The sequence below is a fragment of the Acomys minous genome (assembly GCF_964271855.1).
Source record: "Acomys minous genome assembly, chromosome: 9".
Lineage (NCBI taxonomy): Eukaryota > Metazoa > Chordata > Mammalia > Rodentia > Muridae > Acomys > Acomys minous.
Window position 1 is genome coordinate 9,068,581 of NC_140490.1, and position 70,971 is coordinate 9,139,551.

At 51.1% G+C, this 70,971-nt stretch overlaps 1 protein-coding gene across 1 annotated transcript; it reads right to left on the minus strand.

The window, feature by feature from the left end:
* Positions 1–1,093: 1,093 nt before the first annotated feature.
* ZCCHC24 (zinc finger CCHC-type containing 24) lies at positions 1,094–54,896 on the minus strand. The gene is made up of 4 exons (XM_084795406.1): positions 54,446–54,896; positions 43,128–43,328; positions 8,590–8,754; positions 1,094–4,791 (listed from the first exon to the last, which is right to left on the minus strand). The coding sequence occupies exons 1-4, from the start codon at positions 54,689–54,691 to the stop codon at positions 4,678–4,680; spliced, it is 726 nt and encodes a 241-aa protein (XP_084651532.1). The 5' UTR covers positions 54,692–54,896; the 3' UTR covers positions 1,094–4,677.
* Positions 54,897–70,971: the final 16,075 nt, after the last annotated feature.

The window sequence follows — 70,971 nt, forward strand, 5'->3', positions numbered from 1 at the left end:
TCACTCTGAAGAAAAGGCCTTGGGGACTTCCAGGGCTCACCCTACAACCCAAATCGGACAAGGGCCTTGCTTCTGGAGTTAGTTGTCTCTGCTCTTGCTGGTCCTGTCCCCTCCTCTCCTCTGGTTTTCTCAGCTCCCTCTGGAGGCTATGTATAGTCTGGAGGCAGGAGCTTGTCCACATACATGCTCTGTGACCTGTTTAAATTTAGTCATCTGGATACTAAAACTCAGAACTGGGATTTCCAGTTTTCCTCCCCAACCCCCGGACCACCAGGAAGCAGTAGTCCTAGATGGTGAGTTGCCTCCAACCAGGCACTAGATGCCCCTGCAGCCAGGGGTTGGAGGCCCCTCCTCACTAGCCCCTCACTGACAGTACCAAGGCCCCCCCTCCCCCAGGGCCATAAGGGGACGCCTCAAACCAAGTGATGTTCAAGGTGCACGTGCACCCAGGAAGTCTTTAAGAATCCAAGGACATGTTCAGACCAATTTCTTATAACTGCTGCCTCTGGGGTGACTAGCGAGCAGCAAAACTGAAGGACAATACTGGTCCTTGGCCAGGTGACTTCATGGACGGACAAGCTGTCTCTCCTGGTGTTGCTTTACACCTACAGAGGCAAACCTGTGACAGCCCTATCCAGCCCTGCCCTTGCTCAAAAAGAACGTTCCCCCCCCCCCATTCCCTCTCCCCTGGAGCCTTCCCTTTGCTTGCACGCAATAGCCAGTACCTCGGACCCCAATCCTGGGCTCACATTCAAGCATGTGCAGCTGCTCCGGAGCCCAGGGCTGTAGTCTGAGACGGAGATACTCCTATATATGGTTAGCGGGGAGTGAGCGCATCTGAGCTAAAGTGTGACTTAATCTGCTGACAATCTCGCCCACTTGGGGCCCCACTTAGGGAGAGCCTTCGCTCTGGAAGGAGTTTTCACATGAGGGAAAGGGTTTGGGAGGACTCAGGTCAATGATCGGGGCAGGACAAAGACAGTGTGACCAGCCTTGGCACTAAATGCCACCCCAAGTTCTTCCCACCCCTGCCTTGTCTGTGAAAACGCCCAGCTTTCCCCATGCTCCTTGTAAACAAACTCAACAAGCCTCCTTCTTTCCAAAGTCCTTTTAATACAGCACGGAAAGGCTATATTTTCACAGGCAAGCTGTATAGAGAGGAATAAGGCACACAACGGAATGCCACCCCGAGGCCGGCCCTTCAGGGAAGTCAGGAACCTTCTCCATGTACCCTCCAGGCGGGGCTCCCGGGTTCTGTTTGTCTTTTTAGCTGAATGCACACACACGAACAGATACAGACATGGACAGGGTCACCGCATGGGGGTGCAGGGGTTGGTACGGGAAGCTAGCCGTGAGAGCAAATAGTGATCCTCACTGCACTACCCCTGACTGCAGTATTAGTTGTTGCACTGGGTACAATGTAGTGAGGTCGGTTAGACTTCTGTTTAGAGTACATTCAAGTCCATTAGGTGCTAGAGGGCAGGTGTGAGGGCTCAGGTGGACAGATCCACTTTCTAAGAGCACGAGGCTGTGAGGCAGGGCTCGGGCGAGGAGGAAGCCTGCCTGCTGATTTCTTGTACCTCCTTGGGTCTTGCTGACAAGGCCAGTGGGCGGGCAGACAAAAAGGACCTGTTCATCCGATGTGTCTCCTTCTCTAGTCCATTCCCTGCTCCACCCACCAAAAAGTTAACAAAACTGCAATAACAAGATGGCAACACAAAGATGCAAAGCCACCTGTCCACCTGAGGAGTAGGCACAAAGGATCGCTGTTCCCTTTTTACCATGTTGTTCACGATAACTCCCCTTAAAAATGCAATACTTCCAAGACACACAAATGTATAAATACAGGACAAGAGCATATTAATAATTCTAAACACTTGAATAATATTCTGGTTGCTTAATACTGATATTTTCATCCAAGGAAAACAAAATAGAAAAAAAAACATAGCTTAATGGATTGCAAAGATTTTTTTCCTCGTTAGAATTATGTACCAACTTCACATAATAATTCTATGTAGATAATATTTCCTTCTTAATGTAGTTCAGTTGCATACTTTTTACAGACCAAAGCATAGAAAAAAAAAAAAAGGAAAAGTCCTCACCATAAATATCTTCTTATAGCTCAACCAGACTTGCAAAATACATCTAAAAATCTGTTTGATACGGATTGCACTTTCAAAAGCACTAAAGTTTAAAAAATGCCTTTTTGTTGTTTTCAATTTCAACAATATAAAGCAATCCCATTTTTCTTTTCTTAAAAAAGACCCTCAAATATATACAAACAAAAATCACTATGAAGAATTTTGGGGGGAGAGGCTACCAAGTTCTGTATTATATGAAAAACTGGTAACCATGCAGAAATGTTAACACCTATGACTTTTTTCCCAAAATACACACATAGCATTTTTTAAAAAAGAATTCTGTGTCAAGTATAACTCAAAATAAATACAAATTCACAAGTAGAGCTATTGAATACTTCATGTGGGGTAAACACCATTCTCTCTCCACTAGACTGCTACATCTACTTACTGCAAGCGATTGTCGCTTTTGAATGTACTAAAACCACACACTTTCCTGTCCGCTGGGCTCCCAGGCCCTCTGAGCATCAAAGCTTCCAGCACCCAGCCTAGATAGTGGTATCTTTTACCAGCCTCAGAAAGATCACAGGTTCAGCCAAAGCACTGCAAGGCAGAACCAGGCAGGGTCTGCCTGAGGTGAGAGGGCCTGGCACATTAGTGCCGGAACGGTCTTTTTAGGCTGATAACACACCTTGTACTTGCCCTGGCTTTCTGAAGACTGTCGCTGAGCTCTTTGCATCTTTGACTCAGTTTACCTATTCCCAAATTGTCCTCATTTGGGACACAGGCGCAAGGCCCCTGCTGTGAACATTCTTTTTAGGGGATGCCTGACAGAAAAAGCCCAGCGACAGGAAGCTTGGCACGAGACAACTCTAGTGCAGCAACAAGACTGGAGAGTGCTCACAGCCTGCAGGCCAGCATGCCACCATTCGAAGGCAGCAGGATGGCAGTCAGTAGTCTGGACTGCCACAGACACACCTTTGTCAAGTGCTCAGAGGGCGTGTTCTCCCAAAATCTACCCTGCAGCTAGCTGGCTGCAGACACCCATCTCTTCCACTTACTCCCTGGACCCTTGCTTAACACTTCACTGTGATTCCTCAGTCATACAAAACATTTTCATTTAAAAACAAAGGGCAACTGGGCACCATGTGTAAACACTGAATTTCAGGCCTATTTCATGGTCTGACTTTTTTTTTTTTCCTCCATAGAGGCATGGTATTGGGGTAAAGTCAAGCAACTCAGTCTTGGCAGCTGGTGAAGAGAAGAAAGACAAGAGAATTGTGGTTTGTCACAGGGTATGGGGTGCACTGCTGACCTTGGTCAGGACAACACCTGCCCCCACCCCAGATTATGTGATGTGCCAGGAGATCTCTCTGCCTCCTTAAGAAGTAAGAAATCATTACCCCCCAGTTTCCAAAGGAGAGGTTCTGTGGCTCATTTTAGGCTCACCCAGTGTGAGGGGCTGAGGAGACCTAAGAGAGGAGGGAGATCATCCTCCATCTTCTGGGGTGAATGGGAAGACCAAGCAAGGAGAGGTACAGGAGAGGGCCTGGCATCACTCAGCCTGACCTCCTAAGTGGCTATCAGAGGTGTGGTGGGCAGGGCATTCCCCTCCCCTCCCCCACCCTCCCCCGTGACAGTCTGTGTTCCAGAAGCAGCCAGCTTTCTTCTAGAACACCAGAGAGATCACTGGGCCTCTTGGCTTTCTGGTGGCACTTTGTCACTTAACCAATGGGGACACCGAGGCTAGAGATGACCTGTCCTTGCCCCAGGTGGCATAAAGTGGCTCCAGAACACCAGGGCCTGCATCCTTCAAGCCAGAACAGGCTTCTGTGGGGGTGGCTTCCTGGATGTGGGTGGAAGGCTGAGGGTGAAGAGAGAGCATCTGACTGAGCCCAAATCTACAGGACAGTCTTGGGGAGGTCATGGGAGGTGGTGATGCCTGATGCTCCTAGGAGGTCTTGGAACACTGTTCACTGTTCAGTGTCCCCCCCTGCCTCGCCCTCTGCCTGCCAGTCTTATTGACAGAAGAAGGCTGTTTTTAGCTACCAGGGGCAATGCAGTGGTGTCGGGGGCTCGGCAGATTTGGGACTCAGTGTGGGCAGGGACAGAGGACCACTCCTCAGCTGCTCCTAGAACAAGTGGCTGCCCACTGTAGCTGCAGACTGGGAACAAATCAGGACTTCCCTAAGTGGTTTTTCATAGGAGGCAAGCTGCAAGGTTCTGGCTGGTCTTGGAGGGGAGGGACGGCTTCTCACAGGCCTCAGGAGTCACAGTTCACCTAGTGTACTTGTGGCAGATACAAGGTCTCTCAGCCCCAAAGACACTCAGGAACTGAGAGCCTGCAGGGGCGCCAAGACCTCTGCTGGCCTCTGTCCCCCTACAGAGCCTAGGCCTATGGTGAAGAGTCCCAGAGCCTCCTGTCTCTGCACCCTGTCCAGGGCATGTCAGGCACTCTGTCAGCACATGAGATAAGGCCATGAGCTTCCTCTGCTTAAGCTCACAGGCCTGTGAAGTCTCCTCAGGTAGAGGAGACATTCATCCCTTGGGGGCAGCACAGGGAGGTGGCAGCCGAGGGGTGCTGCCGTGGTGGCCAAGTTCACTGCACACGACGACAGTAGTAGCCCAGGACCTTGCACTTTTCACAGAGGTGCTGTGGGTGCTCCTTGCTCTGGTCAGACACGTCCAGGCCATCAGGCTTCTCCAGGGGTCTCTGCAGAAGGAGAGGAGAGGGGAGGGGGGCAGGGCGAGAACCTGCAGTTACAGAGCTAGCTCAGCCAATGCTTTGGCACCCACCTTTTGCCTGTTTGCAAGGACATGTGTGTCCAGGAGGCTCGGGTGGAATACCTGGGCTGGCTAGAGCCACAGCAGGGATCGTAGACCCAGAACCATGGGCAGATATGTTGCTTAACCCACGGTCCTCTCAAGCAACTGCCCCTCCCACCCCCCCCACCCCACCCCCCACCCCCCCACCCCCCCCACCCCCCCCACCCCGTGAAGCTCAGAGAGCTCCCAAATCTAGCCCAGAGGCAGTGCAGGACAGGGGCGCAAAGACATCTGCCAGATGAAGAAACGAGTGTCCGGCAAGGGAGACCTCAGCTCACACCTGTTCCCATCACTCCAGTGGCCTTGGGACTCAGTTATCCTGGACATTGCTACAGATTTTCAGCCTAAGAGGCAACAGGAGGCAACATGAAGCCAGTGTGGGGTCAGGGGTCAACCCCAGCCTGGCATTTGGCCCAGTTCCTGAGCATTTATTGAGTGACTACATGAACAGAGCCTCGTTGTTTTCAAACAGGGAAACTGAGGCCCAGAGAAAGGAGGGACTTCCCGGGCCTATTGTGCCCCTTACGCACACCCTCCCCATCTGTAAAGCATGCTGTCATGGTGCTCATTTGCAATATTTGAAAGGATGCTGGCTGTTCGTAATCTGGGCAGCATCAGGCACACACAAGCACCCATCTAAAACATTATATGTGGTGTGTGTGTGTGTGTGTGTGTGTGTGTGTGTGTTCACATGTGTGCATGTGTGCACAGCATGAGTGTGGAGGACACAGGGCAACTTGTAGGAGTCAGTTCTCTTCTTCCACCATGTAGGTTTGAACTCAGGTCATCAAGCTTGGTAGCAAGGCCCTTCCCCTGAGGCATCTGACCGGCCATCAAGCTTTTTTGTACTTTAGATGGCTTGGGTTTCCCTGCCTGCTCCCACTCCTTGACCTACCCACAGTAGCTAGCAAAGGCCTGTAAGCGTTACGGAGGTGATGCGGAGTGGCTCCAAAGTGGACAGTATTTCAGTTAGCCACAAAGACTCTGCTCTCCCTCCAATCCCAGCATGCTAGCCTGTCTTCAGAAGGGTCCTCTACACAGACTCAGGGACTCAGAGGAAGCTGGTCAGGGCAGGCCAGCTGGGAGCCATCTGCCAAGCAGAGAGCATCAGAAAACTACCGGTTGACATGGGGTTTGGAGCAGAGACCGTTGGATACCAGCAAAGGGCCCAGGAAGATCAGCAGGCCGCTTTTCTACCTAGTCCAGGCCTTGACCTATGCTGACACAGTTGGGCAAATGGAATGGAATGGGGGAGGAGTTCTAAAAGGTGAAGGTTTATGTTGCCAGTAGGCAGGGCTCTACCACTTAGCTGCCCTGGAAGGGGGTGTCATGCAACTCAGCCCTCTTAAGCTTTAGCTACAAAGGAATGGCCTGGAAGGAGGAGAGCCTGGCCTTGGAGCTGAGAGCCTTCCAGAGGACTGGCCTCACTGCTCCCGTTCTATCCCAGCAGGACAGAGGAACAGCAGGAAGGACTTCCCTGCAGACCAGGTCCCGGATGGCAGCTCGGCCTGTGTGGCCTTGGCCTGGCCACCTGGCCCCTTCGAGACACCATCTCATCCCCTTCTGTTCTCAGCAAACCCAGTGAAGACAAAGACTAGATAGAAGAATGGTGTTGTTTGCACTGGTGAGGGCAGAGCCAATGAACAGAGTTGGCTTGGAGAATGTTCTGGAAAACTGTTCTGCCCACACCTCCACAGTATGTCCACAGCGCATAGTATCACAAGTTAGACAGCCGCTACCCCTTGGCTGCGCTTCAGCCTACCTTTCTGCAGCTTGGGTTAGGGGTTCATGACAGATGCTATCTTTTTTGGTTTAGCTGTGTGTGTGTGTGTGTGTGTGTGTGTGTGTGTGTATGTGTGTGTGTGTGTGTGTGTGTGTTGCATGTATTCTGTGTATTTGTGAGCGTGTGAGTGCACACATGTGTATATGTGTGTGTCTATGTGTGTGTATGTGTACATGCATGTGTATACTAGAGTAAATGACTGTCTTAAGCTACTTTTTTAAAAAGAGTTTTAAAAATAGATTTATTTATTATTATATATACAGAGCTCTGCCTGCATGTACACCTGCAGGCCAAAAGAGGGCACTAGATATATTACAGATGGTTGTGAGCCACCATGTGGTTGCTGGGAATTGAACTCAGGACCTCTGGAAGAGCAGTCAGAGCTTTTAATCTCTGAGCCATCTCTCCAGTCCCAAATGACTATCTTAAAGGATTCTATAACCACAGAGCTCCACAAACGCTTCATAATATCTGTCAGCAAGTCATTTAGCCTCTCCTTGCATGACTTTCTCCTTAAAAAAACAAAACAAAACAAAACATACCTAGTGAAAAACCTGTCTCCTGGGGTTGTTGTGAAGAGGGTGATTAGATGGCCCCTGGCTCACGTGGAACCTTGTATGCATTGGCCAGTCTTAATACTGCATGTGATCAGTAATGTTTTGAAAAGGCAGGACCATCAGCTGAATCCTTGGGAAATGCTCTTGCCCAACGCTTGTCAGCCCTAGCCCCAGGTTCCTTTAAACTACTTTTCTCCTTGGCCTTGGTCAGTGCTCTTGGCTGGCTGCTAAGCCTTGCTCAGCCTGCAGCCTTAGGCTGTCAGTGAGGAGCCTGGGGGAGCTGTCAGGATGACTCCCCTCTGTGGAAGGAAACTCCCAGCAGCTGGGAATGATCTGTGAGCACCAGGCCCCTGCCCCCAGCAGGGAGGCAAAGACCATTAGTGTTTTCTTCTCTTGCCGGGAGGGGGGCTGGGTTGTCTGGGGTAGACACAGTTGGAACCTGACAGGAAACAGATGTAGTGGGGGCAGGGCTTCTCAGAGGGATGGGGTGGCCCAGGTCAGCCTTGGAGGAGGGGCTTCTTCCCCATGGGGCCTGGGGATGGGCTCCACCGCCTCACTAGGAGGGCAAGGGGCCCATACTCCCAATTCCCAAGCCACAGAGAGAAGCACAAGGGCCCAGGAACCCAGAACTTGGCGTGTGTGTGTGTGTGTGTGTGTGTGTGTGTGTGTGTGTGTGTGTGTGTGTGTGTTGGGGGGTGGAGGTTGTTCAAATCCAATTGCCTTTGTGTACTTCAGTTTCCCCAATGCACATATCAGGTGCTTGATATGTATTAGGTGGATGATGGTGAGTGGGAAGAATGGAGCCTTCAAGCTCTTGAAAGATTCTTCTAGATTGGGGTCCTCTGAGCAGAACCAGGCTAGCAGGCCAGCAGGCTACATTTTGGCTATGCTGGTACGATATGGCAGAGGGAAGGCAGGGAAAGCCATCAGTGACCAAGGGGTGGCTTGGCAAGACAGGGCAGACCCAGTAAATAGCCCGTCGTGCCAGACACTGGGTCACACAGGAACACTGCTGGGTGTCGGGTGTCCCTGGCCTTGAGTGGTGAGCTGGCTCTGCCTCTCTGCCTAGGTGAGTTCCCCAGACCTACAACCCAGATTCTTGGAACCCAGACACTTGGGGGACTTGTAGATACTGCTATCCTCCTTGTCCCAAGGCTACCAAGGCCTACTCTTTCTGCCTACCCAACCCACAGGCCTCAGCTTCAGGTTCCATATTATGGAGTCTGTTAAAGCTCTCAGTACAGCGTGGGGTCGGCGCGAGAGAATGCCCTATGCCCCGGCCCCGCCCTACCCACTGCAGGCTGCCCAAAAGCTCCGCCCCCACGCAGAGGCCCCGCCTACCCACCTGCTTGTGCGGGTACACGTTGATGTGGCACTTAATGCACTCCTGCCCCATGTTGGCCCAGGAGTTCCCACTCATCCATTTTCTCTTGCATTTCGGACACTTGTACTCGCCAAAGCAGCGCTTCTTGCCTTGGTACGGCGTCAGACCCTCACCTTTGGGGCGTGCCTGGAAGGACAGGAAGTAAATACCGGGAAATGAGGCCTCAGCCTTTAGCTCTCATAGCCTGCATCATGCCCCCCCCCCCCCCCCCCGTGTGCTAGCCCTTCTGTCACCAATCTAGAAAGCAAGAAGTTCGCCTCCAGAGCACACATGAGAATCCTGTAGGAGCCCCCCAGTTATCCCAGGGCAGGGACAGTGGGGTGCAGGGCTTCTGAGGAGTTACTTCGTTATCTCAGATGCCGCAGGGGCAGCTGGATGGGCACAGGTCCTTTGTCCCACCAGGGATGTGACAACACAAGAACAGAAGCCAACACCCAGTGGAAAGGATCGCCTTGGCCGTCCTCTGTTCCAACCTTGGGCTCCCCTAGCTGGAAGCAGTCATTTTTCTAGGCTAGTCTTGAACTCAGACCTCCTGCCTCAGCTCCCAGAGTGTTGGAAGGACAGAAAAACAGCCTCTTGTCAAGTCCCTGAGTTATCCCTATGTCCCATGCCACCCCAAAGGCAGCTCCATGTTGACAAACGCATTCTGTGCATCTATGTCTAGGCCTCCTGTCACTCACCAGACGGAAACACACCTGGCTCATCACGGCCTTGCTGCTTGCTTTTGAAATGCAAGGTCTCATGTATCCAGCCCCGCCTCACTCGTGCTGGGAGTACAGGCATGCACCGCTAGACATGCTTTAGGGTGTGCTGGGAATCAAACCCGGGACCTTGTGTGTGCTGGACAAGCGCTCTACCAGCTGAGCTACATCTCCAACCCAATTGATCCTGGTGTTTCTCTCACTTCGGTCCCAGTAGCTACCGTATTCTCCTTCACGGCTGCATGGTGGCAGAATTCATGAAAGCTCACTGTCTCCTCCCATGAGTGCTTGGCACACGTGTCAGCTTACATGCCTGGGAGTTTATTTGTAGAGTAAATTTCCAGAAGGGAAACTTCTGGGGCAAAGGTTATGAGCACTATGCTTAGTGATAACACCTATTGCTGCCCCCTCCGCTCCCACAATGCTTCACCAGCTTTGTATTCCAGAGTCTCGGGAGCAGAGTTATTTTTTTGTTGTTTGGTTTGTTTGGTTTTTTGTTTTTTGTTTTTTGTTTTTGTTTTTCCAGGAGCAGAGTTTTAGCTAACGCCCCATTTATTTGCAGCTGCAGTGTTTTCCTCGATTGTCGTTGCCTGTGTTCAGCTGATTGGAGAGTCCCAGAAATAAACAACTCGTAAGCTTTAAGCTGTGCACAATTCTGAGGAACAAGATGAGCGCTCTCTCCACGTGCCTGGGACATCAGTGGTCTCACTGCCCTGTGTCTCCATGCTATATATGCGCCCTGCCCGCTAGCTCTTCAGTGCCTGCCCACTATCAGAGGAACTGTAGCATCTACTGTGATTATGCTCAAGTGTCCCTCCTTTTACATAGTACTTGACCTAGAGCACAGGAGTAGGGTAGCGGAAAACTCATATGCCAAGGAGAAGTTGGACCCAGAAAGGGGACATCTGCCAATATCATAAAGAAAGAGAAAAAAATTCTGAGCTTGCTAAAAAAAAAAACTTGTGGTGAGAACAAAGCCTCTGCTGGGAAACCAAAGAAAGAGAGAACTCTCATAGTTTTGATCTTTCCATTTCAACCCCTAGTTTACAGCCCCAGAACAGGAGTTCCCCGAGGGTCCTCGAACGCACCTTTCTACGTTAGGGGAGGCCACAGTGCCACAGTATCACTAGTCTAAAAGGCACGAGGGTCCTCTCAGAGGAGGTTTGACGTCTTTCATAATGAGCAAGAGGCATTTTGGCATTTATTTAAGAATGGTTTGCTCCTATTCCATGGACTGTTTTTTGTGGGGGTTTATTGTGTGTACACGCCTGTGACTGTGCATGCAGGTGCCTGCTGCAGTCAGAAGAGGGTGTCGGAGCCTCTGGAGCTGGAGTTACAGGCAGCTATGAGCCACCAGATAAGGACGATAAGGATTGTACTTTGGTCCTCGGAAACAGCTGCAGATGCTCTTACCACCGAACCATCTTCTCAACCTTACCTGTTTCCTTATCGATTTGCGACTGCATTTTATACATAAAAGAAGCTTGCGCTCTCCTGCACAGCTTGATGCCTTTATTGAAACATGATGCAAACAATACAAACCTCACTCGTTGAAAATGACCAACTCAATGGTTCTTAGTACATTCAGATGTGTGCAACCATCAGCACAATCCAATATTTTTTCGGGGAGGGGTTCGTTTTTCGAGACAGGGTTTCTCTGTGCAGCCCTGGCTGTCCTGGGCTCACTCTGTAGACCAGGCTGGTCTCTGTCTCATGAGTGCTGGGATTAAAGGCGTGTGCCACCATGCCTGGCTCAGCAAATCTAATTTTAGGACATACTTGTTACCCTCCAAAAGCCACTGTGCACTCACTAATACTTACTCCCTTTCCTACTTATCTGCTCATGTGATGCACTTCCTTCCTGACTCTAGGTTTCCCCGGCTTAGATTTAGCCTTCTGTCTGGCTTCTTTCACTTAACATACTGTTTTTGAGGCTCAGCCATGCTTGGGCGCGTGTCCATACTTCACCCTCTCTTGCTGCCAATCAATAACCACTGCACGCCAATGCCGTGCCGCAGGGCACTCTGGGCTGCTTCTCAGTTGGGGTTGCCCTAAAGAAAGCTGCTGTGAGCCTACACGTGCACATGGAAACTGGTTTGTAAAAGTTGGATTTGTTACCATAGAATTTAAAACTGAGAGACTGCCCACAGCTGCAGACCAGCCTTGGGTTTTCACCAGCTGAGGCCGAGGAGCAGCTGCCCATCAGAGCCAGCGTTCAACTCTCTCCAAGTCACCTCTTCCTGCCACAGCTCCTTCCATGTATCTCAGCTGCTTGGTTCTTACGGGTTTGATTTTGAGAGTCCTGAGCAAGGTTCTGTGTGCCATCATTAAGTGTGGTACCTAACCTGGCTGGGACCAGATTATCTGGCAACGTGTAAGGGACGAAGAATCTTATGTGTGGTGTGCACGTGCGTGCGTGTGTGTGTGTGTGTGTGTGTGTGTGTGTGTGTGTGTGTGTCTATGTGTGTGTCTATGCTATGTGTGTGTGGTGTGCATGTGTGTATGGTGCACTCTGTGTGTGTGGTGTGTGTATATGTGTGTGTGTGATATACATGCTTACCTCTACACATGCATGTGGAGGCTGGAAGTCAAACACAAGTGCCTTCCTCAATTGCTCTCCACTTCAAAAAAAATTATTATTTATTTACTTACTTATTTATTATGTAGACAATGTTCTGCTTGCATGTACGCCTGCATGCCAGAAGACGATACCATATCTCATAGATGGTTGTGAGCCACCATCTGGTTGCTGGGAATTGAACTCTAAAACTTTTTAATAACAGCCAAGGCTCTTAACCTCTGAGACATCTCTCTAGCCCTCTTTTAAAGGCAATTTCTCACTGAACCAGGGGCTGACCAATTTGGCTAGGATGGCTGTCCAGCAAGCTCCAGTCCTCCTGTCTCTATCTTCCCTGTGCTGGTCTTACAGACAGGTGCCGCCACACCCAGATTTTTCTGTGGGTGCCAGAGATTAAACTCAGGTCATCAAGTTTGTGCAGCAAGCACTTTACCCATTGAGCCATCTCCCCAGCCCAGAACTTTCATGTTGACAACCTCTACCAGGTTCAGGAAGCTTGGGCTGAGGGATGATCGTTGCCATGGTAACTTCCCACCCCCAACGGGTGACTGCCCACTTAGAAAATAGGGTATAGAGGTCAGGTGCAGACTCTGCTCCAAATCCCAGCTCTGTGACCTTGGACAAGGCTAGAGAAAGTGACTCCATCTGAGAGTGTTTAGAGCCAGTGAGAGGGCTCAGCATATAAAGGCACTTGCTGCTAACTCTGATGGCCTGAGTTCAAACCTTGGGACCCACATGGTGGAAAGAACTGAATCCCACAAGTTGACCTTTGATCCCCATTTGCATGCTATGTACACACCTAAGTAATTAATATCTACAATAAAAACTTTAAAAAGAGTATTCTGTCCTGAAATTTGTGGACAAATGTGACTAGAAATGATCATACTGAGTGAGTTAACCCAGAAGCAGAAAGACTCAATGGTATATACTCACTTATAATTGGGTGCTAGCCCAAAAGGCATGTCCCATGAAAGTCTTCACTTACCAAGAGATTGGGATAGATGTGAGGACATCCCCCTGGGACTCTAGGTAAGAGAAATATAGGAGATGGCAAAATAGAAGGATCCATAGGGTCCTAGAAACATACTAGAAGAACATCGTGAAGGGTGGATCAGGGCCCAGGGGGGTCTGCTCAAACTATTACACTAACCAAGGACAATACAAGTAGTAAACATCAAACCCCTACTCTGATCTAGGCAATGGATAGAACATTCTCCACAGTTATGTGGAGAGCAGGGGCTGGCTCTGACATGAACTCTGGTGCCCCATATTTGACCACTTCCCTTGGTGGGGAGGCCTGGTGGCACTCAAAGAAAGAATAAGCAGGCTACCAAGATGAGACATGACAGCCTATGAGCACATAGGGAGGAGGTCCCCCTCAGTCATAGACCTAGGGGAGGGGAATAGGGTGAAAGAGGGAGGGAGGAAGGAACAGGAGGACACAAGTGATGGGATAACAATTGAGTTGTAATCTGAATAAATTAATGAAATAAAAAAAAATTACAAAAAGAGTATTCTGAGCACCAAGTGAGGTGACACAGGTAAACCCTGAGAACAGTACCTGGCACACAAGGTAAAATAGGATTATTGGCATCACTATTTCCTAATGTGAAGTAGTATGGATGTGTAATATACTGATTTCTATTAACTGTGCACTTGATGTTTTTCTCCCCAGAAGCCACTCACACCAATGGGTGATGGCTAACTAGAGTTATAATAACAAGGGAGAGGTGTTCTCAGTGTGAAAATCAAAACTTGGAAAGCAAGCATGACACAGTCCTGAGTTTTGGGTCCCCTGCTTGGTATCACTGGACTTGCTAGCAACGGTGATGTCTCAGGGGCAGGTTCAGCAGCATGAGCACTGGGAAGGGCAGAGAAAGGCCATGCTGTGAGAGATGACCCCCTCCCCCCACAGTCATGACCTGGTCTACTCACTTGGGACAAGAGGGTTTGTCTCAGGCTGAGCTTTTTGGGAATCCAGTTGGCAGGATTTCTGAATCCTTCTAAGGCCAGTTTCTTCACTGCCATCCAGCACCCAGGACCCCAGCTCTGGGTAGCCTGTGCCATAGCACCTTTGGTTCTGTCATCCCGAAATAAGGTACCATATGCATATGCTCTGTTTCCAAAGGTGAGTCTGCCTATGATGTTGAAGGGGCGAGGGGATGGAGCTGGGAGGTGGCTTCACTGATAAAATGCCTGCTCTGTAAGCACACAAACCTAAGTCTGCCCTCCAGAACCCATGTTAGTTAGTCTGGTGTGGTAGTACATGCTGGTCATCCCAGCAATGGTGAGATGACAGGCAGAGACAGGCAGAGCCCTGGAGGCTCTGGCACTCTGGTGTACTGGGTGAAGTTCTAGTCCAATTAAAGGCAGCATATCTCAAAAGAAAGGTGGATGATGCCTGACTTGTCCTCTGATTTCCACATACATGCACACCACAATGCACACATGAAGTCATATGTACATGTGCACACACACACACACACACACACACACACACACACACACACATCCTTGCCACAGTTGGCTCTGAGATTTTCCTTAGCTAATGGGGGGACTTGGGGCCTGTCCCCAGCAGGCTGGCTCTGGAGTCTGGTTCTGCAGACCTCTTCCTGCTCAGAGAGCCCTCAAGACCTGTGGAGCTTGCCTGCCACATCTAGGGCAAGTGACAGAAGGGGGTGGGTTAAATTCATCCCAGCCCATTTGGAGCAAAACATGGGGTCCTAGTCAGGATTAGAAATGAACTGTGAATTTAGGCCCCAGGGTATCTGGTTCTGAACTGGGGGTGCTGGGAGCCCACACAGGTAATGAGGTGCGGGTTGTAAGCTAAGGGAGAAGACAGACAGTTGGACAGAAGTGAATGAGGATTAGAGCCACAGCTCAGAATTAGAACACGGCCCTTGTGGAGCAGGCTGCCGATACCCAGGGTTGGGGAGCCTGGCCTCCACCATGCAATGCTACACTTATAGGCCAGACTCTGGCAGTTCCCTGATGCGTCAGTCTCACAGGACAAGCTCAGATCCTGGACTCCAGGCTCGGATTCCTAAATCACAAGCTGGCTCTGCCTGTTGCTACCTGGGGACCCTCAACAAGCCATTCAGCATTTCTGCCGGTGTCCGCATCTGGACACCAGATGCTGATTAAGGGTCTGAGCTGTAGACCTGATACCCTCGCAGGTGCCTTAGCTCAGTCCAGGCGCACGCAGCCTGCTCTCACTCGGTGACTATTGGTATGTGGGGCACGGCTCTTCCCTGTGCAGAGGGCAACTCAGATGCCGCAGAGGAAGGGGCTGGGGCCGGGGCTGGGGCAAAAATCTGAAGAAGAATATTTTAGAAACAGGATGACAGCCTGGTAGATGGCGTAGTCCTCTATCTCAAGGAAGGCTAGCAAGCCAAAGAAGAAAGGGAGCGAGGCATCTTCATCTTCTGGAATATTTTCCCAGAGGGACTTTCAGAAAGTCAAAAGAAGGCTGCGCAAGCTTGGACATTTGCCAGCAGAGGACAAGGAAGGAGAGAAGAGACTAAACGTTTGGGGGACACTGCCTGTGTCCTGGGCTTTGTGCTCAGGGTTCATGGCCTGTCAGGCCCCTTTCCACTCACTATAGAAGGCTGTAGGACAGCTGATGGAACTGGGAGACAGCGTGAGGGGAGAAGGCAGGATGCCCAACAGCATCTATGTGAAGGGCCCTCAGCAGGCTCTATAGGGAAGACGCCTCAGCAGAGAGTTCATGAGAAAATTCCTTGGGCCTTCTAGCCAGCTTAGCTGGTGTGGGAGGGGGGAGGGCGGCAGGGGGAGGCAGGTATTCCTGTGCCCTCCTGCAGAGACAGAGGTAGCTTAAAGGGCAAGTTTAAGAAGCAGCAGAGAGAAGGGACACAGGCCAACAGGCGGGCAGCTTCAAGAAGCCACTTCCTGGAAGACTCTGTCCCGACATTGTTTATACTGACCAGTGAGAGCAGGGCCCGGAGCCCAGAGAGAAGGCGGTTTAACAGAATGCCACTGCTCCTCGCCTCCTCCCTGCAGAGGCCTGGACTCCTCTCATAAATGTCAACAGACAGCTCTGCGGGGGTTACCACTCAGTCAAGCAGGCTGCCAGGCCCCAGCAGGCTTTCCTGACCCAGGCTACAGACCCCTTTTACCCCACCCCCACCAGGGAATAACATCTGCCCGCAGCCCAGGCATGGCTCACTGCGTCCCAGAAGCTACTCCTGGTAGTACAGATGGAGTCTGGGTACCACAGAAGCTACAAGATGTGATAGACGTGAGGAATCCAGGAATCCAGGATGGAGCTGGGGAAGGAAGGGTGTTCACACCTGAAGACTGTGGCAGCCTGACAAGTGTGAGGCTACAGGGGCGGGCGGGCGTGAGGTGGGAAGGAGCCAGCAAAGCTGGAGGGGAGGAACGAGAGAGGAAGTAGAGGAGGCCCCACCTCTGGATACCCTTCAGAATGAGGTTGTATTGGCCTCCCATCAGCTCATGAGAGCTCCTGAGGTTGGCTGGGAGGCGGTGAGTGCTCTGTTCCTAACACGATATAAGCAGAGCCTGGGTAAACACCCAGCAGGAAGCTTGCCAAGGGGACCTTTGCCCTGCTCAGGAAGTGAGCCTGGTAACTCTGAGAGTACTTCCAGCTTTACAGTCCCCTGGACCCTGAGAGCTGGTGAAGGCCGTTGTCGAGGCAGGGGTGAATAGAAATCTGCTGTCAGAAGCCACAGGGCCTGGCCAGGTGTCTCTCCTACTACACTTCCGATGGCCATCTTTTAAAAAAAAATGGCCTTACAAAGGAAATGATCAGAGATATGGACCAGAGGCATTTGCAAGGATCTTATTGCTGCCACATTATCTGGGACAATGAAACACTGGGACTGGGACAACCCACAGCAGGTCCCAGATGCTCCCAGCGCATGCATGACAACAGAGCCACTGAGACAGTTATGAAGAACATAGTACTTAATGGGCAGAGGCACTTGCCACCAAGCCTGGGGACTAGAGTTTGCCCTCTGGAAACCACATGTTAGGAGAAGAGAACTGATTCCTGCAAGTTGCTCTCTGACCTCCACACACATGCCGTGGCACATACAGGAACACACATGTAAACGTAAGCTTTTGTTGTTGTTGTTTTGTTTGTTTGGTTGGTTGGTTTTGGTTTTTTTGTTTTGTGGGTTTGTTTGTTTTTTTTTTTTAATGTAAGTTTTTAAAAGTTACAAGGAGTCTTGTTAGATATTTGGGAAAGTGCCCGAGAGAGGGAGGATAGGAGATTGAATACTGTGAAAAGGAAAAAAAAAATAATATGAGAAATGGTCCAAGGGAATAGGCTAGCAGGAGTCAGAATTTGCCTGCAGGGTCTGTGGATGGATTTATTTGCATCTAGGCTTTGCCCTAACGAATGCTTGTTCCCCCCAGCAAGCAGGACTTGAAGGAAAAGCAATGGAGACCAGCCCTCTTCCCGACCTGCAGTCTCCTCCTGCCCAGCAGGGGGCGCCTGGGGCTTTGCCCAGGCAGTGGGAACCCTCTGAAATCAAAGGTGGCTTCCTCCACTTTTCTCCCTATCTCCCTGCAGGTGTGGACAATGGAGAAGGGACTGAGTAGCTCTGGTTTCTAGTCTGATGGACATGATCTGCTCCACTGAGCTACTGTACCCAGGCAGGAGGTCATCCTTGTCCACGACCCCATGGCTCCCCTATCTTAAGAAGCCAGTTTTTTAAATCTTTTTTTTTATTGATAATATTCATATTACATCTCAATTGTTATCCCATCCCTTGTATCCTCCCTTTCCTCCCTCCCTCCCACTTTCACCCTATTCCCCTCCCCTATGACTGTAACTTAGGGGGATTACCTCCCCCTGTATATGCTCATAGGGTATCAAGTCTCTTCTTGGTAGCCTGAGAAGCCAGTATTTAATACCAGAAGCCAGTATTTACTACCAGTACTTGGGAGGCAAAGGAAGGCAGATCACTGTGAGTTCGAGGCCAGCCTGTTCTACAAAATGAGTCCAGAAAAGTCAAGGCTACACAGAGAAACCCTGTCTTGAAAAACCAAAAGAGGAAGGGGGGGGGGGAGGAAGAGAAAGAGGAGGAAGAGGGGAAGAAGGAGGAGGAGGAGGGGGAGGAGATGATGATGAAGAACAAGCCAATATTCATTTGTCACAGCCCCACTGGGTCACTTTGCCCTGATGCCTGGAGTCCCTGCAGAGTGAGTCACTCTTGGAGTAAGCTTGGTCCCCTCGTGGCCCCTCTTTGCAAAGATGTCAGCTGCAATAGCCATTGGCAGCTTCAGGAGAAGTCTGACAAAAGTGTTAGTCCCAGGAGTGACAGCAGGGGAGGGAGGGTGTCCATTCTGACTTCAGACTGGATACTTTTCTGAATACTGGGTTCTCTAGCTGTGGGCCTCATCTCCTCCAGCTGCCTGGAAGGACAGAGCCTGCCCTGCCAGACCTAGGGTAAATTAGATGGAGCCTATACTCTCGTACCATAGCTCCGAAACCACTGTGAGGCAGGTGTGATAAATCGGGGTTTCGGACAGGAACAGTGTCTAAGGCCATACTGACCAAGTAGTTGAGTGTCACCATCTGCCAGGATGCACTTTATGAACTTGCTTGGAATGTGCCAGAACAGCACAAAGAACCTATCATGTCAAGATGGTGAGAAACAGGAAGTGGCTACCACTGTCACGGGGGTCTCTCTGGGCCTCAGTTTCCCTGTTTGCAGAATGGTAAAATTAGCCTCTGGGGAAGGTCACTCGCCTCCCTAGAGGTCCATCACTTCACTCAGTGTGTACCTGGCAGCCCCTTGGGCACCCTCCTCGTGAAGCCCTGGGTTGGCCCCATGCACCCAGCTGAGCAGCTCCAGCCAGAGCCAGAGGGGCAGGGAGAGGAAATTAAGAACAGATGGGCTTCCAGCCTGCCCTCTCCTGCCCCATCTGTGGGCTCTTGTGCAGCTTGGCTACTAAAGTGGTCCTGGCCTTGGGGGCAACCAGCCCTGGGTCTCAGGATCTGACATGGACTTCTTATAATCAGGCTGACCACAAACTCACCCAGCTGGGGATTCTGTAAGGTTGGACGGCTCTCCCTGGAGGAGGCTGGAACTTCTGAGCCCTTTCTCTCGCTGTCAGCCCGCCTGTCTCTCCTGAGCCCTTCAAGCGCTGGGAAGCAGGTGTGATGTTAAGCCCTGGCTCCTCATTTTGTTGTTGTTGTTGTTAGTTTGTTTGTCTACCCAGTGAGAAAGGCCGGCTTTGGAAGAGCTGGGGACCCTAATTCAATGATCATTACTATGTGCCAATAATTTCTAACTTGCCCCTCCGCCCCTCCATACTCCCTTCCTGCAGCAAGAGAGCAAAGCGTTGCCACGGGCAGCCCAGGCACCTGCACGGGGTGGGGGTGGGGGTCTGTTATGAAACCAAGACTTAAGCCCTACTCGCTGACTCCAGCACCTGCATGGGGTGGTGGTGGGGGGGAGGGGGAAGGGGGAAGGGGGGCCTCTGTTGTGAAACCAAGACTTGAGCCCTACTCACTGACTCCAATGTGACACTTCCCACACAGTGCCTGACCTTTCCCTAAAATAGCCGAAAAAAACAAGAGAACAATCCTGCTCCAAGTAACAACCCCTCTGACCTGTGACCCTAGGCTGACATATCAACATTCGTTCATTCAGCTAACATCTACCATACACCCTCTCTGACCCAGCTTTCTGGAAAATTCCAGGAACACGGAAATAAACAAGGGGAGGGGGGGATGTCCTGCCGTGACAGAACTCACAAGTCTGGGGCCTTCTAAAGAAGATCCTTTCTGGGGTCATGGTCTATGCTTGGCCAGAGCCCCTAAGGTCAAACCCAAAGAATCATCTCTGTGGGACAACTGATACTATTGTCACGTGGCTTCCCAGGTGATGCAACAGTTTTCTCAAAATCATCATTTGGTCCTTGTGGCAGAGAAAGACATTGAGGCTTAGGGCAGGATGAGAGGTATCTACCGTCACAGGGTCATTATCTGAGGTCGTCTCCAGCCAGTGCTCAAGACTGCTTTTCCTCCTCTGTACCTCAGGAACCCTCCAATTCTTGTCTCTAACTCATATGTCTGCACATCGCAGGCAAGCAGGAGGCCCTGAGCCTCGGCAGCCCACACCTGGCAGCTGCAGACTTCCGGGAACCATAGAGGAAGCAGCCTGTGGAGGGACAGGTGGGCTGGACACATGCAGCCTGCAGGATGCTGGGACAGAGGCCACGGAGAGAAGCCAGCCTGGCTTCCTCTGCGCCTCAAGGGCCTCCTTGTCTGAGTTCAATGTCTGTCCATGTCCCCTTGCCAGCCTCCTCCCTTTTCTTGGTTCCTGCCACAGCCCCACATGGACCCAGAAGGCCCAGCCCCCGGGCACCCCTCCCACCCCACAAAAATGCCATCCCTAGCCCACAACACTAGGGTCTGTAAGAGTCCAGGGAACAATGGAAGCTTTCACAGTGACAGGAAAGGGCCTCAGGAAAACCATGGGGAGGGGTTTGGGGGCTGAGATACAGAGGAGACGACAGAGAGGAGGGGAGACCCAGGAGAAGACAGGTTGAAAAGGACATGGCTCTGCAGGGTGACAAGGAAGGGTAGGACAATAGGTGACATCAACCAAGAAGAAAGAGGATACACGTTAGAAATGATAGAGCCCGAGAGAGACCACAAAGCTCCCCAGGACCCAGAGGTTCAGAGACACCCCCCAGCATGCCACATGCCTTTAGGCTGTGTCATGTACCATAGAAGCAGACCTCTCTCTCTCTCTCTCTCTCCAAATCCCACACCAGGCTGTTGGAAGTAATCTTGGGCAAAACTCTCTGGAACGCTGCTCCTAACTTTCTAACCATGTGCACAGCCACTCCCTGGCTATCTGTTTCCTGCTTCTGGCTTCCCTCCACTGGCCGCAGGGATGGGATTGGAGTTGAGGGCAGGGAGGGGAGGAGGGGCTGGTGTGGAGGGGTGTAATCACAGGCATTGCAAAAGACTCAGGCTCCCTCCTTGCTGTGACTTCAGACTTGGGCTCCCCTAGGAGGGTGTGTGTGTGTGTGTGTGTGTGTGTGTGTGTGTGTGTGTGTGTGTAAGATTTGCAGCCACCCTGTAGCTTGCTAGTGACTAGACCACTTCCAGTGAGAGCCCAGGTCCCTGTGTATACTGTTAAGTCCTTTCTTATAACAATTCCCTTCTCTCCTGCTGCAGTTAAGACCCCAGTTCAGCCAGGCAGTCCCCCAGCAAGTACTCCAGTGGCCACCTCAGCCTTGAGGTGTCTAGCACTGCAGGAGGGAGATGATGTGCACGAGACACTTAGGCCCCTTTCCATCTGGCCCCAGCTGACCTAGCCTTAGCTTTTATTAACTTTTTCTGTAAAACCTAGACTCAAAATTTAAAAACAAGAATCAACTTCTTGTCAATAAGAGTACACAGCCACCCCACAAACACTCTGCTCTTTTGGTACCCTGGAGTACTAATGCTTTTCCAATTTCCTTCAAGGGCCACCCTTCCAAGTCTCCCTGGAGCTAATTGGCCTTCAAGTATTCTCACTCCAGTATTCCATGTTAGTGGCTAGCTGAGAACCTTCTAGAGACTGTGTGGTCTGGGTCATGTTTTTCCCTAAGCCCATCTCTAGCATGCCAAACTCTGAGTTCATCTCGAATTTAAAGACATTTTACAAACTTTCCTGGCTCACCACAGTGTGTGTGTGTGTGTGTGTGTGTGTGTGTGTGTGTGTGTGTGTGTATGTGTGTGTGTATGTGTGTATGTGTGTGTGTATGTGTGTATGTGTATGTGTGTGTGTTTGTGTGTGTGTATGTGTGTGTATGTGTGTGTATGAGTGTGTTTGTGTGTGTATGTGTGTGTATGTGTATGTGTGTGTGTTTGTGTGTGTGTATGTGCGTATATGTGTGTGTATGTGTGTGTATGAGTGTGTATGTGTGTGTGTATGTGTGTGTATGAGTGTGTATGTGTGTGTATGTGTGTGTTTGTGTGTGTGTATATGTGTGTGTGTGTTTGTGTGTGTTTGTGTGTGTGTTTGTGTATGTGTTTGTGTGTATGTGTGTGTGTACATGTGTGTGTTTGTGTGTGTGTTTGTGTGTGTGTGTTTGTGTGTATGTGTGTGTGTACGTGTGTGTGTGTGTGTGTGTATGTGTATGTGTGTGTGTGTGACCGTCCATCCATGCGTGCTCCCTCCCCTGCTTCTCCCATGAGTGGCTGGAGAAGCCCTGGGCATAACATAGCAAGCAGAAGTATATTGGTCTCTGAGACAGGAGGCCTAGAGAGAGGCTAGGCTGGCCCTGGGCAGGGTACTGCCCACTCCTAAGATGGCTCTCCTTGCCTGTGCTGTCTACTGTGTGCCTTATGAGGTCTTCCCTGGGAGGTCTGCTAGCACATGGTCAGGAGGAGCCTGCCCTGACCTGGGGGGCAGGCAAATGAGTCTGTAAGAGGTGGGAAGGCTACAGGGAGACTCTGGGTGTGAGGACTACAGCCAGCTATGGGAGGAGGGGACAGTGAGCTCAGCTCAAAATAGCAATGGGGGAAGGGTGTGGGGGTGGCCATGTGCCAAAAAAGAGCTCTGCTCCACCCTGGATGGAGAAGGCTGAAGTCAGCTGTTTGGGGGCAATTCTGTCAGCTGCCTGGCTTGCCTTTCCGTCCTTAGTTCTAGTCTCCCATCAGTCACCTCCTCACCTGGACAGCTGACAGAAGCAAGCTTCCAGCTTCCCACCTGTGAGCACTGGAGTTCTGGGCCCACAAGAGACCTGAGAGCCAAAGGCACGGATGGTACCGAGTCCAGCTGAGGCCGGCTACACACTAGACTTGTAGCTTCATAGTGACTGTTTCCAGGTGTAAAAACAAAGGCCCAGAAAGGGTAAGTCATTTGCCTAAGGTCACTAAGTAAAGGAGGGGCTGGTCTTGAACCCTGATCTCTGACTGCTGTCTGACTCCGTCACTGGTGTATGAGGTCCACTTGTGATGCAAACGGGCAGAGTAGGAGTTAGGAGGACCCTGTGACCAGCCCTAGCATCCGCAGCTCTTCCCACGATTCCTGAGTATCAGCTGGTGTTGGAAATGAGAGAAGTGGGTGTGACCGTGCCACATGGGTGGAACACCTCAGCGTGTCCCACCTCTTCAGGGAAAGTGCCCTGCAGGCGAAAAGCTTCTCCTGCTCAGGAGGCCACAGCATCCTGTTTCTGCCTCTGAGGGCTGGACCGTGGCTGCAGAGCTGACTCTTCTCTACTGTGCCTGGAGAGCAAAGTGCTTGCTCTGCAGGCCAAAGGATGGAGCTCTCCAGATGGCCAGCTCCCTGCTCTGGATGCAGCTATCCAGAGGAAGGAAGGAGAGGAACCCCTCATAGAGGTCAGAGCTGGCTGGTGACCTGTCATTCTTACAGTCAGTGCCCACTTCAGTCCCACAACCGGTCACGTTATGTCTCCCAGTCAAATCTCGTGGAAGCTGCACTTTCTTCTAGAAAGCTTCCCTGACAGCCCTCTGGTCTCTTACCCCTTATAGAGTCCCTCATTCAGCCCCAGGACTCACTGTAGCGTGCTGAGTCACAGGGGTGCACACGCTCTTGCAAACACTTTTTGCAGTGCTGTTGATCAGTAGGCCCCTAAGCATAGACCTGTCCTTACATAGTGTCTGTCCCAGAAGATCGGTGGCTTTGTCTTCCCCAGGGCAAGGCCACCCTGCCACACACTGAGGTAAGTGTTTTAACCTCCCTTTCTCGCCTGAAGCAAAACCTGTTTTCTTCCCAAAGCCACACATCTTTGGAGTCAGCTCTTGTCTTTCTAACCCCAGGAGTCCTGGCTCAGACTCTGGAGGATCGGCTGGTTGTCTTGGTGCCTGAGCAGCACTGAGGCTGCAGGGTAAGAGTGCAGGCCTCACCCCTGGAGTTCCTGAATCTTCATCTGCAGTTCATCCCTGGGGGCTGCTGCTGGCCCAAGGTCCACTTTGGGAAGGGTCCAGAGCACAGTGATGCTGCCCTAGGTGCCTATTCTATAGCCCAGGAAATGAAGCTAAGAGACAGCAAGCATCTCCTCAAGCCACACAGGAAGAGTGAGAGCCAGGAAGGCAGCCCAGGAGCTGGGCAGGTTGCAGGCTTGAAGGTGTCAGCCTGGGGCTGGATGGATGGCCCAGCTCTGTAGTAAGGGACTGGCAGGGATGATGAGTGGGGGAGGGAGGGCTGGATCCCTGGCCAAGCCCCAAACCTGTGCGTGCATGGCATCTGGAAGCCATCACAGGAACAATGACTGCAGTGCAGACCTGGCTGCCTGGCTCTGCAGCGGTCTGCTCAGAAAGCTGGGGAATGGGACAGCCACACCTCCTGCCCCCACCTCTCCACCAGTGTTTGCCTTGGCACCGGCATATGTGGTTCCCAGTGGGCCCAGCTGTCGGGAGCCGTCAGCCCTGAGCTGCAGACATGGAGGGGCTGATGGCCAGAGCGGGTGCTACCAGAGTCTGGAAGGAAGCCAGGTGACCTTTGCTCAACTCCTTGCAGGGCCTGCAAGATCGATGGCTTGTGACGTAGCTTCCCAGGCCTCAGTTTCTCTGCAGGGTCTGTTGAAGTTCGGTTGGCTGCGTCTGACTACAAAGTGTCTCCAGGTCCCCTGCCTGTCTCTTGTAGGTCAGTAATGGCTAAGGAAGCACCTAGAAAGTTCTAGGCTACAGTCAGTCAATGACTGGTGCATCATCCCCTGACCCTGGCCTCCGCCAGCCCCATGACACTCTATTCATACCAGAATGTGCAGGGTAGCACTGTATATGAGGCCCTGGAACAGGATATACCCCCAACCCTGTGAACTCACAGACAGTGGACAAGGAGACAGGGCAAATATCTTATCCGAATAGTTCTGACTGCTGAGAAGGGATAGAGTGCTGGCGTGGAACCCAACAGGGATCTGACCCTGAGTAGAAACCACACTGTAGGGTCTTTCAGAGCAACCCAGGCCCTTCCTAGAAGCTGAAATTTCATGACTCCATCTGCTTAAAGGGAGATGCTCCCTAATCCCAACACACTCACCACCCTGCTCCATGGTCTGGGGCTTAGTTTCCCCATCTGTCAGCAAGTGTGTGAGTTGGAGGTGGGGGAGGTCAGGGGAAGGTCAATCTGCACCTGGGTGTTTACCCCAGGTGCTTTCCACCAGGGACTTGCTAGAATTTGCAGCTGCCCCTGAATGTAGAAGGCACTTACAGCAGGATGCCAATGAAGAACCTTCTGGAGCAAATGACGCACCTATAGACAGCACTCAGGATTAAGAAGCAGATGGTTTGGGTCATGGGTGAACCTGGCCATGGCTTCTTTCCTCCTCCACTTCCTCCTCCTCCTCCTCCTCCTCCTCCTCCTCCTCCTCCTCCTCTTCCTCCTCCTCCTCCTTTTCCTCCTCCTTCTTCTCCTCCTCCTCTCCTCCCTCTTCTTCCTCCTCCTCCTGGCCAGTCAGCCAGTCACTCATGTCAGCTAGCTCTTCTGATGCCCCGCGGATGCTGTGCCTTCAAAACACCACCTTGGCTGTAGCATGCTTTAGAACCACAATTCTTCCTTCTAGAAGCCGCCCTATCCCGATCTCAGGGTGCACACCCCTTCCCCTTTGGCCCCCTGCAGCCCTTGCACCTGTGCCTATGTGTAGGCAGTGTGCCCAGGATCCTGCACTTCTTCTTCAGGGACAGCATGGGGCTGGCACAAAGCAGGCGGCACCAGTGCAAAGTGGCCACTGGCATCTACCATCTTCTAAGCTGAGAAGCCAGAGGAGAGAGGGCTGGGGGCGGGGTGGCACAGAAGGGGGCGGTAGCGGCCTGACAACTTCCTGGACAAGCATGCTGGCCAATGTTCCTAGTTCTCAGTGTGGCTATTGTCCCTGCTGGCCCAGAGAGCTGGCTCAATAGGGCCTCTGTCCCTTCCCAAGCAGGCCGTCCTGGCTTGGTGACATCCCACCAGGCAGCTGGGAGGCGAGATCCGACACTTCCTGTCCCAACTGCACATGTTGGGATGGTGGGGGGAGGGAAACTCTCAGACAAGCACCCATCTGTGTTCCCTAGAGAAGAGCTGGCCAGCTTGAGGCAGGGGGACTGAGAGAAGGGACAGTGGCACTAAGAACATTCTTAATTGTGGGCCCCAGTCCCTCCCAAGCATCCTGAGCTCCCTCTGAGCTGGAGCCATCAGGCTAAGAACCTCCCTGCCTGCATGTCCTCGGGGCCTTTTCACTCACTCTTCCTTCTGCCGGGAACGATCTCGCCACAGGTCACCAAACATTTTCTCCCTGACTCATTTGTCTCTAGTCAAGTTGCCACATCCTCAAAGAGGTAGTCCCTGCCAACCCTGTTTGAACCTGACTTATTTCATAGAGTCTCTGTTTCCTTGCTGTCACCCCATAGGAATGTAAACTGCTCTTTCCTTACCTTCCTTGTTCACTCTGGTCCATGCCAGGTACACAGTAGGCACTTAATAAATACACAATGAATGAACAGAGAGGAGAAACCACTTGAGCATTGAACCTATGTTCTGAGGTGATGAGGAAGTGTCAGGGAGGGTAGGGGGCAGCCAGAGGAAGTCACAGTGAAGAGGGTTCACTGCAGATGGAGCAGAGCTAATTGGCAGCAAGCATGACGGTCAAGGCCCTGTAGGGGCAAGGGCTGGGCCTTGGGGGTCCCCAGGACTCCATCACAAGGCTGGATTTTAGCGTGGGAGCCAAGGGAAGCCACAGTTGAAGAATGGTATAGACATTCCAGTGACCTTCTGAAATCTCTCTGGCCACATGTGGCAGATGGATGGTGGCAGGGAGAGACCACGAGGCCCAGGAAGTCTGAGGGAAGGAGGAAAAGACCCGTCATTCTTCCATCTCCCCTGGGAGGAAAAAAAGGTTCTATTTCCCCGCCATGAGATATTTGAGGCCCCAGAAAGAAGTGGCCAGTGCCCATCGAGTGGCCTTCAACCTCTCATCCAACCATGGCAAATGAAAACAGGTCTTTTCATGCACAGCCCCACAGCCCCGGGTTTGAATGCCTATGTCACCAACCGGCAGCAAGAGTGTAGAGAAGTTTTGAATCTCTCTGAGTCTTAGGTTGCTGGCGCCATCCCATCATCGAAGTCGCGGTGGAGGGAAGGCAATGATTGGCTCATTGAAAGCACATGCTTGGCACGTGGTTGGAATTTAGTTTATAGCAGCCATCTTCACAATCATGATCTCCACCACCACCACCATCAACACATTACTATCATCAACACCATTACCATCATCCCAATCATCATCATCACCATCATCATCATTATCATCACTGCCGCCATCATCATCATCATCATCATCATCATCACCATCATTGTTTATTACCACCACCATTAATGCCATCACCAACACCATTATAACCACTACCACGCCATCACTGTCTTTATCATCATCACCGTCACCATCATCATCACCATCATCACCGTCACCTATGCACCTGGTGCTTTATATACCCTTAGAGTCTTCCTCCTTCGCCTTGATAGCCTTTTAAAAACCCAGGTCTACTGAAAAGCATAGCTTCATTCCTAAAGCGACCATAAGGGTGGCCACATAGTCTCTTTCAGCAAACACAAGCCCTCGCCAAGGCAGGCTTTGTGCCAAGATTGATAAGCTGGCAGGCATGCAGGCAGCCTCTACGCCTTCCTGGTGTGTCAGGTTTGTCCTTACAAGATCTTGCTAAATCCTCATGTCACATTCCACTGCCCCTCAGCATGGCAGAACCCAGAGAGGTGCAGGGACATTTTCAAGGTCACACAGAGAGTGAGGCACCAGGATTGACCTAGCATAGCTGAGGTCAGGGGTATAGTGGGTGGGGGGCTACAGGTCCTTAGGCATGACTGTGTAGGCTAGCCAGCCTAAAAATGCCCTGCGAATAGAGTCACATGGGACTGAAAGAGTCCTCTTAGGCTTGATGACATAACTAGGCTTCAGATGGTAAGTGTGTCCTCTTGGGGGCAGGGATGATCTCCCTTACCTTAGAGGGACCAAAAGTCATCTGGGTCCTACAGAAATAGGATGGTTCTGTGCAAAAAGCCAGCCCTAGGTAGGGCTAGCGGGGAAGGACTGTGCAGTAATAGCTGAGAGACAGGCTGGGGAGACTAAGCAATTTATTTCCTCCTAGGTCTCTGTTCTCCATCTGCAATCAGGGTGTATTTGTATGTGACATTCCCTCATATTGAAGCCTACTCTGCTACCCTGGGCACTGACAGCTCTGCTGCGAGATGTACTGATACAAAGCGTAGTCAAGAGGTGCTGCCGAGGGCCTAGGGCACTATCCTTGCTGGGCGGTGGAAGGTGCCTCTGTCTGCTCTAGCTTTCACTCCTGCACTGTAGTGTTGGGGGCGGAGCCAGAGTGCAAGGGTTCTATAGGGTCTAGCTCTCCCCACTTTCACTGTCCCCAAGGCAGGGCAGTGAGGCCTGTGTCCAGACAGGCTCACGCAACCCATCACCTTGTCTCAGAAAGTCAAAGGCTAGACAGATGCTCGGCTCCAGTAGCCACTGGCCCAGATGGACTGGCAGACCATTGCAGACTTGCTGAGTGTAGACTCTGACAACGTGTTAAGCCTACACCAGCATCATGTCTCAGACTAGAATTGGGGATGGTCACATACTATGCTCAGGCAGGAGACTTTGTCACCAGAATGAGAGCCTGTAAGAACCTGGACCCCTGGGGGAGGCTTAGAATGACGGAACTCAGATCTTGACAGATGAGAGAGCCCCAGCCATGAAACCACACAAGCCACAGCCCAAGAGCCAGAACCATCTGGAAGGAAGCCTGCTTCCAAGTCACAAGCTCTATGGCCATTTGGACCAGGATTCCAGGATGGAACACAGGCATGTAGTAGTAGGAAGCCTGGCACTTACTGCACCCCAGAACCTTAGAAGGATGCGTAGCTTGCTCACCTATGGATCCCCTCATCTGAGCGCCACGCCATTTCACACAGGGCGCTATGCTTTTGCCCAGCTGCCTGTCACAACTGTCTAAACATCCAGCCTGAATTGTCTGAATCTCTGGGTCCCAGCCTGCTCTACTCGACACTTGCAGCACCCCCAAATAAACAAGACAAAACATCCCAGGTACTCCTAAGGGGAAGTCCCAGATGACTGTCATTGATTGGACTCAACCCCTCCTTCCTGTTAATGGGAAACAGAGACTACAAGAAACTGTCCCAAGGACACACAGCAGTGTCCCCCAGACTCTACAGCCAAGCTCAAGTCCCCTAAGTCTCTCCTTGTACCCTCCATATATCCCTCTGGATCTCGGAATTCAGTTACCTCCTTAGAGGAGCCTTCGCCTTGGGGTGCTGCTAGAATCCTAGGTACCAAGCCAGAGCAGAGAGAGAGACACATAGGTTACAAGACAGCCCCACACATGTACAGTGCCTACCAAATGGCCTCCAGGAGGCTCACCATGGTCCTTAACACCAGTCCTCACTCCCAGGAGACTAGTAATAAAGAGAAGCTTTGGGAACAGCAGTTAAAATGCAGGACTTCTGCTATGACAGAGTAAGCCAGGCTGTGGACTTAGATAAATGATGTGAGAGCACTGCGTGTGCCCAACCTGCAACCTGGAAGCTGCACTCTCCAGGATAGCTCTGAAAGCAGATCAATACAAAATCATGATTTTATCTACATTAGGAGAGAGTGTATGTGTGTGGTGTAGTGGGGGGGGATAGTGTGTGTGTTTGTGTGTGTGTGTGATGTAGTGTGTATGTGTGTGATGTAGTGTGTATGTGTGTGTGTGTGTGTGTGTGTGTGTGTTTGTATATAACTCAGTTCTGTGCACAGTCTTCAGCATGGCTTTCATACTTGACAGTGTTGTGTCATAACGATAAATGACAGGCACACCTGGAACAGTCTCAGAGTAGGAGGCTGGACAGAGACCTCTGCTGCCCGCTCCCTCGTCTGCTCTGGACCTCACACAGCAAGCCCATCCATTTCAGAAGATGGAAGCCTCAGTGTCCTTACTGGTGTGCCCCTGATGGACTAGAAAGTCATGCCATCCGTCTAACCCAAACACTTCAGCTGTGCTTCGGTCCCTCTGCCCTGTCTGATGCAGATGGTAGTTGCCTGGGCACAAATCCCTTTAGTTTGATCAGAGGAAGCCCAGCTTCATGCACCTACCCTGGGCTGCTCCCCCAACCCTGCTCTGTCCCAGATCTGGTGACCTTGCTGACTCCTGAGCCAATTGGGGTAGCCTCACAGGCACTGTCAGTGCCTTTGGCCCATTTTCCTCCAAGTCTGAAAGCCTCTGGATCCTGAGCAGGTTAGCAAGGTAGCTTCCTATAACCAGCTGGAGATTCCCAGGCAAGACCTCCCAGCAGGCTCTAGGGAGAAGGCCCACTATGCTGACCCCAGGACAAGGAGAGTAGGGGTCACTGTGCTGTGGGAAAGGCGCTCCTGAACTAGTGTAGGCAGCAGTGACCCAGAAGCCTCAAGATCTCATCAACATTGAACCCACACATGCTGGGCAGGGGCTCTGCCACTGAGCCACACTCTCAACCTGAATTGGCCCTTCTAAGCCTCTGGTGCTAAAGTAGCGACTGACTCAAGGACCACACTCCAGGCTAGCCTCTTGATGCCCAGAAGCAGCTGCTGCTGTTTAGGCTCCTTGACTTTGCTGATCTGGGTTTCCTTTCATCTGTAGCTGTCAGCTCAGAAGATCCCCACAGGACCCCTAAGGGACAGGTTGGATGTGTATTCATGGACTCACTATCCAGAAGTGCAAACTGAGGCATAGCAAGAACATGAGACTCTTCCAAGGTGACCTACTAGGCTATCCTGCCTCTAAACTCCCAGACATGGGAGAGTGAGCAGCCTCGCATAGCAACCAACTTCCTGTCCTGCCTTCAGCTCAGCAGGGCCTGAGGCCCCCTAGCTCTCCAGCTGATCCTAGAGGACCTGTTGGCCACTGTTCTGGCCTTCTGGGGCTCGAGCCACTGAGAATCATGAGGGGATCAGGAAGGAGCCCATCCATAAGGCCAGGTTCCCACAGGCATGGGATGGCTGTGGAGGAGTCCCCAGGGAGGGGGGCTCGAGCTGGGATCTGCAGGGAACAGGAGGGAAGCAACTAAGTTAGGGCAGTGCTAGATAGGGTGCAGCAGGAGGCAGGGCTGAGCAGCTTTGAAAGCACCAAGTGTGTGCGCATGCATAAGTGTGTATGCATGCGTGCATGTGTGCGTATGTGCATGTGTGTGTGCATGTTCAGAAGTGTGTGTGTGCATGTTCATAGGTGTGTGTGTGCGTGCACATGTGTGTGCATGTTCATAGGTGTGTGTGTGCACATGTTTGTGCATCTGTGTATGTGCATGTTCTGAGGTGTGTGTGTGTGTGCATGTTCATAGGTGTATGCATGCACACATGTGTGCATGTGTGTTCATAGGTGTGTATGCACACACACATGTGTGCATGTGTGTGTGCATGTTCTGAGGTGTGTGTGTGCATGTGTGTGTGTGCATAGCACAGACATACAAGAATACAGGGTGAACAGCCATTGGAGACAGGGTGAAGGCTGTGTCTGCTACATCCCAGGAGTCTCACTCCACCCCAGCCTCACTTTACCAGTGATGGTGGGTGAGGATCTGAGGCTAAGAACTAAGCTCCTAAGAGAAGTTGCACACCAAGTGCCAGAGGAGGCCAAGGGAAGCGGCTTGGCCTGCATATCCCACTGCACCCTGCAAGGCAAGCTATACAGTGGGCAAGCCCGGGACTGAAGCCTGAATCCAGTTCAGGGAGGCTCTGCCAGAAGGATGGCCTAGCCAGAACCATGGGCCTTCAAAGCCAGCTCTTCTGTGAACAGTCCTGAGATAAACTCCAGCCATGTGAGAAGCATAGGCCAATAGCCTGGGGCTGGGGCGCCTCCATGGTAACTTCTGGCATTCAGCAGGCATAGCAGAAGAAATCAGAGGAGGCTGAATGGAGGAGGTGACCCAGCCCAAGGATGCTGCCGTGGTCTGAATATGGTTTGAGTGTCCCGCAATGGCCCTATGTTGGGAGTTTGGTCTCAGAGGCAGAGGCAGTAGGAAGTGGTAGAAGCCAGGAAGAGGTCCCTAGCTCATTGGCATATACCTGGGTAAGGCATCGCAGTGGTTTTCATGTGACTCTTTGGTAGCTCTCCCAGACAGCGCTTATAAAAGTGGGAGCCAGCCCTTGCGTCGCTCGTGAGCCATCAGGCATGCAGATGTGCAGCCAAGGGGTGGCCCAGCCCGAGCCTGAGCTAAACCACTTGCTGGAACCTCCAGGCTCTATTAATAACTCTTTAGAACACCAGCTTGTGTCAGACACTTTATGATAGTGACAACACGCTGACCAACACAGGTCGGCTCGCTCTGTTTCAACACTCCATTCCCTGGGCCTTGCATGTTGTTCAAGGCTGGGGGGTTGGGCCCTTGGTCCAGGCTCTGCCCTCACCCCCATCCCTGGAATCTAGGAGATGAAGCACTCACAGTGAAGACCCTCGGGGCTCCTTTGTGCTGTGTATGATGCTTAAAAAGAGAACCACCATCTGAGGATGTGAAACCAGCGCCAAAGCTCCTTCCTGTCACGTGTCCTGCACCGCACCCCTCCTTCTCCACTCTATGCCACCTCTGCAGCTGCCCCCTCTTGTCTGTGTTAAGGAGAGTGAGTCCCCAGCAAGTCCATCCCTCCAGGGGAGTGAGCAGGTGCTGGCAGCCCTGCTCCCACCAGCCCTTGAGTAGCAGATCCCCTGAGCCTCATCCAGAAAACCATGGCTCCAAGTACTTGGAACTGTCCCCTGCTCCTCCCAAATCCCCAAGGAAACACAGCCTTGTCACCTGGCCCCCAACAGCCCATCTATTCTATGGGCAGAAGGTGGGACGGAGGCCCAGAGCTCTCTGAGGACCCCACAGCTCAGAGGCACACTACAGAAGTTTTGGGACCATCGCAAACCAGTTTGAAAAGGCTAACCTGCTGCCTGAAAATATGGGCATCCGCTATCGGACTTAGGGTAAGTGCTCAGAGAGTGCTGGGGGAGGTGGGTTGTGGGAGGGCTTCAGACAAACAGCAGCTTTCAGGATCCTTACTAGAAATAGGAGGAAACAAGACCTGGAAAGACTGGTTCATTTTCCCAGAGGCTCACCTCTGGTAAGAAGCCACACTGGGCCTGAAGCAGCAGGGGGTCTCAGACAGGAGGGAGGGAAGGCTAGGATACAACCCAGCACCAGAACCAAAGGCCAAGCAGCAGGAACAAGCAGCCCCCAGCCATGTTCCTGAGGACACGAGTTCCTAGGCACTCGTGACATTCCAGGGACTATGACAAATGTAAGAACAGCACAGCTCAGCTCCCCACAGGCAGCGATCCTTGCCTCCAGAGGAGTCCTTCCTACCTGCCCTCCAGTCCAGGTTCCCCCAGGGAAGTCACAAAATGGTGCTGTTAGCCATCTTCGTCCCCTTCTTTCCTCTCCTCTCCTCCTCCTCCTCCTCACTCGCTTTCCCTCCTCTGGCTCTCTTCTTTCCTCCCCCAGCAGATCTTTTCATAAAGTGAGCCTCGTTCAGGTTCTGTGGGAAAGCCCTCAGTTTCCCCACCTGCTCACTGGTGGTCCTTTCTGTTTTCAGTTACTGTAATAAAATACCTGAAGCTCATACTTCACAAAGAAAACGGGTTTATGTCACCCACAATTATAGCTAAAAGTCCAAACATAGAGTTCTTCTTCTTCTCCTTCTTCTTCTTCTTCGTCTTCTTCTTCTTCTTCTTTGGTTTTTTGGTTTTTTGTTTTTTGAGACAGGGTTTCTCTGTGTAGCCTTGGCTGTCCTGGCCTCACTTTTTAGACCAGGCTGGCCTCAAACTCACAGCAATCCACCTGTCTCTGCTTCCCGAGTGCTGGGATTAAAGGCGTGTGCCACCACGCCCGGCCCAAACATAGAGTTCTTTGAAGCTCCCAAGGAGAAGGACACCAACGCTAGAAAGACCAAGAGGTCACCTGGCAAAGGGAGAAGCTTGCTCTTTCATAATAACCCTTCCCTAAGACATAAAGAGGGTTCTGGAAAAGTCACTGCTTTCCTTCCAATGACTTAACCACCTCCCACCAGGCCCCGCCTCTTAAAGGCCCACTGCCTCTCAGTTCACCCATCAATGCTGTAGGAACCAAGCTTCCTACACATGAACCCTTGAGACACACACTCAAACCAAATCCAAGCCACAGCAGCTCTGGACTGATAGGAGGCCTTAAACTGGTCAGCCTGAGATCGTTCCCTCATCTATCCCCTCCTACAAAAGGTGTCCACAGCAGAGGGAATGGGCTGGACTCAATGAGCAGGCTCACCTCCTTCAGCTCCCATGCCACTCAGCTTGGAGGCTCTAAGAAACTTCTAGTCCCTGCCTGAGTTCTACAGGGCAAACTCCACAGATTCCCCAGTGCCTCCACGTCTGGCCAGTTCCACCCACCCAGACCCCCAGGGAAAACCCAAACCTGCTATGAGATCAGGCCTGGAATGAGTCGGTTGGCAACCCAGGCCAGGGTCAGACAAGGCTGGTCAGCCCTGCTCCTCTCCTTTGAACACCGAAGCCCTCAGGGACTGACTCCTTTAGCCTGTGGTAGGAGGCAGGGCTAGGATCCAAGGGCAGTGGACACAGGGGAAGCAGAAGGGCCAAGGCCCCTCCCGTAGCAAGACCTGAAACTATTTACATCCTAAGGTTTCAGCTGTGCTGGGAGCTGAGCCGTTCTCTGCTCTGTTTTTCTTTTTCTTTTGCAATCTCCAAGAAACCCGAGCCACCAGCTGGGTGGGGGTGATGATTTTGCTCGGCTGACATCTGGATCGCATTAGCAGCCAGGCATGCTGACTCAGGATCGTGCTTCCATGGGCTCCAGTCCTTAGGCAGACATGGAGGCACAGGTGACAACCCCCCTGGACATTCCTCAAGACAAGGACCACTACTCATCAGGAAAGTCTTCGGAGTGGGGGAGGTGCAAGGCTTGAGCGGTGGCTGCCAGGCTTGGCATGCTGTGAAGAGAGAGGTCTTAGAGAGAGGATGCTGCATGCTGCCTGATCCTAACATGGCCAACGCAGTCAACAGGGGTGCAAGGCCAAACTGCAGATGTGGGAAAGTAACCCAGATAGGTTAGGCAACTTATCCAGTGTTGCACAGCAAGGCAACATACAGAATGATGGCTTGAATTTGGCCATTTAGTTTATACATTCAAGGCTCTTTCCTTTTTCCTAATGGATTACCTTGCCAACATCAGGATCCTTACCAATGATATGCAGACCCCTGAAATCAGCAAGACCATCCAGTTGCAAGCAGTCCCTCTCAGTGAGTGACACCTGATGACTTTCATGCGGTAGGTAGGTACTTTTTCTTTTGTATAGCCCTTTCTTTCTTTCCTTTTTTTTTTTTTTTTTTTTTTTTTTCGAGACAGGGTCTCTGGGTGTTAGCTTTGACTGTCCTGGACTTACTTGGACCAGGCTGGCCTCGAACTCACAGCAATCCACTTGCCTCTGCCTCCCAAGTGCTGGGATTAAAGGGGGGCACCACCACATCCGGCAAAAGAAATATTTTGTTTGTTTGTTTGGTTGGTTGGTTGGTTTGGTTTTGGTTTTTCGAGACAGTTTCTCTGTGTAGCCATGGCTGTCCTGGACTCACTTTGTAGACCAGGCTGGCCTCGAACTCACTGAGATCCACCTGCCTCTGCCTCCTGAGTTCTGGGATTAAAGGTGTGTGCCACCATGCTTGGCGTGTAGCCCTTTCTGTTTTTGTTTTTGTTTTGTTTGTTTGTTTGGTTGGTTTTGGTTTTTTAAAAAGATATATTTATTATGTATACAGTGCGCATTAGATCACACTATAGATGGTTGTGAGCCACCATGTGGTTGCTGGGAGTTGAACTCAGGACCTCTGGAAGAGCAGTTAGTGCTCTTAACCACTGAGCCATCTCTCCAGCCCCCATGTAGCTCTTTCTTTATAAGTTACTAAAAGTTGTATTTTCTAATTTTGTTAGTGTGGACACCCAGGCTGGATTCTAATTACATATTTTATTTTTATTATTGTTGTTATATTTGCTTCCTTTCGTGGTCTTAAAACACATAAAAACAGAGACGTTTCTGTGGATCCCTAAGAAGACCACGGACAACCCTGATGCTGTCCACGCTGTGGGGAGGTCGCCAGGAGCCGTCTCTTGGCTCTTTGTCACGTGTAATGTTTCCTGATGTGGGTTTCATTCCTGTTGTGTTGCAATGTACCGAGCCTCTGCACCCCTAAAGGGCCTTTCCTCTTTCTTTTGCCATGCCCTTCCAGGCTGCCTCACCTTCCATCTTTGCTCTGCCTGCCTTTTCTCTGGTCACCTTCTCCCATGCTCACAGCTTGTTTTCTGTGGCCACCAGGCCTCTTCCTACCTAGCCCCCACCCTGCCCCCAGAGTGATCTTTTAAACTGTTGGCAGGAGCCTGTGACCTGAGCCCACATGGCTTCCCTGCCCTCAACACTAAGCTCAGGGTTATAGCCTGGCATGCAAGCCCACACCACCTGCTCTGGCCACGCCTCCCGCCCCTCCTCTGGGAGTGCCAGCTGCGAGCAAGGGCATGCAGTGCCCAGAGAGCCTGGGATGCCTTGCCTGCCCAACTGCTCTAGCTCCTCCCCTCTGAAACCTCCCACAGTGCCCCAGGCAGAGTGGGACAAACTTCGGCCACCACCCTAGCTGTACCTATTCTAGAAGCATGGCTCCACCCAAGAGACACTTAGAACGGTTGCTTTCAAAGCCCCCACTCCAAACACACAGGGCAAGCGGGAAGGATTGGTGGCTCAGATCCTCAGGGCCCTGCCCCATTGCACTGCAGATATCAACACCACACACCCAGGTGACCGTGTGGGCATCTAGAAGGTACTGCCCAGGCCTCCCCTGCAGATAACAGGTGTCTACTGCCACCAGAGCTGGTGGTCCAGCTACCCTGACTTCTCTGCTTTACCAGGCTACAGACGCCCTGACGCTGGGCCTATTGTGGATTATGGGGCACACCAGCTCGTCAGAATGGGCAGGGGTGGCTTCTGGTCCTCTATGTCCTGTAGCCTCTCTCTTTTAAAGACCTCTGATTTTAAGGACAGTGGATATAGGACATGAACAAAACAGCCTGGGCCCTGGACTCAGAGGACCTGTTAGTTCCAGCTGTGTGACTATAGGCAAGTCACTTAACATCCCTGGGCCCTGGTTCTGTGAAAAGGAAACTGAGGAGCATTATCATACCTGCCAAGGAGGAGAGAGGGCTTAAGGGCTACTGGACTGTGACTTTACTATTGTACCTTCAGGTTTCAAAATTGTCCCATCATCTGGGCTGGAGAGATGGCTCAGTGGTTAAGAGTGCTGCCTGCTCTTCCAAAGGTCCTGAGTTCAATTCCCAGCAATCACATGGTGGCTCACAACCATCTGTAATGTGATCTGATGCCCTCTTCTAGCCTGCAGGTGTACAGGCAGGCAGAGTACTATATATATTATAATAAATAAAAATAAAATCTTTAAAAAAAAATTGTCCCGTCATCACTGCACATACCCAAGGCCAGGGACCACAAGGCTGTTTTGTTGTTGTTGTTGTTGTGTTTTGTTTTTCCTAGAATGAAGTGGCAACACTCTTGGGTGCTAAGCAAGCTTTCCTGGACAAGTGCTGACATCGATAGAGATGGGCCTGGCACATGCTCACCCACGAGAAGTGATGCCCCTTGAGCAACTGATATGCATCACCTTCCACCTTTGCTTTGGGGGCCCAAGACTTTTTATAGTTCTCAGTACCCCCTCACAGTACCCCAGAGTCCTGTGGCTGGAACCTTGGTGACTGCTATCCTGTCCTTCTCTTTTAAATAGGGTCTTCTGTACCCCAAGTTGTCCTGGTGGTTGATGTGTAGCAGAGGATGACATGGGCTGCCTGCCCCTCTTGCCTCCCCTCCCGAGTGCTTGGATTACAGGAGTGAGCCACTCCCCCCTGGCCTATGAAGTGCTGGCACTGAACCTGGATTTGTGCATCTTAGGCAAGCTTTCTACCAGCAGGGCTTCAACCTCAGCCCCTCTATCTTTTTACGTTGGAAAAGAATCAAGTCATATGCTAGACTAGGGCCACTGGCAGTGAAGGGGTTAGCTGTATGCTCCTTACTGCTGCTGTGAATTTCCAGGGCTCATGGGCAACCTCAGGGGACCAGGCAAGGTACATTCTACCCCAGTTAAACTACAGATAATTCTAAGCATATTTACATCATCTAGAAATTCTTCTACAGAACAAAAGATAAAAGAGTAGAAAGAATATATGAAGAAACAATAGGCTAAAACTCTCAAAATCTAAGGAGAGATTTTTGTTGTTTTTGGAGACAGGGTTTCTCTGTATAGCATTGGCTGTCCTGGAACTCACTCTGTAGAGCAAGCTATCCTCAGACTCATAGAGATCTGCCTGTCTCTGCGTCCTGAGTGCTGGGATTTTTCCCCCCTGAGTACTGGGATTAAAATTGTACACCACCACAATACATCTAAGCAGTTCAACAGACTCCACCCATGTAGGATGAACACAGAAACAGACCCAGCACGGTAAACATTTGAAGGTCCAAACCATCAGCTCACAGAGCTGTGCAGGAGTGGTATTTCTGTGGGAGATGGTGAATTAAGATGCATAACGTAAACCATATCCAACAAGTAGGTCACTACAGAATAGCATTAAAGCCATTTTTAAAGATTTAAATGTTATATTAGAAAATTAACTGAGGGCTGGAGAGATGGCTCAGAGGTTAAGAGCACTGCCTGTTCTTCCAAAGATCCTGAGTTCAATTCCCAGCAACCACATGGTGGCTCACAACTATCTATAATGAGATCTGGTGCCCCCTTCTGGCATGCAGGCAAAACACTTTATATGTAATAAATAAATAAATCTTTTTTAAAAAGAAAGGAAGGAAGAAAATTAACTGAAAGGAAAGAAATAAGAATTAAATAGAGGAATAAAAAGACAAGTAATATATAAAATAGAAACTCATGGTAGAAGCAAATCAAACTACACTAATAATACTAAAGGTAAATGGAATAAAGAATCCAATCAAAATGCAGGGATGTTTTCAGATTGGGCAGAAAACTCAAGATCCAATCAATTATATGCTATCTCCAGGAGACTCACTTCAGATTCAAATATTTGAATAGATTAAAAGAAATTACTAGAAAGTCAGTTGTACCATTGTTAGAAAAAGCTGACTTTGTGGGTTTGTTTTGGTTTTATTTTCTTGTGGTGCCAGGGATTCAACCCAAGATGTGCTTTCAAGTCTTAGGCAGGTTCTCTACCACTGAGCTACATGTCTAAACCAATATAGGCTAAAGTTTTTTTTTTAAGAATATTTTATAATGGTAAAAGGATCAACTCATCAGAAAGATATAGCCATAAGAAAGATAGGGCATGCCTAATAAGAGAACACCAAAACATATGAAGAAAAATAGACAAATGAAGACAAAGGAATAATTCAGTAATAGTAGCTGGAGACGCTGGTATTTGCATTTAATAGGTAGAGAACTGGGCAGAACATCAGCAAGGCACCAGAAGGCATAAACAGCCCTGTAAGCCAGCATTGCCTAGCAGACAGCCCAGAGCACCCCACCCAAACGTCTCCCAGGACAGTCTCCAGGCCAGCCACATGCTGAGCTCCACAACAGCCACAATACATTTAGAAGGAATGGAACAATACAAAGCATGTTTTCTGACCACAGTGGAATAAATTCAGAAATCATCAAAAGAGATTTGGAATACTCACAAATATGTGGCTATTAAACAACACACTTCTAAATAACCAGTACATCCAAAAGGAAAACTCAAGAAAATATTAGATGGCATATGAAAGACATGACACACGGAAACGTGGATGTGGCTCACAGAGCAATTCACTTATTACTGTAAACATTTACATAATAAAGGAAAATGTGGGGGCCTAGGAAGGTTGTCAAAGTTCTTGCCTTGCAAGAGTAAGAACCTGAGTTTGGATCTTCAGAGCCCACATAAAAGCCTGGTGTGGCCATGTATACCTATATTCTCTGCATGGAGGAGGCAGAAATAGGAGGATTCCCAGAACTTGTTGGCCAGCCAATCTAGCTGAACTGGTTAATTCTAGTGAAAGTCCTGGTTTAAAAAGCAAGTTGGGAGCCGGGCCTAGTGGTACATGCCTGTAAACCCAGCACTCTGGGAGGCAGAGGCAGGCAGATCTCTGTGAGTTCGAGTCCAGCCTGGTCTACAAAGTGAGTCCAGGACAGCCAAGGCTGCACAGAGAACCCTGTCTTGAGAAACCAAAAAAAAAAAAAAAAAAAGCAAGTTGGAGAACTGACTGGAGAATATACCAGATGCCAGCTTCTGACCTCACATAGGAACACACACACACACACACACACACACACACACACACACACACACACACATACATGTGAGCACACACATGTACACAAGGATGTGATGGCAGATATGGTAGCACAACTCCAGCATTTGGGCAGTGGAAGAATGAAGATCAAGAGTTCAAGGCCTGCTGGGGCTACTTAGCAATTTGGGGGTCAGACTGAGCTATATAAGATCCTGCCTTAAAAAGAAAAGAAAAGAAACTAAAATGAAGATGTGGCCAAGTGTGGTGGCATATACCTGTGACTCAGTACATGGGTGGCCAAGGCTCGATCGATGATCACAAGCTCGAGGCCAGCCTGGACTATATGAGGAGAGCACCTTATGACAAAAAGAAATCAATGAAACAATGAGAGGGCGTCCAGTCAGCAACTCAGCCTTCGCCTCCACGCCAAGAAACAAGAACAAAGATAAGCTAAGCAGCTCCACAGAAGGGAAAGATAAAGCTCAGAGTGGAGACCCGAAGGCAAGGATTTTCAGGGGTACTTGTAAGCTCACACCCACAGCAGCACTGGCCACCGGCAGTGGCTGGACACAGCCTAGCTATCCACTGAGGAGCAATAAAGGCATAGTAGATCCGTAGGAGAGTTCTCAGCCTTAGTAAGAAATGGTGACCCAGAAAGGACACGGGCAAGCCATAGTGATCTTTGCGTCTCAGACTCCCCAGCACAGGGGTGAGTCACCACATCTCACTTACATAGTACAGATCTTTGACCTGCTGTATAACGTTTCATTCAAAACATTGGTTTATGAAAGTTCGCTCTCCCTTTTCCTCTCCACACCTGATAGGATAAGCAGCAGCTCAGCTGGTTTGGGAATCAAGTGGCGAGGGTTCAGAGAGGAATGTGGCCCAGCAGCTGCTTGTGGTCACTGGAGGGTGGACAGCATCCAGCTAAATTCCAGCCCACCCAAACCCCACTATCCAGCACCCAGTGGGGGTGAGATGGGGGTGCTTTCTTCATGATGGTGTCCAAGAGAAGAGAACCCGGAACAAGCATTTCCACTGTGCCAGGCTCTGCCAGGCACTTTCCCTGTCTTGTGTCCCCGAACCCTTTGCCTTGTCCCAAGTCTGCCTCCACCACTGGGACAGGCAGGGAGAGATCCCTGGGCCTCCGGGAGTCTCAAATATCATCAGGTTTGTGACTAGACCAGGATAGACAGCCTCAGACAGCTGTAGCTCAGCTAGGCTGCACGGAGCCCAGGTCCCAGCTGGGCGTGGCCCGGGTGCTCATGGGGGCACCCAGTATCAATTCTGCGTCTTCCTCAGCTCTGTAGCTCTTAGAGACTCACTTGTCCCATTGCCAGCTCCTCCCTCATCTGTCACAGAGCTAAGAGATAATGATCAACGTCCAGGAAAACCAGTGTCAGCACTAGGCTGGAAACCGGGGGACCCTCTATTCCGCCCTTCAGAGGACTCTCACCTGCCTGGGTTAAAATCCTGGCTCCTCCCCTAACCAGCTCAACCTCTGCCTGAGTTCCTCCCTTGCTTGGAAGTGCTCATCTCAGCCTCCCAGAAAGATGCTAATGCGAGCCTGGCACACAGGCAGTTAGCATCATTCCATGAAAGGCTGTCAGGGGACATTTGACACAGGGTCTGTCTTCTCCTCCATGTGAATGAGTCTTGCTTGCCCATTTCCCAAACTGCTCTTGGGTGGAGGTGGTTCTTGAGGTGTCCGAATGGCTGCATGTGGGAGCACTTAGCCGAGAAGGAGTGGCCAGTTAGTGGGCCATGGGCAGACTGAGTCCTTATCTGTTGCCCGATCATAGAGCCCTGGGGGAGGAGTGGGCTCAGCCTTTAGTGAAGTCACGTGCTTCCATGGGCCTCTTGCTCGCTGCCCCCATGGAAAGATGGGGTGTGGAGTGTGAGGGAGGGTGAACCAATGTGTGGGTCTAGGGGGGCCTACGCTTCTGCTTTTCTACCAAATTTCCTGGAACCATTAACAGAGCTGTGTCAGGGCTAGACCTGAAGTAGCGAGGGCCCAAAGCCTGGCACAGCCCTTCTTGAGAAATGCCTAAGACGCAGCAAGTGACAAACCCATTCTGGCTCCCCACCCAGCTCCACTCTGGTTTCCAGCATCTGGAGGGTAATACTGCATGGCTCTTGAGAGTTTATGGGATTCCATTTCCATTACATATATAAAATAAATCCAGCACTGCATTATTAAAAATAAATTGTAAAATGTGAAAAAAAATAGTGTGCGGAAAATATCACTGATAAGCTCAGACTGCACTGGGAAAAAAATGGCTGCTGTCTTCTCCCCAGGATCCTGTATGTATGGGGGAGTCTGTCGTCCAGGGAGTAGAATCAGCTGCACAGATGCCTTGCTTCATCACAGCAAAGCACAAGGGACAGAATAGGGGTGCCCCCAACATCCTCCACCTCCCAGTCCTGCACCCTGAGGGGGATGCCTGACCTCTTGGCACCCGATGCCTTTACCCTGACATATCTTAGAGCACAATAGGCCAGGACCCTCATCCTGTTTCATTCCAGGCAGAGGAGGCAGTGGTGGCTCTGAGGGAGAGGGGTGCACATCTGGATTCCTGGCCAGGAGCCCACATTCCTTCCTGGTGAGTGTGAGCAGATGGGGACTCCAGAGAGTTGTGAAGAGGCTGCTGGCTGCCTCCTGCCCCACTATAATGGGACTCACCCTGCAGGAACACTTGTGGGACCCAAAGGGCCAGAACCTCACATAGCGAGGCTGGTTTGGGTCCAGACTCCCCCATGCAGATTGCTGAACAAACGTCATGAGTTCAAGTTGGGTCTGTGCCCTTCCACCTCAGACAGCTTTGTCTCGCTAAACAGTACCAAGGAAACAGAAGGCCAAGGGAGACCATGTGTCCACCTACCCACAGACCCAGCCACGGAGGAAGCTTGGAGTGCCCAGTTATGCTGAACTGCCTTACCTGAGGGCAATCCTTAATGTAGTGTCCTTTGTTGAAACACAGGTGACACAGGTAGTTCGGCGGAGGTCGCTTGCTGGGCTTGCGGGCCTCAGAGGTGAGCGTCAGGTCTGAGAAATGCTCAGTGAGGGAGCTGAGGCCATCTGCGATGTTGTTGAGAGAGCCATAGGGTGAAGCGTTCCTGTACACACTGCTGCTCAGCGCCTGTGGGAACAGAGGCTGTTCAGGGTTGTGGCAAAGGAGGCTTTGAGGCAAACACCCCACAGCGATTCGCACAGAGCTTTCAGCCAGCCCCGAAGCCTGAGTTCAAATCTGAACTCTCGCTGTGGGTTTGGCCTCAGGGGCCCTGCCTGTGCTGTGGGAACGTGAGAGTGACCTCCTAAGGCTTCTATAAGGGTAAAGTGAGGTCGTGAGTCCAAAGTACTTTGTCACGTGTCTGGGCCGGAGGGCCCCCTGGGTACACAGTGATGATGTTAACAGCTGCGAGCGTTGTTACTAGTACCCCTCTTGACACACTGCACCAGATGTGGAGGTTGATCCTATCAACTTGGGAGGATCTAATATCACTTAGGAGATAAATCTCTCAGCATGTCTAGGAGAGAACTTCCAGATCGGGTTAAGCAGTTTGGGAGAAGCCATCCTGAATGTGGGAGGCGCCATTCCAGGGCCTGGGGTCCTGCACTCAGTAAAAAAGTACACAGCAGCGTTCGTTCCCGGCTCTTTCCCGACTGTGCACACGTGACCATGGGCCCTATGCTATACTCCTGATGGCATGACTTCCCTGACGTGTCGGGCTGTACCCACTGGCTACAGTAGAGCCTTCCTCCTTAAGCTGCTTTTGTCCGGCATCTTGTCACAGAAACAAGAAAAGTGACTAATACAGATGGCGTCAGGGAGAGCCACTTGTCCTGGTATAGAGAGAGGGACTTCTGTTAGGTCTGTGTTGACTCTGTTTCCCATCTAGCAAGGAAGAGACTTGGGAGCTTGCAATATGGCTACCATTTTGCCAACAGACCTGGAGGCCAATGCACAGAGGAGCCCAGCCTGCCTGAGCCACCTCTCAGAGAGCCTAGCGAGGGAAGTGGCTGGCCTCTCCCACCTCCACATGACAGGAACCAGACACCCTTTGAGCTCCCAAGCAGACACAGCTCAAGCCCTCCTGGTGTATACAGCCTCTATTTATAGGCATCACAGGCTCCGGGTGGCACGGCCCACTGGAATTTAGTGAAGGTGGGGCCTTTGGTGGGGCTGGCAAGGAATGGCCAAGGGCTCCCCTTTCCTAGTGAAGGGCCAAGGCTAGAAAGCAGCAGCTTCCCCCACGAAAGCCAATAGGGAACCTCGGCACAATGGTCAGAGTCCTCTGAGCCCACTGCAAATGCACCAAATGGCAGGGATGACGTCTGGCCCGGGGCTGGCCGGGAGAGAAGACTTGCTTTCCAGAGTCCTTATGCTGCTAGAGAGAACGACTCCTTTGCAAAGGAGGGGCCGGCAGGAGCCTAGAGCAGGGGCTGTCCTCTGGCTGTTCAGTGTGGGAAAAGGAGAGAAAAAGAATCCATAGCAGTTTGGGCGCGGGGTACACCCTGCCCAACTCCAACAAAAGCAGCTTTTAATCCCCCGGCTCAGGCTCAAGGCCCGGATGGAGCGGCTTCCTAAGAGGCAGTGACCCCCATCCTGAAGGTGGCGAGCTTGCAGGGTCACTTTCTGAAGTACAAGGGGGCAGCTTTGGTGCAAATCAGACAAGGCGGCCATGGGGACAGGCCATGCCCTAGGAACAGTACACTTGCTTGCAGAGATAGCTGCTTCTCATCACAGCCCTGTGAGTCACGGCCCCTGCTTCACAGACGAAATGAGTTTCCAAACTTGTATTGAATAACCTGGAAACTAGTAACAAAAACAGTTTTCTGGGCTCCACCTCAGAGTCGCCACAGCAGTGGCGTGGGACCAAGCACATATTTTGGTGCGTGATCAGATATCCATAATGACAGTTACCAGTTTAACAATTTTTAAAGTGTACAGTTCTGTGGCGCTGAGCACAGCCACTGCCATCACCACCCACCTCCGACTGCTCCACTCTGAATCCACTGGACAGTAATTCCTGAATCTGCTTTTCCAGGCCCCCCTAGAAAATTTGGGCAGCAGCAGTCACTTCACTGCCTCAGAGCACCAACTTCTGGGTCATTCTACATCTCGACGAGGAGACCTGTCTTGTGCTACCAGCTTTGTCATCCCAAACTGGCCTAAGTGAGGCCAGCATAGCCCCGGCCTCTTGGAGAAAAAGTTTATCCAAACAAGAAGTCTAAAGCTCCGAACCCCGTGACTCATGCTCACGGCTGGGAAATGCAATTTCACGAAATAACAACCCTTTTCACTTTCCCCCCCCCCCTTTTCCTTTCTTTCATTTTTGCTGGATAGGACTTAAACAAGTCCACATAGACTTCAAGACTGTTTTAAGAAGGGAAGTTTGGTGGATGCCAAAAGTGCGCTAATTACACCCTAAACAGTCCTCTCCCTGGGCTTGTGGCCATGCTCCTCAGCTCATGACAGCCCCTCAGGCATCCCCGAACAGCCAAGGGCCTCTGAGCACGCCCCTCCCTGGCAGCTCAATATTTCCAGATGGCACCAACGGTCACTGATATACCTTCCCTTGTAGATCCATGGACAAAGCAAGGCTAAGGTCCCCCTCTCAGAACCCTGGCCTCCACTGTCCCCCGGCCTGTTTACATAACCGCCACAGCTTTGTGCCTCAAGCCCCAGCCCAAGACAAACACCACCCAGAACTAAGAGTCCAAAGAGGAGTCAGTTGATTCAACCACATTCCCATGCTATTAGTAGAGAAACCAAGGTTCTGAGGGCTATAGGAACTCAGAACCAGTTGGAACCAAGAGGCAAGAGTCCAACTTGCCTGGTCAGGGCAGGCTGGGCAGATCAGAAAGCTATTTCCTCTGCAAAGCCCTACCTGAGCTCTGGCCACAGAGGTGAAAGGCAAAGTCCCAGCAAGATTTCTGACTTTTTGGGACTGGGCAGAGTGTAAGGCTGGGCCTTCCTTCCCTCTTGGAATAGAAGGGAGAGAGACTAAACTTGACTGTCCCTGCAGGTGCACCATTGCTGGGTTCAGACACGCAGGTTCTGAGAGGTCCCCAGGTCCCGGATTATAAAGGGTGATCAGCCATTCACTGGCTTGCAGGGCCAGCAAGCGGAGCACAGATGCATGCGTTCTAGAGACCCTGGTCTGTCCAAAGGAGGACAGCCGCCCCCCATGTGATGGATGTAAGCCTCTGAACTACATCATGAACCTGGATCAGTGACCCCAGAAGCTGATAGGAAGCATGGGATCCTTCCACCATATGGGGGGAGACATAGCATCACACAGTCATTGCTGGAACCTTCTACAAGGTTCTTAATGACCTGACAGGAAAAAGTAGATGAGAAGCTTGGTTTGTTCTGACCACTAGTCGGTCTGGCATACTCCATATTAATCTTTTCCTTTTCTTCATTCCCCTTGACTGCTAAGACACTATCTCATTCTTGGAGAACTGGAAACAGACACTCAAAGAGACTTAGCAATTTGCCCAAGGCAACACAGTCAAAATGTGTTGGCCAGTTATATATTTCACCTCCACACCGCCTTCATAGGCCTGGCTCCACCTATAAAAAGGGAGCCAGAGGACGATGTCAGGTGTTGACACCATATGTAAAGCCCTTGTGATGCTGAGCAAGATGTGGCTCCAGCTTCTCTGGACTCTGGGAAGGGGTTGGATTCTGGGGAAGGCAGCTCTGCTGTGGACTGTGGAGAACAGAGGCACAGAGTCCCGAGGCTGTGTCCCACCCTCCTCAGAGCAGCCTGCCCAGCTGGAAATCTCCTGCAGGACTATCAGAGGGTACCACAGGCAAGGGAGGAACTGGCAGGTGCTATGCCGGTAGGCAGACCTTCTGAGAGTGGCCCAGAGAGAGTGGAAGTCTGAACCACCGAGACGGTTCAGGCAGAATCAGTAGGGCCACAGGTGGAAATGAGACACAGCCTCTGCCAGGAAAGGCACAGCCATAAGCAAGGCCAATGGTGAAGGCAGTGTTCAAGGCCAGACCATAGGCAGGGTACCCAAGGGAGCTCAGGCAGACATAGATGCTCCGTGTCCTGCTCTCTAACTCAAGACAGGCTCAGAGGAAGAAGCTTGACTCTAGCCTCTAGCTCTATGGGGTTCCTTTCATCACCCAGACATCTTCTTATCCCTTAAAGCCAACCAACCCCTCCCCTCTGCACCCAACACATAGGCACACAGTGCAGTAAGAAACCATCCACAACCCCCAATGACTGTACCCCTGTTTCCAAGAGATCTGTACTTCTGCCCCTAGGGCCCATCCAGAATGGTGCACTGCTCCATCCTCTACCCACAGACAGGCAAGTGTGTGCTGGGTTGAGGAGTAGGAGACAGTACACACAGGTGAGAAGTGGGCCACAGGAAAACGGAGCACGCCACACTCAGCTCTGCCCACGTTCTTGCTTCCAAGGTATGAACTGACCAAGACAGATCACGAGCCTTTGCCAATACGGACACTGCTCACACCTCACAGGTAAAATAGTTCTCCCCGCATAGCTGGTGCTCACTCATGTCCAGTTCTCTTAGATGAAGGAGGTGGGCAGAGAGAAATGGGGTCCAGGGCTTGGGGGAGTAGACAATGGATGCTGGGCAGAAGCCTAGCAGACCTAGGGATGAGGGAAGACTATCCCCCATCTCAGTTCCTTGGTCCCCACCCTAGGGTCACCGCTCACTTGTTGGTGCTCATGGGTCATGGCTCCTTGCTCACTTCCCAGCTAGCACAAAAGCACTGGGGACCCTGTGCCTCACACCTGTGAAGCACAGTTGTCGAGCAAAAGCAGAAAGCATGAATCTGAAAAACCAAGGACTGGGTAAGACTGTAGTAATAGACAGTCCAGGGTATGGCTGAGGCCATATCTTCTATAGCAGAGGCCTGGAGCTGGGATCCACTGTGAAGGGAGGGCATTCAGGAACCGTGAAGTCATGGGCAGACGTGTGTGCTTGCACCATATGTACTGGGCTCACACCAGGGACTCCAAATGGCTCGAGAGTCTCAAAGAAGCTCATGACCAAACAAGGTAAGGACCATCTGCACATTTAAGCCACGACCAGAACATGGCTAGGGATAGGGCTTCACCATCTCCCAAGTTAGCTCACTGCAATTAATCTAGCCACCAATAAACACTCATTCTTTGAGATCGCACAGGAGGCTGAGACAAGGGAGCCCATCCACTCACATCATCACAGGGCTGAAGACAGGAGAGAGAGCAGGTTTCAGGGCATCTGCCCCACCCCCACCCACCTAGTAGAATGAGCTGAGGATCCAGTGTGGCCCAAGCACTGACTGATCATCATCATGTTAAGCTGAGAGAGGCAGGATTCCTACTCCCAAGTCCAACAGCAGAGCTACAGAGAGACACCACCATTGCATAGTGCGGGACAGCCTGGCTGCCAAGCCTTTTGCCTGCCATAAAGCATGCACACCTCGGCTGCCACGGCCCATGTTGTTGTATCAGCTCGAGAGAGAGCTGCTCCCTAAGGTAGCCACCCAGGAGAGACATCCATTGTACTATCAGAAAACACCTTGCAATCCTTCCATTGGGACAGTTCTGGATACACGAGATTGCTGGGTGCTTCCAGAAATTACAAGTTAACCAGTGTAGCCAAAGGAAGACAGAGCCATAGAAGATACACACACATACAGGTACACACACACACACACACACACACACACACACACACACACACTGGGATTACAGAACATATCCAATGGCACATGCTTGGTTCTGTTCCTAGGTCTCTGAATATACCTTCTTTCTCTGGACAACAGGGCTGCTGACCCAGGCAGGGACATAAGAATAAAATAGGAAAACATGGTTTTTCTCCTCTTTTGTCTCCTAATCCAGACCAATCACAGGAAGAACATATCAGGAAACCCAGTACCTACCCAAGTGCCCATGACTCTTCAAAAGGGTTGGGTCGAGGGTGTGGCTGTTGGTGGGGTCCTTGCCTAACATGTAGGAAGCCCTGGATGTGGTCACCAGCATGACCTAAATGGAACACGATGGCAATACCCTCAGAATTCCAGTACTAGTGGGAAGCAAGGAGATCACAATGTCAAGGACACCTCAGCTACATAGCAGGCGTGGAATCAACCTGGTCTATATGAGACTCTGTCTCAGAGAAAGAGAGAGAGAGAGAGAGAGAGAGAGAGAGAGAGAGAGAGAGAGAGAGAGAGAAACATGAGATGCACAGTGGCTTGATAGGAAGTCCCGGGTGCTTGGCATATATGCTCAGGGGCCCAAGGAAGATGCAGGTAGGAGCTGGCCTGGAAACCAGGTATATTCCATAGGCTACAGAGATAGTGTGAGGCTGGGATGCAGCATCAGGTTAGATCTAGCTCTGCTGAGAGTCATCCAGGCCTTTGCTTTGCTCTCTATACAGTGGAAGTGACGAGGAACTACATTCTAGGTACCTGTTCAAGGTCCCATTGGAGGTTGGTGGCTCACGCCTGTGTTCCAAGCACTTGGGACACTAAAGCAAGAGAACTGCCCTGGGTTCAAGGCCAGCCTGGGCTAGGGTGAGGCCCTGTCTCAAAAAGTAAAACAGAGCTGCTTGCTGCTTACTGGTCCCCATCTACATCACCTTGGATTTCTGTTGCCACCAGTCATTTATTACTGAGGCCTCCACCCTCTCTCCACCTAACTTACATAGCCAAACCCCCTCCCTCTGAGTCCAGACCTATGCAGCCAACTTAGTTTAAGAGGACAGCCAGAGCCGGGCAGTGGTGGCGCACATATTTAATCCCAGCACTTGGGAGGCAGAGGCAGGCGGATCACTGTGAGTTCAAGGCCAGCCTGGTCTACAAAGCGAGGCTAGGACAGCCAAGGACACACAGAGAAACTCTGTCTTGAAAACAACAACAACAACAACAACAACAGACTGCCAGGCTGCCTGTGCCAATCCTCCCCAAGTGGCAGCCTCCTTGCCTGAGTTACCATTCAGCACCCAAGAGGAGGGGGTCATATATTTGGGGACTCTTCCCAAGCCATACCTCTGGGACATTCCTCCCAGGTTTGGGCTGTCTGCCTCCCATCTCGACCAGACCACAGAGACTTCCAGCGGTCCAGTTTAACCCCCTGCTAGGGAGGAGAGTGACTTTGCTCTACTTGTCCACACTGGGGCACCTCTGCACACCTGCTGTAGACACAGGTGGTGTTTCATCCAAAGCCCCTACTACTGTCTAGGCTGGGAGTTTTTGTTTGTTTGTTTTTATTGTTTACACTTATTTATTATTTATCTGTGTGTATTTGTGGGCATGCATATAAAGGTCAGAGGTCAGAGGACAAGTTGCAGGAGTTGGTTCCCGTCTACCATGTGTGACCAGGGCATTAAACTCAGGTAGTCAGACTTGGTGTCAGGAGCCTTTACCCACCCATCCCCCTCACCAGCCCTATCCTGGTTTTTTTGAGACAGGGCTTTACTCTAGCCCAGGCTAGCCTTGAACTCATGGCAATCCTCCTATGCTAGAAACATGATATGAGCCACCTCCTCCATCCGGAACCTTGTACAAGCTCCTAAAGCTGTCCTCCTAGGTGTTAGCATTATCATCTCTGTACTGAAGGGTTGAAGACTCTTGACACCGTTAACAAATCTGCAATGGGCAGGCCACAGTGGCAAAAAGTAGAGCCCGCAGCACCATAGAAAGTGATATGAGAACCGGGGGGGGGGGGGTCTCCCCGACTTTATGTCACCAAGAAAAGCTTCCTGGAGTTTAGAGCTATGCAACCCAGGAGAGCTCAGAGCTTGCTCCATGGACCACCCCTGGACCTGGAGATGGCTGGAAGGACACAGGCAGCTTCCTGTGCCAAAACCATCCTTTGGTTGAACGAACTACAGGAGATATTGGGATGAAGAACAGTGAACACAGTTTGAATTGCAGGACTTCTCTGAGCCTTTACCATGCTAGCAAACACTGTGTGAACATATGGACAGCAAGTATGCTATGCTTTGCAAGCCCATTTGAGCCCTCATTTCTCCAAACACACACACACACACACAAAGGAGGGGTCCTCATTCGACAATGGGGCCGTACTTTACAGCTACATGTATTCTCAGAGGAAAATGGAAATTTGTCCTAAGACTCTGATGGAGGAGAGGACACTGGGCAGCCTCACTTCCCTGGTGTGGTCAGAGCGGGATACAAAGACTGCTAGGATCAGCTCTGAAAACCCCTCCAAGGGTCCAAGAGGTAATGCTTAACTTTATTTCTCCAGAAGTGGAATTCGTGGTGGCTGCCCTGCTGAGAATTTAAATTCCAAACAGAATTCGGCAAGGAAGATCCATGCAGTCTGCCCCAACCCACACCTATAAGCCGCACCTCCTTCTGCCGCACCTGAAGGGCTCAGCCAAAGCGTCTCTCTCTCTCTCTCTCTCTCTCTCTCTCTCTCTCTCTCTCTCTCTCCATCCAGCTGTGACATTTCTGAAAGTCAGGTTTACCAGGCCTCATTTAAGACCCCAGCTGTGTTTTAAAACTCTACAAAGTGTCTGTGTCTGCCTGAAGGCCACTTCCTGGAGCCTACAGTGCACTTGTATGTAAACTCTGCCACCTTCCTCTCTGCTCCTAGGGCAAGAGGGCCACTCAGGACCCTTGGCTTATCTTCAGCTCCCAGAGCTGTGGTTCCAGGGGCACAATAAAGCTTCTGTGGCCCCGTGTCCTCACCTCCCCCAATGCCAGCTGCATTCATGGTGTTTTGCTATTGTGGAGGGAGCAGGCTGGGGGCGGTGCGGGAGGGGGTGGGCTCTTGGCACAGGGGCTGGTGCAGACGGGCTATGGTCAGCGGTCAGCATGCAAGTCACATCCACAGGCACTGCCACCGGGCCTGCCAGGCCTCGAACAGAATGGCAATGCTTGTGGACCCTGGGTCCTTTCCTAAAGTTCCCTCTTGTGACAAAGAGCTCGCTGCTTTTGCACACAGCCCCTTGGTGGTGACATGGACTGGGGTGGGAGGGATTTATCACCTTCTTAGCCATATCGGGTCACCAACTAAGGCCTGGACTCAGGAAAAACCCATCCGCAAGAACACAGCTGGGGTTCTGAGAGGGTTTGGGAGGTGAGGATGGGAGAGCTAGAAGCCAAGAGAACCTTCTGGAAATCAGTAGGCACAGCCCTCCAGCCCTCTAAGTAAGCCATGGGCCTGTAAGTGTGAAAAGTCCCTCTGATAGCCCTGGCCCAAGCTGTCTGTTGGCAGACATTCTCCTGTTTATGATGCCTCCAATCCCTAACATACCACCCTGGCTGACAGCAGAGATTCTGTTTACTCGGTGGGAGAGCTGAGGCCAGAAAGATGGGTGCTCCCTATAGTCAGATCACAAGACAATTTTCTCCCATCGTTGCTCCAGCTCCTCCCACACTCGGCCTCTTCCTGGGGGAAACTGAGGAACACGACAATGAAGCGGCAGGAGACAGACAGGTCTTCCTGAGCCACAGCTGGGATCCTGGAGGCATGAAATTTCCAAAGAGGATCACTAACTGATGGGCAGCATAGCAGAGACCACGTGTGAGGAGTGCAGTAGTGCTGGGGCAGGAGCAGAGGGAGTCTAGTAAAGGCTCCTTAGGGACCCTGCTGGACCTCTGAGTCATGGTCATCTTCTCCCTAGGTGAAAGACCCTCCCTTGAGTGCACATCTATCCAACTATAAGCACTCCATCCACTATGTCCCCGCCCCCTTGGCCCCTCCCCACTCCCGTCCTTGCATAGAACTCAACATATGTTTGGTAAGAGAATCAACAATGCAAAAGGCCCAGGCAATCAAGAAATACTCCACAAACCGTTCTCCAAAGTCATTGGTCACCTAAAGCCAGCTCCCCCAAGAGACAACAAATTGTCACAAGTAAGGAAGATCCCAGCCAGAGACCATTCCTCAGGGCAGAGAGCATGTGTTATGGTTTATAAAGAGCATTAGCATAAAAACACTGCCCCACACCCGCCCGGGCTCTGCAGGCACCTTTCCAGCCTTGCCGCTATGCCCAGCCCTCTTGTACTGCTTCTATTCCACAGGTCAGCAAGACAGTTGGGAGGTGCTGGCCTTACACCTGTATCTTACGCATCTGTGAGTCCTTCAGTAAATTGTGGCCGTGTTGAACACATACCTGAGACCAGAAAGAGTGACCTCCTGACTCCACATCTCAACCCCAGCACACCTCAGCATATACTGGCCTTATTCCCAGACCACCCCTAGGTTAGAAGAGAGGTGAAACTGGCCCCTTGTGTGCCCTTCTACCTCCTGCGCCCTTTAACAGAGAGAAACCACAAGGGGAAAACTGAAAGAGGCACAGAGGGTATCAGCAATTCCCAAACTGGAGTAAATAGCGGGGGGGGGGGGGGGGATAGGGGGGGTTGGGGGGTGTTTCATTGGTAGATGGATTCTGGGAAGGCTCTGGATAAGACTCTGCAAAGGGGCCTGGGAAGTCATGGCCACCTGTGTATTTATCCAGCTGGGGACATGCACTGCCCAGTAGACTTTGTAACTGAATCCATTGAACAGGCAGCCTTTGCAACACATCCCAGGTTTGGGGAGAAGGCATTAGCAGCTGGAGCCCTCTCTCCCATCGCCACAGCCAACTCCCCCCGCCCCCCGCCCCCCACCGCCCCAAGGATTTCCCTTTCATTTCCTTCCAGCCTGGGAAGGCAAGGGACAGAACAGTCTGCTAGGTCAAGCCCTCAAAAACCACTTCCTATGTGGCTGGGGGAGGGCAAGCAGCTGCAGGGTGGATCTAGAGGTTCCTACGTGCTGGGAACAGGAGGAAAAGCCCCTGGAAGAGCCACTGCTTTCAAGGGAGCCCGGGAGGTCGGGGTAGAATTCTTTTAGGCCCTTCCAGAGGAGTTTAGAGCAGCCTCTAACACCCTCTGTCCCAGCTGGCCGCAGCCAGAAAAGTTGATAGGGTTGGGCGAAGGAAAGACTAGGAAGGGGCTCCCCGCCCTAGCCGCACCCCGGCAGTCTGAAGAGAATCCGGAGACAACCCTGAGCTTGCTTACTAGGAGCAGGACTCCGAGACTCGGAGAGGGGGCGGGAGGGCCCTGCCCAGGCCTGAGCTGCTCCGAGAGGCTCCGGGAGGTGACGCGCTCCCGGCGCCCCAGGGACTTCAGGCGGTAAGTTTGGCAGAGTTGATCGAAGCCAAGCCAAGCCGAGCCGGGCAATGCGAGGTCGGCCTGGGACAGACCAAGAACAGCAGAACAGATAGAAGAGGGGCTTGAAGCAGTGGGCGCGCGGTTGGGGCACCCACCTCTCCGCGCTGCAGCTGGAAGACGCTGTTAAGATAGCTGGAGTGCAAGGGAGAACCCAGCTGCTCCGGGCGGCCCTTGCCGAAGGCCAGCTCCGGGGGCGCGGCGCCGGCGGGCGGCTCGGGCCGGAAGGCATCGAAGGCACTAGCCTGGTGTGTGTCCTGAAGCGACAGGTAGACCCAGTTGAGTAGCTGGGCCGGCTGGTACACCGAGGCTGTGCTCGTATCGATGGCAGACAGCAGGCTCATTTTGCCTTGGCGGTGCCGGCCCCTCCCCGGCCGCCCGCTCGCGCCCCCCTCCCGGCGGAGGGGCGGGCACCGGGGAGCCTTTGCCCACTGCCAGCCGCCCCGACCCCGACGGCTATCGCCCTGCGTCCTGTGCCCTGCGCCCCGCGCGTTGCCCACAGCCGCCGCCGCCGCCGCCTCCCCGGACTGCAGCAGTGGGCGCGCGCGGGCGGAGGAAGGAGGCAGAGAAAGTTGGGCAGGAAACTTTTGGCCCCGCCCCGCTCGCTGCCCGCCCCACCCCGCCCGGGGATCCGCTATCTGCCTCCGCGCTGACCCCTCCGGGGACCGCTCCTAGGGTGGGGTCCACGGAGACCCCGCCCCACCCCGACCGGTCCGGTCCATTCCTCATTCCCCCATTGGCTGTCTCATTGAATATGGATGTAGGGGAGGAGCAAAACAAGAATGAAGGCGGGTCCGCACATGCAGCACACCGCCGACCCCTACAGCAGGAAAGGCCCCTTCCAAGCCCCCCCCACCCCCAACCGTGGGCTAGCGCAGCTCCCCAGCCCGGAGCTCAGAACCAAATGGGCTCTGCCTGCTCTACTGTAGACTGGTTCCCATCACTTCCCAGGCGCTCTCTCCAGTTACTTCGTTTTCGCACCTTTTTCCCCTTCCCTTGCCTCTCCTCTTGCTGTTTGATTGTATTTCTGTGGCTGTCTCGGTAGTCTCTAACGCCTCTTCAAACGCGTCTCATTTGAAACTTCCTTCTGTCTCCCTCTCCTCTCTCAAATACACACACACACACACACACACACACACACACACACACACACAGACACACACACACACTCCTCTCGCTATCACCGTACGACTCGCTCCCCCTCCCACTTAATTCCTTCCATCTGCAGAATCGCTTTGCGGACAGCCTGCGCTGAGGGGGGCCCCCCGGGTTCCTGCCCAAGAAAGGGCTCCCCTTCTCCCCGCCTCTCCACCTCTTGCGCTTCTCCTGTTTCTGCTCCAGACTGCCCTCAGCTTTTCTCCCCCCTTCTGCTCCCTGGCTCCAGCCTCAGACCTCCATATTCTCCTGAAGGGGTTCCAGGACCCCGGGGCTGGCCTAGAAGATCTTGAAAATCCACATCTGCCTGGAGGAGCTGACACTAGCCAGTGGCTTCCCGTATCCCGAGGCCCTTTCACCTCAAGGTCCCAAAATGGTGTGTGTTGCTCCATATGCTGGGACCTAGCAACCAGGCCCAGCCTCTCAGTGGCAACTCAGAGGAACTGACTGCCCTGTGGGGACTCAAGTCACCTCCACCTCCAGTCTGGCCCTGGAGCCATTCAGCCTGGTGTTCAAGTGCCAGAAAAGAGACTTCTGAGTTGCCGCCTGACTTCTGCCAACCAGCCTGTGTTCTCTGTTAAAATGGAAATGATCATATTCACACGGGCTATCTGCTGAGTGGAAGCGTGAGTTTGATAAATAGAAGTTGTTTCAGGAAGGCCACTTGTCCCCAAGCCAGCTACCATGCCAGGGCACCTCCGCACATCTGTAGAGGCTTGAACCAAACAGCTTTCAGTGGTGACAAAGAGTTGCCCAATGTCACCAACCAAGAGCCCCTTTGATCTCAGATCTCTGTGTTTTGAGATGGCAGTTACTAATTCAACAATTGGCAGTTACTAATTCAAATGACAACTTGCATGCCAATAAGATTTCAATATTCTTATTCATCAAAGACATATCTTTAAGCTGGATGTAGTGGTGCATTACTGAAATCCCAGCATCAGGGAGGTGAAGGCAGGAGGATCAGAAATTCAAGGTCATCCTTGTCTGCATTGAGAGCCTGAGGCTAGCCTGGGCTACATGAGACCCTGTCTCAAACAAAACAAGACACTCCAGCATCTCTACAATTCTGCAAGAGATTTTGAGCTCCTGAAAATATGGTCAGGATTTTTGAAACCACCCTCCACAGAGTTTATAAAAGCAAAAGATAAGGCTGGAGAGGTGGCTTAACCATTAAGAGCAGATATCAGAGAAAAAAAGGAGCAAGTATCGCTTTTTCAGAAGACCTGAGTTTGGTTCCCAGTGGCCCTGTCTAATGGCTCAAAACCATCAGGAACACCAGCTCTTCTGGGCTCTTTGGGCACCTGAACTCAACATGCCTATATACCATACTGGCCCCCCCCCCACCTCACACACACATACACATATTCAAAGTGACATAATATGTTTCTACAAAGATGGGTAGGATGCATAGCATAGCAGGGAGTTAGGAGCCCAGAGGAGAGCCAGAGACACCCAGCAACTCTTGCCTTTATTCATCTGCCCAGTTTTCTGGATGAAAGTCACCCTGTGGTGTCGGAAATACTGACATTTTCCCCTGGTATGACTTGCAGATTCAGACTCCTTTAGAGGTCAGAGGTCAGACAGGTAGCATCCAGACACAAGTGGATAGGTGGTGCTGGCCGAACAGGACATGCCTTTCTCATTCTCACCTCGAGACTACATGTCTGACACCTGCTTTGAGAGACACTGGTCCCTTCCTGGCCTCCAGAATGATTTCAATACAAGAAAGGTGCTTGGATTTTGTTTGTTTGTTAGTTTGGTTTGGTTTTTGAGTGTTTTGTTTTTTTGTTTGTTTGCTTGTTTTTTGAATTTTTTTGTTTTGTTTTGTTTTGGTTTTCAAGACAGGGTTTCTCTGTGTAGCCTTGGTTGTCCTGGCCTTGCTTTGTAGACCAGGCTGACCCCCAAATCACAGTGGTCTGCCAGCCTCTACCTCTTGAGCACTGGGATTACAGGCATGAGCCACCATGCTCGGCAAGGGTGCTTGTTTTAAGTGATGACCTCTGCCTCTTTCTCCCATCCTTCTCCTTGCAGTTCCTACCCAGAAGAGCCTGGGCATGACTAGGGGTTGATAGAGAACGGCTTAGTGGGTTGCGAGATAGGCAGGTGAAAGGGGTCAGGCTCCCTCGAAGCCTGGGTGGCCTCTGTGGGTTTGCAATGTCTCTCTTTCCCTCTGTCCTTAGCATATTTGCTTAACATGTGGGCTCTGAATCCAGTAAGTGATCAATAAGTGTGAGCGACCTATGGGCAGTTTGTTTGGAGAGCAGCTAGCTGGCCTGAGGTCAGCTCCCACATGGCTGCTGGGGGGCAAATACTACAAATGTCCTGAGATAACATGGGCTGTGGGACGAGTTGGTGGGTAAAAGTGACAGGAAGGAACCAAAGGACTGGTACTCGGCCAATAGTCTGGGCCAACCCACTCCTGTGCCTCCCTGCCCAGACACATACTTTAACAAGAGGCAGCATTTGTGGCCCAGGCAAGGAAAGGGACTTGCTGGGGTCACACAGCAATCCCCATTACTAAGTCGCCTGCTCTTAACCGTATCCTGACTTTCTTGCTGGTCCCACACTGGCACCTTTGGCCCAGCAGGTAACCTTGGAACTGGAGGTAAAAGAGAGTGCTCGTGCAAGGCCCCAGTCTTTGCCTCATCCACACCTGGGGTTCTCTCCGTTCCATGGTCTACAAGATGGGACAAAGGAGAGAAATGAGGAGTTGAGAAAGTTGGTCGGGTTCCTACCCTCCCTTATTCTGTAAGGATTCCTAGCTCCCCCCTACCCACTTCTCCAGGGATAAGTGGAGCTAAGAGAGGGTGTAACCAAAATGTGTTTTGCTAGCTGTTGGCCACCATGTGGGGAGAAGGGTGGCTGGCTATTCTGACAGCAGTAACTTCCACGCTGTCTAGGAAAACGAGGGAAGAGGTAGTGAGGACATACATCTCTGTCCTGACGTCACCCAGGAAATGGGTCTGAGAAGTCTTAGGAGAGTTTTAGACCAAGAACTCGGATGTCAAAAGAACTGGAGGAAGGAGAAGGAGCTGGGCCTTGGGAAGAGAATCAGTCTTCACTGGGGGCCTGTAAGGCAAAGGAAATGTGTGTAGAAGACAGGGCTTTACTCGCCTGCACAAGCCCAGCAGCTATCTCCCTGCAAAACAGTGCACGGTGATTTATCGCACCGGGGAATCCAGCAACCTGCAGCTTTCTTGGTGTTCCCAAATAACATCAGGAATACAATGAAGTGCCCACGCTGGACAAAGCTGAGGCTCTTCTCCCTCTGGCCAGGCGCTTGGGTGCTTTCAGACTGTGTGTTGACACAGAAGGTGTCAGTTTACAGCCGAGAGGGCAAAATGACAAATGCTTTCCTTACTCCTGTTCCTGTCCCATCCCCCACCAGGATAGCTCTCAGGGCGGACAGATCTTCCCAGGCCTGGCTTCAGGTCCCCCTTAATGCAACACTCTAGGTTCCGGGTTCGCAAGAAGCTGGCACTGACCGACAAAGTGAAAATCCCTATGCACTCCAGCTTTCTGTTCCCCTTCTGTGCATGTGAAGGCAACTTCTTACCCAGGGACACAGCCCCTTGTCATCAGGGCACACAGTTAACTAGACACTAGCTAAATTTTGTTCCCCCTGACCCCAGATGTCCTTTGGCAGTGAACAGATGGCAAAGCCATAAGAGCAACCTGGCCACACTGGAGCCCCCACCCCACCCCACCCCACCCCTGCCAAGACTCTTGCCCAGTCTTTAAGAGAGCAGCAAGAAACTAGGCATGGAGCTCAGTAGAAGACTGTTGGCCTAGCATGTGTGAGGCCTTGTATCCTACACCCAACCCTGAGAGAAAGAGAGGAGGGGGAGGGAGAGGGGGAGGGGAGGGGGGCAAAAGGTGAACACATTCTCCAGTCTTGGGCTCAGTCTTCCAGGTTGCAGGTTCTGGTCCCTTAGAGACCAAACTCTCCCCAGCTATGACACATCACATTGACAAAGTGAGTGTCTCACCTGAACAGTATCCTGATTTGGAAGAAGGGGGCGAAATCCTACTGTTGCTATATTCCCAGGACCACTCAGGGAGGACAGGGTGGCCTGAGAGCCTGCTGCTGGAAGGTCTCAGTGGGTGCCTGCTTGGTCTCAGGGCTGCAGGACAGTGAGAGAGGAGCATGAGAGAGGCAGCCTGTGGGCCGGGACCTGGGCAACCTGCACACATGGTCCAGGCGATCTGGAAACTGGAAGTCACAGAGCCAGGCCTAGGAGCATCCTCCAGAAAGTAGTGGGTGGGCAGCAGCCACCTTACTTCACTTCTGACTTCACACCCACTTTCAAGAAACAAAAAAGAGGGAAAGGAAACGCCAGTGCATGCATTTCATTATTGGTCTGTCAGAGAGCTTCCACTCTGGAGGGGTCCCAGGACCTATGGAAGGACAGTGTTCTTAACCTCTGAGCTGCCTCCCCGCACTTCCCCACCTCGACCTGATTTCTGACCCTCCCTTTACCTTCTGCCTGAGTTGTCTCCCAGCTCTAGCACACGTGGGCTCCCATCCTCCAGATGAGGGAAACAACTGGCTTTCCTCCCCACCCCCACCACCCCTACCCCTCGCCTCTAGGACAGCCTTCCAAGGGAGTCTTCCTGCAGCATCCAACACTTCAAGATCAGCTGAAAATTGACTTTTTGTGATCATAGCCCCCACCCTCACTCCTACCCACAACATAGTGCCCTTCTATTCTTGGCTCTTTGATGTTCCCACGGTGTGACAGGTGTAAAATCCACCCCCTCTCCCTCCCCACCCAGCCCACCTCTGGACTGCGAGCTGCTTGGCAGCCCTAATCTCCTCTGCTCAGTCAGCTCTACGCCAGAGCAAGCCTTCTGTTTACTTAAGGGATGAAGTCATAAACTCAGCGCATCCCTGTGGTTTCCAGGCTCAGATATGCAGACTAGTGGGCATGTCGCGCGGAACAGCTCAGAGATGTGGGGACTGAAAAATGGCAAGAAATTCCAGCAGGGACTGCAAACTGCCAGCATGTGCTGACCATCTGTGTCCCCAGTTACACTTGAATGCACCCCCAAGGTTCGCGTCCTGGACATGTAGTCCTTCCTCGCAGTATCTGTGTTGATGTGGCTCTAGAGTAGAATGTTCGAGAAGCCCTGGGTTCAATCCCCAGCTTCTCAAAAGGAGAAAGAGATACGTTATGGGGGCTCTGCCTCCTCAGTGGACTAACATCACTCTGAAGGGACGGGGCTTACCATAAATGCCAGTTGTCCCAGTCAGGCTTTCTAAGGCTGCGATGACCTAAAGTAAGCTGGAGGGGGGAAGGGTTTATTTGGCTTATACTTCCACACTGAAGTCCATCACTGAAGGAAGTCAGGGCAGGAACTCCAGCAGGGCAGAAACCTGGAAGCAGGAGGTGGTGCGGAGGCCATGGAGGGGAGCTGCTTACTGGCTTGCTCTTCTTGGCTTGCTCAGCCTGATTTGTTATGGAACCCAGGACCACCAGCCCAGGGATGACACCATTTACAATGGGCTGGGCCCTCACCAATCACTAATTAAGAAAATACTTCAGCCAGATCTTTTTGTTTGGTTGGTTTTTGGTTTTGTTTTGTTTTGTTTTTTGAATTTTTTGGTTTTTGTTTGTTTGCTTTTTTATTTTGTTTTGTTTTGAGACAGGGTTTCTTTATGTAGCCTTGGCTGTCCTAGACTCATTTTGTAGACCAGGCTGGCCTCGAACTAACAGCGATCCACCTACCTCTGCCTCCCGAGTGTGGAATTAAAGGCATGCGCCACCACTGCCCAGCCTTTTGGTTTTGTTTGTTTGTTTTTGAGACAGGGTTTCTCTGTGTAGCCTTGGCTGTCCTAGACTTGCTTTGTAGACCAGGCTGGCCTTGAACTCACAATGATCCACCTGCCTCCGACTCCCTAGTGCTGGGATTAAAGGCGTGCATCACCACACCCGGTTTACAGCCAGATCTTATGGAGGCATTTTCTCAATTGAGGTTCCCTCCTTTCATGTAACTCTAGCTTATGTGGAGTTGACATACAACTAGTCAGCACACCAGTTTTCTGCCTCCTTTTTGTATATGTGTATATGTGAGTGTGCACACAATTATATGTAGATGTGTGTGCATGTGAGTGTGCTTGCATGTGCATCATGTGTCTCATTGGGTCACTTTCTACTTTTTTGGGGGGGGAGGCAGAGTCTCTCTCTCTCTCTCTCTCTCTCTCTCTCTCTCTCTCTCTCTCTCTCTCTTCTAAGACAGGGTTTCTCTGTGTAGCCTGGGAATCCTGGACTCCCTTTGTAGACCAGGCTGGCCTCAAACTCACAGCAATCTGCCTGCCTCTGCCTCCTGAGTGCTGGGATTAAAGGCGTGCGCCACCATGCCCGGCTGAGCCAGGGTCTCTTACTGAACATGGAAATCATAGAGACTGAGGCAGAGGGATCTCAGTGGTCAGAAATTAACACAGAGACCCATAAGTGGCCAAAGTGCTAAGAACAGTGAGACTGAATGCTCAGTACTGAGTAGGTCCTCTGTAAAATGTCTGCCTAAGGCTCAGGGAACATCAGGGAAGAGACGGTGGAAGGACAACACTTCCTACACAGACAGCCCTTGCTACGCAGTGAGTTTCAGCCATGGGCTAAGAGTGAGACCCTACCTTAGTTACACCCCACCCCACCCCACCCCACCCCCACAAAAGTCTGCTCAGATGTAGTGTCTGCCATCTGAGTATCCAGTGCCAAAGGGGGCAAGTTCAGCCAGTTAGCCCATCTCCTCTCAAGATGTGAGCTTGATCCATTATGCGTGGCCATAACAAGGTTCTTCCCCACCCCAGCACTCAGCTCCCTGCCACTCTGAGAAGCCCCTCCTAGGACGACAGATTGAAAGCAGGATGAAAGACAAAGGAAGAAGGGCCCTGCCCTCGCTCCCACCTGAGCAGAAGTGTCTGCATCTCTGGATCTTGGGGTAAAGATTGTGGAGCAAGTATAAGCAGCCTCTAAAAGGGTCCCAGCTGAACTCAGCTCTGGTGATGGAGGGTTCCCTCAGCTTTGGGGTCCTACGCAGATAACGGTTTGTGCTGCCCGTAATCTTGAGAAGAGATTTTTATCTGCGTTGGTCTTCATTGCAGGTGTACAGATGTGTGTATGTGAGCCTCTGTGTGTGCATACACACATGCACGTGTACATATGCTTTTGTCTTCATAGAGTCTCCTGACAGAGTAGACAGACATGACTAACAATAGATGGCCAGATGCTGGGCTGTGGATGGCTTTGAAGACCATCTCCCTATCTGTAGGTGTGTGGGGAAGTGGTAGAGGCTGGAAAGTGTTAAGGGAGGAAGGTCTGATCAACGTCTTCTGTCAGGACACTGGATTCTGTGTAAGCTTGGTCTGGGAGGAAGAGGACTTATTCATTCGCCCAAATTCACAGAGTCTCTGCTTTGTGTAGCAAAGCATGTGTGTTCCACGTGCTGGAAATAAGACCACCAATGCAAACTATGAAAGGGTCTTATTGGAGAGTCTTACACCATAAGTAAATAAGTGTGATAAGCAGCATATTAGAAAGTGTGGATCCTAATAAAGCCTCATTGCTGAGCATATAACACACTTTGGCTGTAAGACAGAGACACTAAGCTGGAACTGGCTGAGAACTTCCTCCCAGCTGGCTAAACTTCACAGTCCTGAAATGCACTATACACATCACTGGGGGAGAAGCGCCATCAATGATATTACCCAGCAGCAAGCCCTGCATGCTCCAATATGAACCCATCAGGAAGGATGTACTCACTGGTGCAATAATTGATGAGATGCTTAGCTAACAGAGTTTCACTGTGCAGCCTTGGCTGTCCTGGACTCGCTTTGTAGACCAGGTTGGCCTCGAACTCACAGGGATCCGCCAGCCTCTGCCTCCCTAGTGCTAGGATTAAAGGCATGCGCCACCATGCCCACCCAACCCTGTAATCTTTTTTTTTTTAAGATTTATTTATTTATTATGTATACCTGCATGTACACCTGCAGGCCAGAAGAGTGCATCAGATCACACTATAGATGGTTGTGAGCCACCATGTGGTTGCTGGGAATTGAACTCATGACCTCTAGAAGAGCAGTCAACGCTCTTCACCGCTGAGCCATCTCTCCAGCCCCAGGCCTGTAATCTTAACACTTGATGAAGGCAAAAAGATAGAAAGTTCAGCATCAGGCCAGGCATGGTGGCACATGCCTTTAATCTCAGCACTCAGGAGGTAGAGGCAGGTAGATCACTGTGAGTTGGAGGCCAGCCTGGTCTACAAAGTGAATCCTGGACAGCCAAAGCTACACAGAGAAATCCTGTCTTGAAAAATCAAAAAATAGGGCTGGAGAAATGGCTCAGAGGTTAAGAGCACTGGCTGCTCTTCCAAAGGTCCTGAGTTCAAGTCCCAACAACCACATGGTGGCTCACAACCATGCATAATGTCCTGTGGAGGCACATCTCTTTCTCTCCCTCTCCCTCTCCCTCTCCCTCTCCCTCTCCCTCTCCCTCTCCCTCTCCCTCTCCCCCCCCCTCTCTCTCAGAGCAAGAACCCCCATACATCATTACCCCCGCAAGAGCATTGCCCTGAGCTTGATAGGAAGCCAAGATGGACAGTATCTTTAGGCCCCCTCTACTGTATGCCGGGGTGTCCCCTTTCTCAGGGTCGCCGTCTGCAAAAATAAAACGGATTTATTCTACAGTGTGAAGGAGACCCAGGGGAGAACTTAGTGACCCTTGGTCATCATCAACAGTCATCATTAAAAGCTTTAATTAATTGCATACTGTTGGCTTGTTTTTTCAGGGTTGGTCATTGGCCCTGGGGGACTTTGTTATCTGAAGCAGATAATCTTGTTCAAGATGTAAGCCGTAGAAGCAAGGCTTGCAAACACGAGGAAGAATCTGGAACTCAGCAGATGGGAAGGATCTGAACAGAGGGAAAACGACTTACGTCCTGGCTATGACACCAAAGGCTCAAGTGGCCACCCAGGAGACAAACAGGACTTTATGAGAATGAGAATTGTTTGTGTTCCTAAGCACGCTGGCTATCAAGGCAGCAAGATGGCAACCCACAGGACAAAGGAAACACTGTGCAGCTCGTGTACCGCAACAGCTACTTGTATCCACAGTAGATGAAGAACAATTTCAATTCTTTAGTAAAAAACAAACCAACATAGGTGGTGAGGAGATGGCACCATGGAGAGCACGCTGGCTGTGCAAGCATGGGGACATAGTTTGGACCCCTACACTCACAGAAAAGCTGGGTGTGGTGTTTATGCCTATAGCCCCAATGTTGCAGCAGAGGAGACAGGAAAACCCTTGGGGCTCCACTGGCCAGCTAGTCCAGCTGAGAAGGTTCACTGAGAGACCTTGTCTCAGAAAATAAAGTGAAGGGCTGGAGAGATTGCTCAGCAGGTCAAGGTACCCGCTGCCAAGCCCGATGACCTGAGTTTGACCCAAAGGACCTATGTGATGGAAGAAAATTACCACAGTCTGCAGCATAGTGTCCTCTGACTCCTACACACACACACCAGGCACACACACACCCTCACAATCAATCTGTCAACCAATGGAATTTTGAAATCAAAAAATAAAGTGGAGGAGAAGACACCTGACATTGACCTCTGGTCTCTGGACCTCTGACCTCTGGATACACAGAAGTGTATAGTGTCATACATATGTATACACACACACACACACTCACATAGGTTAGCTTATAGGATATTTATCTCAGGCCCTCAAAAACCTCAAACCAGGTATAGTATGGTAGTGTACACTTGTTTTTGTTTTTGTTTGGTTTGGTTTTTTGAGTGAGGGTTTCTCAGTGCAGCCCTGACTGTCCTGGAACTCTCTTTGTAGAGCAGAATGGCTGGCCTCAAACTCACAAAGATCCACCTGCCTCTGCCTTTCGAGTGCTGGAATTGTCTGGATACACTGACTTTTCTTTCTTTCTTTGTTTTGTTGTTGTTGTTTTTTGTTTGTTTTGTTTGTTTGTTTTTCAAGACAGGGTTTCTCTGTGTAGCCTTGGGCTGTCCTGGACTTGCTTTGTAGACCAGGCTTGCCTCAAACTCACAAATATCCACCTGCCTCTGCCTCGCAAGTGCTGGGATTAAAGATGTGTGCCACCACTGCCTGGTGCAACTTACTTCTTAATGGACATGGATTTTCATTTGGGCCTGAAAATGATCTGGAGCTTAATGGTACTAACTGTCACCCAGCTCGGAACTACAGTAAGAAACAACCACACATTTTAAAGGGGTCACTCTTCCACATGTGAACCCTAATACCAAAGTAAAAAGAAGGCTGAGCAGCTGCCAGGGTCACAACAGGAAGTGCCTCTCCAGCCCCGCCTATTGGTGAGTATAGACTTTTGTCATCTTGGGCTTTGTTTAAGAATGCAGATAGCTGAGAGAGGCACTAGGGCCCTCTCATATTTCCCTGAGCAAAAGAGAAGAGCTGCTACAAGGCTAGGTGCAATGGTGCCCATGGATGCAGGATAGTTGAGGGAGAGAAAGCTGAGGGGAGGTCACTTGGAGGCACAGCACCCTTCTCCCAGCTGGCTCTATTCAAATTTCCCCCAATATGGCTGCTGCTGTCTCGCAACTATGCCATATTCTCATGCCTACCTGAAGCTTTCTCTTCCCACTTACAAGCTGAGTATCACCAGATGTTTGAATTGAGTCCCATGCTGGGAGGCCTTAGACCATTCTCCTTGGTCAAGCATCAACCCCAGCTAGCTGGACCTCAGAAAGGGTGGGGAAGGGCTGCTCTTGTCTCTTGCTTATACCATTCATTAGGCTGTGGGAGAGACAAGGCTTAAAAACACCAGCCGAAGCCAGGCACGGTGGCTCACACCTTTAATCCCAGCACTCGGGAGGCAGAGGCAGGTGGATCTCTGTGAGTTCGAGGTCAGCCTGGTATAAAAATCGAGTCCAGGGTAGACAAGGCTACACACAGAGAAACCATGTCTCGAAAAATCAAAACAAGGGGCTGGAGACATGGCTTAGAGGTTAAGAACACTGACTGTTCCTCCAGAGGTCCTGAGCTCAATTCCCAGCAACCACATGGTGGCTCACAACCATCTATAATGTAACCTGATGCCCTCTTCTGGCCTGCAGGTGTACATGTAGACCACTGTATAAATAATCAATAAATAAATCTTTTTTTAAAAAAAAGAGAAAAAGAAAAAGAAAAAAGAAAAATCAAAACAAACAAGCAAAACACCAGCCAAATCTCCATTTTCTGCTCCTCTGGTGGTCTCACTGCAAACTGAAGAATCTGAAAGGAGAACTCTGTCCCAACCAGCGATGGAGACACCTGGGACACAGGAGAACCTACTATTGTCATTTTCCTATATAGCCTTCAACTGTGTTCTAAATATTTACTACAAAGATCTACAATTAGTCAAAAGGCAGAGAATAAGTGACCGTGGGGTGCCCAAACCCAATCCAGACTTCTGCAGAACAACCCCCAATGCCAACGGCTGAGGAAACATCTTAGAAGAAGGGACAGAAAGACTAGAAAAGCCAGAGGACCAGGACAACTGCTTTGAGATAGATTCTTCTGGTAATGACAGAGGTGTTCTTATGAGATCACCAGTTGACAGGCCAATGTGGCTGGGAGCAAATCTAACAAGGCTCCACACTTAGAGGAAGAGCTACAGGTAGTTGGTGGCTACTGAGGGAGAAAGAATCAGTCTTTTCCAGAATGATCCCTCTGATAGATCTCCCAATTCTAAGTGGTCAGTCCTACAAACGTGCATATATAGACTATACCAACTGGATTCAGGAGAGTGTGTGTGTGTGTGTGTGTGTGTGTGTGTGTGTGTGTGTGTGTGTTGGTGTGTGTGTGTGTGTGTGTTGGTGTGTGTGTCTGTGTGTGTGTAACAATAATAATTATAGAAGAGGAAATTAATTTGAGAGGGATGAGGAGGCATGGGAAGAATTGAAAGGGGAAGGAAGAGTAAAACGAATGTAAATGCAGTATACTTGCATATGAAATTATTTTTTAAAAAATGAAACAAGGGCCCTGCAGGGAGGAGGGAGAGAAGGAGAGAGGGATGTCGGGAAAGTTACAAGTAGTGGCATGTGTTTCAGGATCAGAAGAATCAATGGGTTCCAACTTCAGTGGAACATCAGGAGCATCTTCCCAATGCTCTCAACAACCCTCTAGGTGCTGCAGGCTTTCAGGCTCCCATGTACCCCAGGGGTGACTTTCTGTCCTTGTTTTTCCCAGAGGGAGTCAAAGGAATTTGTTCCAGCAGAGCAAGACTTACTTGAGAATGCTCCGGAATCTTAGTCCCCTCTCAACGACAACTGTTTCTTCCTTAACCCACCTCTTCGGAGATGGGTGGGTGAGGGTGGGGCTGAGTGCACAGGGCCAGATTGGGACAGCTTAGATTCAGCAATAGATGCCACAGAACACATGGCCATCCCAGGCGCTCAAGGTCCTGTGGGAGCTGGTGTAAGGGGTAGCTTAGAGGTCATACTGTCCAAGCAAGCACAGCCTCAGAGGACCTGGGGCTCCTCCCTGTGATGGAAGCCGTTTGATTCTGAGCAGTAAACTGCAGCTGACCTGGAGACTGGCCAGTCCTGCAGAGGATGGAACTCACCCGTAGACTGACCCAGAGCAGCTCCAGAGCTGGGGAGCAGAGCAGCTGAACCCCAGAGGAAGCCTGTTTCAGGAAGTGAGGCAGGAAGAACAGAGCCAACCTCAGCGGAGCACGGACAGCTCTGAGCCCTTCTCATTGCTCCTTCCAACACTCCATGGAGCAGGTTGCCATTTCCTGATTTACAGGGATGGAAACTGAGGCACACAGGAAAGCCGACTGTGTGACATCTCACTGCAACTTCCTGTGTAGACTCTGACTTTCACTGAGGCTGCAACTTGTGCTCCTGAACCCATTCCCATGGACTTTTCACAGCCATAGAACATATTAATGCGGAAATGGTGGGTAGCTGTGATCGTAGGTGTGTGTGCCCTAGAAACTGGGAGTTTACTGGCACAGGCTTGAAGATAGCAGGAACACTATCTAAACCCCCAGTAATTGGATAAATAGCTATGATGTCATCCTAGGAAGCAGATTTTCATCCCATCCTTCCCATGGGAACGAAATCCCTAGTATGTTTTCCAGAGAGGAAATAGGACAACTCTTGGCCCTGGCAGAAAATGGTTTGGTAATGCAGGAGAAGGAGGGTGGTTCAAATAAACCAAAAAAAAAAAAAAAAAAAGCAAAAAACATCTACACATGGAGAGATCCAAAATTGGGCTCTGCAGAGAGTCTTGGACTTGTTCAAAAGCTGTTCCAGTTGGGAATCTCAGCATTCTAGAAGCTGAGGCAGGAGGATTATTGCAAGTTTGAGGCCAGCCTGGTCTACTTAGCCAATTCTAAACCAGCCCGGAATACATACTGAGTCTCAGTTTTAAAACAAAACGCCAAGTTCATGGCTTTAGTCCCAGCATTCAGGAGGCAGAGACAGGGCATCTCTGAGTTTAAGGCCAGTCTGGTCTACGTAATGAAACCCTGTCTTAAAAAACAACAACAACAACAAAGAAAGAAACAAAAACACCAAAAGGGATTTGGGCTAGAGGGAGATCACAGGGCCCTTCGAGTCTGAATCCTAGGAACAGGGACGGTGGCTCATAACAGTAACCCCAGAATTAGAGGCAGGAAGACTGACTGTCTTGAGTTCAAAGTCAGGCTGGGCCACAGGGAAGCAACAACTTGTCTCAAGAAAAGAGGAAGTAGGAGAAGAAGAAAAAACTATTGCGGGCCGGGCATGGTGCTGCAAGCCTTTAATCCCAGCATTCGAGAGGCCAAGGCAGGCGGATCGCTGTGAGTTCGAGGCCAGCCTGGTCTACAAAGTGAGCCCAGAACAGCCAAGGATACACAGAGAAACCCTGTCTCGGGAAAAAAAAAACCTATTGAGGAGAAGGAGAGAAGAAAGAAGAGCAGAGGAGAATCAGGAGGAGGAGGACAAGGAAGAGGAGGAGGAGGACAAGGAAGAGGAGGAGGACAGGGAAGAGAACAGGGAGGAGGGCAGCACCCTTTTGGTGTTTTTTGTTTGTTTGTTTCTTTGTTATTGTTGTTTTTAATTCAGGGTTTTATTAAGTAGACCAGACTGTCCTTGAACTCGTAGGAAGAGGAGGCAGAAGAGGAGGAGGAAGGAGAGGAAGAGAACGAGGAGGAAGTGGAGAAGGAAGAGAAGAAGGAAGAAGAGGAAGAGGAGCACAGCCCAGGAAAAGAGAGGCACTTTGTTCTCCCAGCCCCGAGGCATAGACCTGCTTGCTTTCACACAAATTTTGCTGAAATATTTTAACACTTTTTGTTTGTTTGGTTGGTTGGTTGGTTGGTTTTATTTTCCTAGACAGGGTTTCTCTGTGAATCTTTGCCTGTTCTGGAACTCTGTAGACCTCACTAGACTCCAACTCACAGTGACCCTCCTGCCTCTGTCCCCCAAGTGCTGGGATTAAAGGTGTGAGCCACCTCCATCCGCCTAACAAAGATATTTTAATGCTATCAAATAAATACATAACAGCTCTCAGAAGCAAGAGAAGATGTGTAAGTGAACTAACCATGCCGAGGAAACCTCAAGAAACCCCAAGCAGATAAACGTGAGCTGAAGAGGGCTGGCTCTGCATGAGAGATCTGAGGCTGGGACTACTGTGGTGCTCTGTCTCCACCGGCAAGTTCTCTCAGGAAGGGAACAGTGGCTGGAGACATCACCAGGACAGTCCTAAGGATGAAGGCGCTGGATGAGGATGCTATGTGGATGGCATGCCCCTCCCCCAGGGGTGGTGTCGTGGTAGAGGGAAAGATGCGAAAGAAAAGAGCAGAGACTTGTAAGGGTGACTAGGGAGGTGGAACCACTCAAAGGCTGAGGCATCATTACCTACTTGTGTCTGCCCCACACATCAAAAGCTCTGTCGTGTCCCCAGAAGACTGGCCACAAGACACTGTCAGGAAACGTGAATGGTGTGACAAATAGAGACCAGCAAGAGTCATAGTCATTGATATCTAGCCACACGTTCTTTATGCTTGCACCTGTGTGTGTGTGTATGTGTGAGTGTGTGTGTATGTGTGTGAGTGTGTGTGTGAGTGAGTGTGTGTGTGAGTGTGTGTGTGAGTGAGTGTGTGTGTGAGTGAGTGTGTGTGTGTGAGTGAGTGTGTGTGTGAGTGAGTGTGTGTGTGAGTGTGTGTGTGAGTGAGTGTGTGTGTGAATGTGTGTGTGAGTGAGTGTGTGTGAGTGAGTGTGTGTGTGAGTGAGTGTGTGTGTGTGTGAATGTGTGTGTGAGTGAGTGTGTGTGTGAGTGAGTGTGTGTATGTGTGTAGGTGGTGTGTGTGTGTGTAGGTGGTGTGTGTGTGTTTGTGTGTGTATGTCTGTGTGTGTGTGTTTGTGTGTGTGTTTGTGTGTGTGTGTGTCTGCGTGTGTGATGTGTGTGCTAGGGATTGATCCCAAGATGCTCTCACTGAGCTACACCCA

Bases quoted from the DNA above. Each gene is read 5' to 3' on its own strand.
- ZCCHC24 (XM_084795406.1), bottom strand. From the start codon at position 54,691: ATGAGCCTGCTGTCTGCCATCGATACGAGCACAGCCTCGGTGTACCAG. The intron at 43,329-54,445 runs GTGGGTGCCCCA...CTGTTCCCACAG, and splicing joins TCCAGCTGCAGCGCGGAGAG to GCGCTGAGCAGCAGTGTGTA. The intron at 4,792-8,589 runs GTGGGTAGGCGG...CTCCTTCTGCAG, and splicing joins ACGTGTACCCGCACAAGCAG to AGACCCCTGGAGAAGCCTGA.